This window comes from Carassius auratus, unplaced genomic scaffold (assembly GCF_003368295.1).
Source record: "Carassius auratus strain Wakin unplaced genomic scaffold, ASM336829v1 scaf_tig00030280, whole genome shotgun sequence".
NCBI lineage: Eukaryota > Metazoa > Chordata > Actinopteri > Cypriniformes > Cyprinidae > Carassius > Carassius auratus.
Genome location: NW_020525842.1, coordinates 988 through 73,076, shown reverse-complemented (window position 1 = coordinate 73,076; position 72,089 = coordinate 988). Strand labels below are relative to the sequence as shown.

Here is a 72,089-nt window from a genome sequence, read left to right as displayed (position 1 = left end):
CAGCATGCTTTTTGTTTTAATGGCTTTTTTGTTGCGTTGCATGGTAGTTTCCTGCCACACTTGGTACACATCTTCGAGGCTGTGTATTTTAGTTTGTTTCAGGTTCACGTGTGTATGTGTGTGTTCCCATCAGTGTGTGTTTTCACAGTGCTTAATGGCATTTCCACAGTGGTGCATGCTCACATGCGCACACAAACTCCAACACACACACACACACACACACGTTATCTCTGTTGACAGAGGAAATTGTATGAAGAGCTTTTAAGGCAATTAGTGCATTGAGCAGAAGCTTTTCTTCTATTCATACTCTTCATTAACAGCTTCTTGAAGAAAAAATTAGATGCTGATATTGTCATCACTCTTGCCTGATGAGATAAGGGCTTCTTTAGATCCACAGAGTCTGTATGTGAGTCTTTGTGTGTGTGCATATAGGTGTGTGTTCACCATGAGTAAAGAGGATATACTGCATCTGTTTTTCTGTGTGAATTAAAAGCACATAAAAAGTGTATTTACTCAAAGCCACAATTGTGTTCAGACTGTTCCCTAGAGCATGCTTTACTTTGAAAGATTTTTGCGTGCCCGTCTACCTTATATTGTATCCCCTGTGTGTGTTTGTAATATATTTAGAGGTTTACTTAAAGATCTTTAAGGCTGTATGAGTGCGACCTGTTTAGTTTCTCAGAAGAAGAATTATTCTAGATGCTATATGAAGAGCTGTTCATTGGTTATTCGGTCATTATTTATAGCTGTGTGCTGTTTCCCCCCCCCCCCTGTTAAATAGAAATAAATAACTTAAAGAATCTTAACATCTCTCAAATCTTATATGGAATTTAATTTATAACATACAACCTGCTTAATTCATGCCATTTGATTTGAGAGGTGCAATGCAGGTAATTTTAAATAACTCTGATGTTCTTCATAGGAAACTAGCCAGTGAAAGTTTGCTGTTTTTTTACTCACCCTCAGGCCTTCAAAGAAGTAGTTTCTTTCTTCCTCAGAACAGATAAATTTAGCATTAAATTACTTGCTCACCTCTGCTGTGAATGGGTGCCGTCAGAATAAGAGTCCAAACAGTTGATAGAAACATCAACAATAAACCAAAAATAACCAAAACGACAAATTGCAAGTGAAAATGACAGAAGTTAAATATTGGTGTTTATTGGAAACAAATCCATCAAGGCATTTTAACTTAAAACCACCACTTCTGGTCAAAATATGAGTCCAGAATCCATAATACCGCTTCCTCCAATGAAAATGTCAATTTTTGCCTGTAAATGGCACTTCATCTGAGCATATTTCTCCCCTGATTCAGACAAGATTATTTTTTTGCCGCCATTCTATGCAGAGGATTCATTAATAGTAATGCTTAGACGGTCTGAGAATGAGTTACATTTTCAGCTGAACTATTTCTTTAAGTCATGTTGAACTACTTTTCAATTCTTTTATCAGGCTTGACAGCCCCTTGGTTCCTACAAACTGTTATGTGGAAAATAGCTGTGATGATTGATATGAAGGAAAAAATAACAACATACATGTTTGGATCAACATGAGTCTGAGTAAATTATATGAATGCAGGCACACTCCCAGACCAGTCCCACATGCCCTTGTCTCAGTGTAATGTAGAACAGAGATGCGTCGCAGGGCTTTGATGAGCAGACGACTGAGGATCTGCATTATTGATGACTGACACACATTAATGACGGCAGCACAGATACGCACTCGTACAACCATGCACACTCCTCCGGGTACATGTGTGTTAAAACCTCTGCTTTTCTGGCCCCTGTTGATGTGTCTCACCCACTTGGGAATGGGGTAGACCTCCTGGCATCTCTATTATTCAGAAGTATGCTGTATTTGATCCCAGTGCTGAATCTCACTCACAGTCAATCATTAATGGCTGATCATAATTTAGTAAAAAAAAAAAATTACACACATGCCTGGCCACATTAACAATGCCTCTGATGGATTTACTGTCATATTATTAATGTTAACATTAATCATTAATCAATTAGAGCAACTTAATACCCCTGCACTTGAAAGTGTTTGATGGTGAGATTGGTGTGGTACAATGTAGCTGTTAAGTAATATTTTGACAATATGTCAAAATTTACTTTTAGAATTACACGTTTACATTACATTTATGGAAATTATTTTTTAGATATATAATTTTTCAGTTTGGGTTATTTTTTTGTATTTTTAAATAGTATAACAAAAAAGGTATAACAAATATTTTTGAAAGAAGTCTCATATGCTCACCTCATCAAGGTTGCATTAATTTTGATCAGTATAGTAAAACAGTAATATTGTGAAATAATACAATACAATAAGTTAAAACTCGTTTGTAATTGAATATATTTTAAAATGTAATGTATTCATGTGATGGCAAAGCTGAATTTTCAACAGCCACTACTGTCTAGATCAAGTAAACCAGACTTCATTCAACAGTGTCTTAACACGATTAAAACAAAGATTTTTAAGAGCTTGGTAAAGGTTTCTTACAGTACACTATCTATCCAGCATTATTTAGTTATTACATTTCGAATAAAGATTACAAAAACAAATCTTTTTGAGTATGTGTGTTGTGAAATGACATACTGATGAATCATTCTCACTTAGACCAGGAATATGCATAAAAAAATAAAATTATGATTGAATTAAATTTAATTATGTTTAACTTTAAGCTAAGTCCATGAAAAACTGTGGCATAGATACCATCAAAGCATATTAGCAATATAATTATGGCCTCAAAGACCCTGTTTAGAGTAACTTCTCATCTGGAAAAGATTCACAAAACAGTCAAAAAATCTCACCATGTAAGTATCCTCAGAGCTACATTCTTCACACGTAATGGCAGCCACTGCCAGACCTCTTCTGCATACACACCTTATCTTCCTTCTGAAGAAACCTTTTGTGCTTTCCTGGTACTTTATTCCTAAACCAAAAAAAAAAAAAAAAAACATTTCCAAAAACGCAGTAAACAACACATCTGTTTTCATCTATGATATTTTAGATTTCACAGTTCCACCAGGCATAACTGTTCACTTTTGAGACTGACGCGTACAGGCCCAATAAAGTGCAATGAACAGAGGGCATTTGTTTCTATGGAGACACTCTATAAGTTCATACAGGGGTCAAAGGTCAAGTGTTGACTTGGGGGGAGATGAGAATCGATAGGCTGCGCCAAAGCATATATCGCAACTTCAATGATTAATATGGATGTATACCTTGTTTTGTCTTTTGTTTGTGTGTGCTGTTCAGTGAAAGTGTGTGTCTTTGGAGCACAAACCTGTGGGAGCAGCTATCTTTGCATATGTAGCATTTTTGGCAGTTTAGGGCTGAATTAGTCGGGTAGTGTGAATGCTTCAGTGCTTTCGTACAGCTGGTGCTTGACCCAACACTTGGCAGCAGAAAACTCTAGAATGAACATATTCAAGGATGAGTTTTTCTAACCTTTGACCTTCCTATCTAGTGTTTTCATATGTTCCATATGCCCACCCAGGGAAGTAAAAGTGAAGTGAAAAGTAAAGCCGTACAATGATTTGGGCAAGATTAGCGCTAGTTTGTTTTCTCTCCTTACATCACAGGTGACATGGCCAGCATGCGGTTGCTATGGCGACAGCGGTCGGGCTGGTAACGGTGGGTGTGCGCTAGGTGCTGATCTCCTGTACGTGTGTTTGCGCGCGGTGAGGAGAGCGGCGCTGTGCCCCCTGCAGATGTTCCTCAGCTCCCCTGTGCTTCCTGCCAGCTGCTGCAGCCCCCTTCCAGCACCTCATTAACAGAGTGAGCCACCACACACGCATCCATAATTATACATGCACACACGTCACAACACTGTAACACTGCTAATTCTAGCCTAGACTCGATTAACCACATTTATTTAAGTTGTGATGACCATTGCCAATCTCCGAAAGAGCTGTTACTGAGCGAGCACACACAAATGCACACGTTTTTTTTATTTATTACAAATCTGTCATAATATTTTGTAGCTAAATATTATTCAACATACTTTTAGAAGCCATTTTTATTTCTATTAAAGTAGTAGAAAACAACAGATGATGGTGGGAGATGAATTAATGGGTGGATTTGAATTAAAATCACCTGTATGAACACCATGGCTCAATGTATCAAAAGAACTGCTACTCTCTTTTAATTTTTGAGTGTGAATTTGAATTGAATTAACACCCCTAAAGATGTTCAGTTTACATTTGAATGACAGAAGGATGAAATGACTGAGCTGCTATCACGAATTATCAAATGAAATTTCAATGAACCATGAATCAAATTTCTATACTTTCTTTAGTGTTTACAAATGTTAACCAGGCACAAAGAAATAAAAGAATGGTTAATGTTTTTTTTTATTTATTTATTTATTTATTTTATTTTTTTTTTTAACATGTTGGAAACCAAACAGCTTACCAACAGCTTACCATTGACTTTCATTGTGTGGAGAATAAACACAGTCCTCAGTTTCATATATATATAGTTATTATTATTAATATTAGACATCATATTTTCATTTTCATGTTTGGATGAACTACAGAACATGGAGTAATTTTAAAAGTTTACAGAAAAAATATTAACTGGATCATTTATAACATTATTAACTAGTTGGCAACAATTATTATTATATTATATTATTATAATTATTTTTAGAATTGGAAATTAAAATATTATGTGGAGTATATATATATATATATATATATATATATATATATATATATATATATATATATATATATACACACACACACACACAATGATTTCATTCCTATTTTCCATTATGACTTCTATTTTTTTAATTGCTGGTCATTTTTGCTCCTTGAACTGATCATACTATTTATTCCTTGATATGTACTGTACAATGCCCCCCCCCCCCAACAAATAAGAAATTTCTCAAAATTAATTTAAATACAGTCAGAACATTTTAATGCTGCATTCAGAACCACAAAAATGTTCAGGTAATGTCATAAAAAGCTCACATAATTGATAAAACTATGAGCATACCACTCAATAAATCATGTTTACTAATGGTAAACATATTTGAATCGTTTCCTATTTTCTACCTCAATTCAAATTCAAGTCGAATTGAAGAAATGTGTTGGAATTTAAAGGGCCGTTTTACTACTACTGTGATTTCCCCTCTCTCACTTTCTCATATTTCTATATACGCACACTCACACACGTATTGGAGATAGTTAATAATTCCCTAATTTCCGCTCTTTATGGCGTGTGGAAGGAGTCTGAGATAACCTAATTTATCAGATGGCTATTGGCTGTATTAAAGTGGTGGACATTAATGAATGCATCGTTTAAACTACGTTGTGAGACTAAAGGATTTCAAAACGAATTTGTCAACATCGCAGCCATGAATACAATAGCTCAATAAAAGCGAAACGATGGCCATAACTCTGAGTGTGTTTGAATTGTGTGTGTGAACGTGGATGTCAATGATGTTCTTGAGGGTTGAAGAAACCCTTACAAGAAAACCTGACCTTTGTTCTGGGTCATGTTTATTATGTGACCTGTGGAAGGAGTTAAGATGTATGTGGTTACATCTTCAAAACTCATACTCCCAGAATAAATTACATTGTATTGTATTTTTCCCTCACTTGTCAAGCTAGTCTTTTAGACTTTTCCCAGGCTATCCATGTATGCTTTTTTTCCCAGAATATCCATATCTGCATGTCATTTGCATAGTACAAGTTAATGTGGCTAATTTACAACATATTGGATATTGTCTTTATTGATGATGTGAGGGAAAGGTTGCAGTTTCACCCTGATAAACAATGCTCTTGTGTTCTTAGTTCTTGCTGTGTCTTCTTTGTAAAGTGTATGAATTAGTGTGCAAATTACCTCAGTGTGGGGGCTGTTATAGGCCATTAGGGTATATAGATGTGTTTACTCTGCATATGGAAGTTCTGTTTACTTATGACTGATATGGCTTGTGTTTGGTGATGCATGTTGCCATCAGTAGGGCTGCTGGTGTAATGTTATTACAGATTTGAACATGACGCTAGCTGCTAAAAACATTATCACTCATATACGGCAATCAGGAGTGAGAGAGAAGGGAGCCCGACGGAAAGAGCGAGCGATTAATTTGGAGAATATTTAGAGTTCTGACAATAGAAGAGCGCAAAGGGAGTCGTCACAGCGAGAACCTGCAATAACAGATGATTTTTGTTGCTGCATGTGTCCCGATGACTATAGTGCAAAGACTAATTCTTTTTGCACTTTTAAGTCTTTTTCTAAGCCAGATCAGAGGGAATGACAGGAAATAATTTAGGAGAGGAATCTGGTAACGTTGCAGGTCAGAACGAGTGCTAATTGCTGTGTCATGGCCACAGTGATAATTTCATAGCTTGTTTGTTTTTTTTCTATATATATATATATATATATATATATATATATATATATATATATATGTACTGTATATACACTTATAGTATTATAGTTAAGTGCAGTCATGAGGCAATTTTAAGCCTGAGCAAATATAGTATTGCAGCTAGCTGAGGTACTAATAGTCAAGTTGGGTCAGTCTGGTCCGTGGACATTGAGGTCTGTTGTGTTTGTGCCCCCTGCGGGAGCTTTGGTAGACTGTACCCGGCTGAATACTGGTCCAGTGGTGAGCAGGAAGTAGCAGGACAGCAGGGGCTCAGCGATTTCTCGGAATACTAATGTGCCACTTTACCACTGCCACACACAAACTTTCATATAACGCACAACGCACAATCACTGAGATACACATATTCAAATACAGCCACACATAACGCACGCACACAGCCTTCTAGCATTTGCTCGCACCCCACCTCTCACAGCCAGCCCTGAACACAGATCCCTAATTATCAGTAGGCTCGGAGTCCGCCTCGGCACTCTTTAACAACACAGTGATTAATTAACAAGAGGCACAGGGGCAGGAAGGTAGATTCACCACACAGAGAGAGAGAGAGAGAGGGGGGGGGGGGCTGGACTGTGAAGGCTAACTGTTAATTTTATGGTTGAACCTCGAGATACAAAATTACAGGGAAGTTTTTTATTTTTAGTCCACTTCATCTGTGTCTGTACAGAAAGTGTAAGTTTGGTTTAAACATTACACTTTTTCAAATCATTGAAAATATACAGGTGTACCAGCTGTTCTTTTCTTCCATTGTCTTAGAATATATTTATGTGTGTGTGTGTATAGACACTTATGTGTATACATTTATGGAGCGTACACACACACACACACACACACACACACACACACACACACACACACACACAACGAGATAGATAGATAGATAGATAGATAGATAGATAGATAGATAGATAGATAGATAGATAGATAGATAGATAGATAGATAGATAGATAGATAGATAGATAGATAGATAGATAGATAGATAGATAGATAGATAGATAGATAGATAGATAGATAGATAGATAGATAGATCCTTTTACAGCCTTGGTCTGTATCATTGCCTAGAATGATAACTAGCTGTACTCATCTTTCCTTTCTTTGAAAGAAAAGTGTGTGTGCACACAGTTGCTCTACTGCCTGAGGTGGGATCATCTGAAATCAAGACCCCTCTATTCATCGTCTGTTTAACTCGGTTCACCTTCAACTACCATTGTAGCTCATAATGTTTCAGCCACTTACTCCTGTGTGTCAGAGTGTATGTGCATGTGTGCAGAAAATTGTGTTTGAGGCAAGGTGAAAGTGTGCTCAAGGCAGCTGAAGTATATATAAAATCAACTGTGTGAGCTTTTGTAAGTTGGTGAGGAGGTCATTAGCCTTTCACAGGCAACACAATGACACACTCATACACACACACACACACACACACACACACACACACTGCAGCAATTGTTATCATTAACACTGTAGTCGGTCCAATAGGAGCCACATCTTCTCTGGTTCTCCTTATTTCCTTTCATGCGACTATTTTTCCATCCCACCAACTAGATTAAAGTGTCGACATCCTGCTCAAAGCTACAGCACCATTGACTCTGATGCATACATATTCTAGTGCAAACTAGAGTGAGCACTCTAAAGGCATGATATGTAATCAATACACATTGTAATGTTCCAGAGGGTTTGTGGAAGTTATAGGGAAACATCAGTAAATGATTTAGGTGTATAAAGTTTTGCTTGTATAAATCATACACTTGTGCTTCTAATATACCATTTAGACATCTCCAAAGATTTATTTTATGGTTTAATTTGATCTACCATTGTTCTAAATAAGATGTCACATGAAAGTGGTTTTGTTGTTTTTTTTCAGTCATAGGAGTAGAAAAATGGTAATCAGAAATACATTTTTAATAATAAAAAAACTTTTACAAGTTGCCAAGTTTGAATATTTGTATGTTCTTTTACTTTTTATTCTTATATGAACAGACATGCCTCCCTGCAGAAACTAATTTCACAGAGTTATCATTACTGAGTATCACACCATTAGCTTAGCAACACGCTAAAGTCAAATTTACTGAAATCAGTTGTGAGTTGAGTTTCCCATGTGGAGTGTAGATTGCCGTCTATATTTAGGAGGCCAGGGAGGAAATGAAGTGTAGCTACTAATGAGGGCCACAAAGCATGATGTAGATAATACAGTGGATAATAGTAAATGTCACAGACATAACTTAGCAGGTAGCATGCATGTAGCTTGACATTGCCAGAGTTTTGATTATTTACAATGGCTGCTTTCAAAATTGCATTCTATCTGAAGTACTTCTTTTGAAAAAGCAATTGCAATTGCTTAAAGTGTGTTCTATATCTATGAATATGTGTATGAATGGAATCCAGATGTTCTACATTTGCCATGGCTCTATTAAAACTTCCAAGGGAAACACAAGATGACTTAAAATATTTTACAATAATTTAAAATCTAAATATTCCATTTTAATTCACTCACTCAACACATTTTTTTCGTCCTTGAAGAACGAGGATTTCCATTGTCTTGAAAAACCCAACTGTCTAAGGAAGCCTTGTTTTAAAAGTGTGATTTTTCAGACCTGGAACCATGAGCGTTTTTGTAATGAATATATTTTATTGGGTAGAACTTTATTGGCTAGAGTCACAAATAAAGTCCTTATTCATTAAATCTAAAAAACTGAAAAGCTCATGGGGGGCTTCAAATAATATTATGGACAATGGGGGCCTTGGATTCAAAAACGATTGAGAAACACTGATGCATTAGATGGTCAGTGAATGGTCTGTGGGTGGTCTCTGAAATGCTTTCTAGACTTAAACTAGCATGCAACATCTCTCCCTATAATTTCTGGTCCTCCCACTAGTCTTATTTAAAAAATAAAGATAAATACAGTTACTGATATTCCTGCAATCTCAGTTTCTGACTTACCTAATCTTTCCACTTTTTTATTTATTGCACACACGTGGAACAGGAGAAGAATTGTATGTGCGCTCTTTTACGGTCGATCACAATAAATCTACAAACTCATCTGCTACTATGCCATTTCAATGAGAAGAGCAAGCTAGTTGACCCTTTAAGCTCAAAATTCATAAGGTTCCAAATAGCTCTTGCTCTTTTTGCATGCAACCCCATGTCTTGTTATTCGGCTCATCACATTTCCACCGCGATAAAGTTTGCCGTCAGAATGACACAGCCTGCTCTGAGAAATGAGATCTCTGGCGTGCTCACACACACCATCTCGTCCAATCTCATGCCATGCATCAAACAGCACGATGACCGCCAGACACCACTCCATTTCTGTCACTTGCAATCTGACCGCCATTCTAAAGATCAAAGCCAAGCGACACAACATTTTATTTGTTGTTTTTTTCCCCCCTCTCAGCTAAAAGTGTTTATTGATTGTACAAACAGTCTTCTCTACTGGGTGAGAGACGGGAGACTCGTGCATGTCAGACATGTCACAGCGGGCCTGTTTTGTGCATGCAAACAATAGATATCTCAAACTAAAAAGAAATTCATGATTTGTGTTTGTATTTTTTGTATCTTTGTATTCCTGGTTTTATGAATGGATGTGGTCCTATGATGACTTGAGGTGTGTAGAAAGCTTACAGTTAATGAATCTATAACAAATCTAGAAGTCATTAAAATCTATTACAGGATCTAAGCTTTCATTTTATCTCTAATTGAATGTTGCACTGATTGTTTTAGGACACATTTGTTTGTTTTGACCTGTTGTGTGGCATTCCCTGAGAAGTGAGAAAAATAGATATAAGATAGATATGTCTTGTATTTGATTTTTTCCCTCTTATCTATAAAATGTATTGTATATTGCATGCGTTATATGCATATATTACATGTAGATGTTGTCACATTATAAGAAAAATTAGGACTCTCCTTACTGTAACTGATCTCTTATGTAGTATACGTCTGCTGGATGGTGGCGCTGCTGTCTGAATCAATGGAGGACACCTCAATAAAAACTCCACTGATACACACGTACTGCTGCACCACAGACGATGGGCGAGAAATGTCAGGACCTGTGCTTAGGAATTTGCACGATATGCACAGGCACAACAATCAGCTTCATTCTTCGCTTTGATTTGACACAAATGGATCATCTGTTTGATGATGTGAAGTGTTTTCCGTTTTAATTGCGTTAATCTTCATATCCCTAACAATGTCGACACCAGCGGCACGTTGTTTCTCACGCTGGACAGCCCACCTTTTTCAAAGAGCCTTGCCCTGCCATCATTGTGGTCACTCTGATTGGCACCGATGACGGCAACTCTGGACTGGTGAGGTTACCATGGCAACAGGGGGGTCCCTAGGGCCAAAAGCAGTACTGAAATGGAAAATGAGTCATCTGTTGATTAGGTTAGGAAGTACATCTCAACCTTTTGTTAGTTCTTTTCCTGCTTTCATTTGTAAGCAAAACTACAGCGGAAGCAAAAGAGCTTTAGATTGCGTTTACCATTGATCAGTGAGTTGATGGACCATTATTAGTTCCTTGGTCTTGGCAGTCAGCTATATTTAACACATTCAGTGAGCTTGTTAATTAACAAGTCATGCATCTGCCCTACTGTGCAGCCTGTGTGTGAACAGCAACAGTGCATGTGTGTGTGTGTGGAGTGTTTATTCACCTAAAGGAGGACTCACCTCAGATTTAACTCCTGTTTGACTCCAGTTAGTGTGTGCAGACAGTGTGTGATATTTACCGAAGCGTTCGGGTTGACCTAGGTGACTCTGGGTCAGTAGTTTGTGTGTGCAGGTGTTAATTGGGGGTGAAGTGGCAGTGTGAGAGAGAAAGGGAGGTGTTGATGTGTGGACATGTGTGCGGTGGTGAAAGCGAGCCACAGGAGACATGACTCTTCCGTGACTGGAGATACACATCCAGTGCAATCTGTAGTCTTGCCACAATTACTGTTTTCTGTTCTGTTATCTCTCTTTCTGTTAGTCTCTCTCACTATCTTTCACACCCATGCAGGCTTTCAAAGGTGCTAAAGTGGGCGTTTGTGTTGGTGTTGTTCAGGTGACTGTATTCACAAAGTTATGAGCATAACAGCCAGTGTCCAGGCTCTAGTTCTGGAGATCAGATAGATACATATTGACATATTGATGTCTATGTGTTTTGGGATGATCTGATCAATCAGAGCAAAATACTGGTGGAAACTGGGTGTGATTAAGAACTGAAATGCATTGTGATTTACTGGCATTTGTTCATGTGCAGCGTGTGCATGTGTATGTATTTATATTTACATAAACTTATACATTACAGTTTGAACAAAAGTAATATTTTTATTCAGTTAGGAAACATTAAATCTGGAACTAAAGACATTTATAATGTTACAAAAGATTTTTTATTTCAAATAAATCCTGTTCATTTGAATTCTGAAATACATGTATTATGGCTTCCACAAAAAGCAGCAACATGTCACACTGAATACTGGAGTGCCTGCTGTTTCTGACACATCCATAAGCGAACAAAAATTACTCTAATTTACTCAAAATATCGTGACCCCTTAAACTTGTGGTTTTCCAAACTTTAGTAGACCTGCTCTACTTCTGCGAGCTGAGACAATGACTGCAGTATAGTGCAACAGCTGTTCCTGTCTCATTTTCTGCAGGAAACAAAAAGCTTTGCATGGTCGCTCAAGTGATTTTTTTATTGACAGCTGTGGACATGAGCGCACAGTGAATTTGGCCTCTACAGCAGTCGGCTGAGAGATCCTCTCCACTTGAGAGAGGGAATTAGAATTGGAAATAATCTGATTCGCCCTCACAGTTTTACTCATTTGCATGCTAGAGGCGACACCTGTGGAACATGCTAATGAACGAATGAAATTAGAATAATATTTAGTTTACTTGCCTATCCATAGTCTTGTGTGGGCAATATGATAAGACACTGTTTATGTCGCTATCCCACTTGTATGATTGCACAATCATTGTGTGCATCAAGCACTGTAATGCGCTGGCATATCCAGTGACGACTTCTAACAGTGAAATATGAAATATAATTTTAAGTTTAGATTTAGTTCATTCTAAGTATGTGAATAAATCAAGCTCGCTGCTTGTTATTTATTTCTCTTCACCACTGGATTTCCCATGCATGTGTCCAAGCAGAGTTCCTCTTCCTCTGTTATGTTGATGGCTCTGGGCCAAACTTGTCAGCATGAGGTTCTGTTATTTGGACAGAAATCAGAGATTTTCTCTTTCTCACACTCTTTTTCTCTCTTTCTCATTCTCCCCACTGTCACAAGACTGTTGAACACAGCCTTACATCCAATCACCTCTTTACTCCCTTATTCCACCTCCATCTGATTCTGATCTCTCTGTTGGGAACTTACTCTTTACAGACAACAATTTTCGGTTTACCATAATTTTTTCTGCCTTATCTCTCTAATGTACCCCCACAGGCCTATAAGAAGGGTTCAAGTACCCCTTCATTGACACACACACACACACACACACACATGGCATGGTTTGGTGTAGTGATTACAACACAAGGCTGATAACGAAAAAGCTACTGGTTTGATGATTTGAATATAGTATTTCTCCGCCACTGGATGTGTAAACATGAATATTTTGGAATGTTAGAGGGAGTGATATTTTAACAAGGTGAGTCTGTAACCTGTTTGTGCTTGTGTGCACATTGCCACTGGTTTACTCTTCCATAGATACTCTGCCGTATCCACAGTGTATGGAAATTCAAGTGTATATCCTCTACTGTCATGTCATTTTCTTTCATTCTCTTGCTTTTTTCTCCTACTCTGAAGTGGTTCTCTCTCTCTCTCTCTCTCTCTCTCTCAGTCTTATCTCTGGGATGTAATCATTCTGTCAGCGGAACCTTAGAGAGTAAGGTCACTCTTTAGGGATTTGACTAATCATGCTAGAATCTCATTGTAGATGCTATGCACGTGCCATGCTCCGCCTCCCTAATCGCTTTTAACACTACATCCAGCTCAGCCAATCCCTCAGACACACACAAAAATGAGACCTGCTGGTGATTTTATGTATGAGTGTTTGTGTGTGGATACATGTCTTGTCATAATCCTCTGCTTCTCATACTCCGTGATATCTGAGGCCTTTTATGCATTCACAATTTGCCTCTTTCTGGATTTCTCAGGAAGTGGTGTTGCAATTTTTTTATTTATTTTTTATTAAAGTGCATTCTCCAGCCACTATTGTTCCTTCTTTATAAATGTGGCATCTCCACACTCACAAAAAAAGGCAATAGCACTTGAGACATGGTGCAATCATCATTTTATCATCATTTTGTTAAATTACTGATATTTTTCTTTTTTCAGTAGCTCTCACAGAATAAATCCATAGCTGCAGGTGTCTGTTCTGTTTGAGGTGATTTAGATGCACTATCAACACAAGCTTCGCTAATGACTTTATCAATTAGCCCAGTCCAATAGCTACATGGCCCTGATTTCCTTTAAACATTCACCATCCGTGGCACGATGATTTGTGTAGTCAATGAGAGCATGTTTGAGAGATACAGAGGGAGAGAGAGAGAGAGAGAGAGAGAGAGAGAAAGTGTGTGTGTGTGTGTGTGTGTGTGTGTGTGTGTGTGTGTGTGTGTGTGTGTGTGTGTGTGTCAGTCTTGCCATGTAAATACTGTGTCCAATGAAGAAGGATACAGCATCATGTCAGAACAAGATGATGGTCATGCAAATTTATGAACATAAAACAAGGCCCTAATTATTCAATCTGTTCCCTTATAATTATAAAAAATAAGTCTCTGTTTCCATGTTACTCCTATTATTAAAGGTGAAGTGTGTCATTTTTGTGATGTTAAACTGCTTTCTTTTATCCCAGCTTAATGCAGGGACATCAACAAGAAAGCCAATGCTGTCTCTCTAGTGCTTTCAAAACATTATTCTTTTTCTTTTACAGTAGATACACAAACAATCCATACATCTACTCTTTGGAATGAACAACTAAAATACTGCTACAATAAAAACAGTTACATTTTCAAATCTCTCTCTTTCTCTCTCTCTCTCTCTCTCTCTGTATATATATATACACGACAATACATATTTGACAATGTTATTGTTTTACTGTATATAAGCAATATATTTTATACATATTTAAAAAATATTTATTCTTGTATATTTTAACCAATTTAACGTTACACAAAATATGAAGCATTTTTGTTATTGTAGAGACACTTGTAATGACACTTCTGTGCATGATGTGTCATGCTACAGTGTGCATATAGTATAGTTCAGGATTTACATGTTCTTATTTGCAAGTAATAGATTTGTGATAAGGAGACAAACCACTGGAGAAAATGTTGTCTTTAATTCAACGCCATGTACAGTAAAGTTCCGACTTTGTCAGAAAACCCAGCCATGTTCATTTTAACACATAAAAATATTTAACACGGCCCAATATGTAATTTATTTCTTTTGGGTCGTTTATGCAGCTGGTTAAAAGATGTAAAGCACTAAAATAAGTGAAAACCCCTAGTATCATGTGTCCTCATCTCTCTCTTTCCCTTTCTCTTGCTGTATCTGTACAGAAAAGCTGAACATATCAGAGTTCCCATTCCCATTCCTCATCAAGGAGAATAAAGAACGGAGTGTGAGTTCCTTTTTTCTTTTTCTTTTCTGGCTTCCTCAACTCCTTTTTAGACCAAAAGTAGTATTTAATATTGAATTGTTCGTGTACAGAAATAGCAGTGACCTGAAATGTTTGACAGAGTGTTAAGAACGAAGAAGGCTGCTAATTTATATGGTGAAACAGGCATGTGTGATTTCTGTTTCTTTAAATGTACTATAATATAATGGAGTGCAATACCCCCCACTCACCAATCGCCATCCCACACCAACCCCACCTCCTCTGGTTGTAGCGCTAACCCGCTTCAATAAATTAGATCGCTGCATGCTCTCAGGGCCCAGAGCTGCTCATTTTACACACGCTCGCACACACTCACTCAAGCCTCATTGATCTGCCATAGTTCAGCTTAATTGGAAACACAGTAACACCATCTACAGACACGTATGCACGTTCAAGGAGAAGGTGGGGGGGTTAGAGGAGGAAAAGACAGGAAAAGATGGTTGCACTCATTCCACATACTGTACTAAATATAGTCATTAATACTTTCATGTCATAAAAGACACCCGAACACACAAACAAAACCTTGAGGTTCAAATCAGAGCTGACGAGGAGAAACAGCACACAGCGGAGCCATAAGAGCCTTGGGATATTGATCTGTCCAGCGAGCTGACTGTCATGCAGCTAACAGATTCCATCAGCCACATCTGAGAGCTGAAGTCAATGAGAGGTGATCCTATTAACCGGGGATTTGTAAACAGTTGATTTGGAAAAACCGAATAAGAGGTTTTCTGATGCTCGGTCAGGCCGGATCAGGGTCAGATCAGGGCTAGTTACCTCTAGCTGTAAGGCCATGTCATGTTAGCATAAGAAACATAAGGGAGAGGAAATGAGGACAGAATTTAAATGTTAGGATGAACTGCCCCCTTTTAAAATGATCATATGTGGTCAGCTGACACACATTGCGTTTACACCTGGCAGTAATGTGGCTTAAATATGTGTCTCCTCTGACTGCACATATTTTGAGGTGGAGTCTCTGATTCCATGACAAATAAATGAGCAGTATGAAAGATCTGTGCTGCTTTGTAAAAAAAAAAAAAAAAAAAAATTTTTTATATATATATATATATATATATATATATATATATATATATATATATATATATGACTATTTGTTAGTTTTAAAATTTAAACGTGATTTTGTTATATGCAAAGTAACATGCATGCATATTTATGCATACAGTATAATACAATTTGATGATAATGGTAAATGTGATCTAGATTTGAAAATAACAGAAATTGTATCAACCGTTATTGTTAAATAAAGACATTTTAATTATTGGCCATAATCAATATGATATTGGTATGTTGTGCATTGCTAATAATTTCATTTGAATGGTTATTTAAAACCTCATTTACTCTACAAAGTCTAAACCAGGAGTAGACAAGTTCGGTCCTAGAGAGCTGCTGTCCTGCAGAGTTTAGTTTCAACCCTCATCAAACACATCTGAACAAACTAATCAATGTCTTCAGGATTACTAAGGCTATATAGACAGGTGCGGTTCTTTTCAGGGTTTGAGCTGAACTCTGCAGGACAGCGGCTCTCTAGGAGTGAACTTTCCTATCCCTCGTCTAAACCTTTGTTTTAGTGCATTATTTGATTGACAGGTGAATACATAACCATTTACACTATGAATGCGGTGTGGCCACATTTGATTCTGACCACTTTCAGGTGTGGTTACATGTGATAAAACTCAAAAAATGTTGTACTGTTTACACTTATATTTAGTGTTTTCCACTTAAGATCAGATGCCGGGTGTAAATGGGGTCTTCCTAGGAGCCATTTCTTGTTTTCTATTTATAAGAAAAAGACAGTAGCATAGTTGGCAACAGTTTATTTTCAAGAGTGAAAAATTATTTTTGCATATAAATAGATCTGTGTCGCGCTTCTGCTAGGAGACAGTCTAGCTCACACCGGGGTTCAATAATTAATTTCTGTGTTGAGAGTTTCAGAAGCGTGCTGATTGGGCTGATTTTCTCTTCGTCTTTTCCTCTTTTTTTCTCCTTCTCTGTTATGATACAAAGGAGGCTGTTTGAAGTAATTTGTCCCAAAGAGAGTGGCTTGGAATACCATGCAAGCTTTGATTTAGCAAAGCAAATTTAATTTTGTTTGCTTTATGCAAACCAGCCAGGACTGAAGGGGCTTTCTCTGATTTCGCTTTGGGGTGGGGGAGGTATCCAGTTCTAATGGGATCATGAGAGCAGCATGTACATGAACGGATGTGGTGTGTAATAAAGCACATGGTTCAAAAGTACAGCGCCCATCCCCCTCTTCTGCACCTTGAAATAATTGTCTGTGTTGTCTTATTTTTGTACATTTGAAACCAATAATGAAAGCAATTCTGGCTTATTTTGTTTTGCTTTTGGAGAGCTACCTGATTTGAATGTTTCCTAATATGCTTAGCTAATCTTATGGTTGTGTGTCTAGCTGTGGTTATGGATCTATTGGGCATGGTTCACAAACCTTTACGACTGCTCTCTACGTGCTATTGTGTTCCAGCCCATATAGCAAGGCTTTCTCTTCAGGGTCAAACCGTCTACTGTTTGTGAATTGTCTCAATCAGGATGGTACAAGCAGCCACTCAGGTTGGATTCTCTGTAACAGCCCTTAATAATGGAGGTTTTATAATGAAACCAAACAAAAACCATCCCCAAGGTCACAACCTTAAAAACACTGGGTCTCCAGCACTTACATACTTTGGTTGTAGCATATACTTAAAAGCGTTTTAGTCTGCCATTCGTACCTGAACGGGGAAAAAATATGATGTAGAAAATGGGTTGTCCACTTTTGTTGAAAGACTGTTCAAGAAATAATGGGTGAATAAAGCAAAAGCCCATTTTTAATCGTTGTATATATAAATATACAGAGAAACCTCTCCTTGACTAGCCTCCGTCCTTTTGTTATACAAAACTTGGCCAATATCTTTCAAGCTCTCGCCGCAGTTTAAAGGTCTTAATTGGATTCCATCAATATATTGCTTGACACGACCCCAGGTCTGCCACATTCCCTCTCTACTCGCCTCATTCATTCCGTCAGGCTTTGTAATGCCGTGAATATTCTTGGTTAAATTGACGGTTTTCAGAGCTATTATTTAAGCCTGATTGGACCGCCAAAGCGTGTTTTAAATTAAGTGAATGTCAAGAAAGAAAGAAAGAAAGAGAGAAAATAGCATGTTACCTCTACGCACGGGTCCGTGTAAAGTATCTCGCTCTCTGTAGGCCGACTCGAGTGTAAAACTTTGTAAGTATGTGTATGAAAGGTACAAATGACTAGGTTATTGAAATAGAATTAGGCTGCCAGGCTTTGAGTAACAGTCAGCCCTGACGCTCTCTCACTCTCCTTTTTCTTTCTTTGTTCCATGGCCATTGACTGGCATGGAGAGGCGTTTGCTTGTCAAGACAGCAGTGAGTGTGCCTGATACTGACCCAATAAAAGGAGCAGACTACCACATCCATGACAGGTACATCATGGCACAATGCATCTACAACACACTCTACAGAATATTGAACAATTAGACCTACTATACAGCAGGTGGTATTGAAATCTCAGCAGGCTTTGGGAAAGATACCTTGTCTTATTGACCTGTACGGTTAGTCATATTTAGTTGATTTAAGCAGACATCTTAGTCAAAGTGACTTGCAGACTTCTATGACAATAAATCTGAACTTGATTTAGCCTTGGTTTCCCAGCCCACCCCATTTGGTGTTCATGTCATTATGATACAGTTGTGTCTATAATGGTTATCTATGACATTTACCATTCTTCTTCATTTTCACAGAGGGTCATACAAAAAGGAAATGACATGCAAAACCATAAACTTGCAGGTCAACAGTTTTTCATTTATCGGGTAACAAAAAAAAAAACTAATCCAAAGTTAAGAACTGTTTGATCTTTGATTAAGCTTCAGATTGAATGTGATTTTAACAATTTCAGGAGACTGTATAGTACCAGGCCCTTCTTCTTCCACAGTAGTTCAGAATGTTACCAGTTACTCACATATACATATTATCTGAAACTCATTCTATTTATGGTTAGTATAACCATATAGTATAACCGTATAGTCCAGAAGACTGAAATCATTAGAATTTTTTTTATATGTGTATTTAGCATTTTTCATCAATTTTAATGATTATTTTAATAAATTATAAATATAAATATTTATTATGTCATATTCATAAAAAAAAAAAAAAAAGATCAATGTATTAAAACTGCTTACATTTGATTAGTGACCTAAAAATGTTTTCCATTTTTCAATTTTTTACAAAATCCATTTCCATGTTTGAATGGAATTTAAATCCCACATATCTAATATGGTCAGAATTTTGAACCCAACTATATGTTCTGATGCAAAGGCATTCTTTTGCAACTTCTTTTTTTTTGTATCGGTTTACATTACAAGGGCATGTGAGCACATCCAAGCACATTTACGCACATTGATTTACTATAGTTAGAGAATATCTTGAGTGCTCGCGTAACATAGGTTTCAAGGGAATCAAAATGAAGGGCGTTTTAAGCGCACATTCTTTAAGGCATCACATAAACACAATGTGTCAGTGTTGTCTGATGTAGCAGAGGCCCATTAAAGCCTCGATCACATTGCTCTCCCATGCAGATTTTGCTAATTATATGGAGGTGATAATGTCATGGATACACACTCGCAGTCTAGGGGCAGGATATAAGACATTTTATCAAGCCTGTTTGGGATGGATAATGGAGGATTGGAAATTGCTAGCGCAATTAAAGTGATGTAGAAGTACGCGACGGGTCATTTTCTGCCAAATTCTCAAATACCTGTATAGCAAGGTTGTGAAATACTGGATTCTGTCGAGCTGGTTTTAGTGCAGTAGTTAAAGATAAGTGGTATTTGATTGGTGATAAAGGGCTACTTTTGCACTCAGCTGATAGCAGTCTGAGTGATAAGATTAAGAGGGAACTTAAAATAGCCAGACAAAAAATATGCTAGTGGGTTAGTCGTGTTTATATATTTGGGATGTTGCCTGGCTGAAGGACAGATGGCTCCGCTGCAAGGAGGGGTATGGTGACTGCGAGGCGTTACAATTTGTTAAAAAAGAAAAAAGAATGGCTGCATATCCCAGCAACCTTTGTGTGTACGCGCGTGTTTGTGACCTCAGATGAGAGTGTGTTCTAAAGGCATTGATGTGGAAGGGCGAACTCCTAGCTCCGATCACCCTGCGACTATAAACACGCCAGCCGACACACGCCGCTGCAATCTGGAACCAGATTTACTGCCCAGGAAATATGGCAGCCTTTTTATTGGTCCAAATACTTGTCACTCATAATTTATTGGCTGTTGCTAGGCCTGCTGTGATGTCAGTGAATCGTCCCTGCCAAGAACATGAGAAAAAGAGAGAGAGTGAGGGAGGGAGAGAGAGTCTGCTTCATTCATGAAGGGTTTAGGGTTTTGTCAATGTCATAGTTCTTTTCTGTTCACAGGCGCACATACACTCATCCACACCATTTCATTTGCTCAAATCTTTATTCCCTTCAATGCAGTGGCATGTGGAAGACATCACGGGGCCAAGTCTCCTTTCTGCATTGTTTTTTTTTTTTTTTTTTAATGTAAATTCAAATTCTGGCTCCATTTGGAAAAAAATTGCTTTCGTTGTTTGAGTGTTATTATTAGGGCTGTGAAACGTAAAGTGCTTAATGGCTATGATTTTGATTCCTCAAAACAATTCCATTAGTGATTATTTTAGTATTTTAATGTTGTCATATGAACAACAAGTCAGTAACTGATTAAAGACTCACACAGTTGTAAGCTGGATGTGTTTGATTCACTAAAAATAACTGACTTTAATTTGGGAATCAGACTACACTGGTTGAGCTGTATGCATTTGATTAATAAAAATAATCAATTACAGTCATTCATTTTGGAGGTCAAATTATATCCAGTGTTTTGATTCACTAAAAAGAATCTATTCAGTAGAATCATTTGTTTAGTTTAGTTGCACTGAAGGTATTTGATTCATTGGATTCATTTGTTTAGTTGCGTTGTTTTTTATTCCGTTTTGTATTCATGTTACACTGGACACTCTTTCTTTGTTGGAAAAATTATTATTATTATGATAATTATTAATAGTGACATAATTTTTGGAACTTATATTTTCATTTAAAACCGAATGAACGTGGTGAGGCCAGAGAGAGGAGTTGTTTACTTCATAAAACAGGCTTTCCGTTTGTTTCAGCTTGACCCATTCAGACCAGTCTGTTGACTGCTTGATTGGTAAGAATTATTGTATTGATGTGGTGACAAGCCAATTGCAGTGACATAGAGGCACTACTTCCTCTCATGCATTTTTGCCTCAATTTAATTATTGTTATTACTGCCTCCACACTGCCTCCTATACCTCCTCAGACAAAAAAGACCCTTAAGCATCTCACATTTAGATCGGACAGAGAGAGATACAGTCACTTCTTCAGCTGAAGAAAAAAAAAATATGCACACAAGCCCCAGTTCAAACTCTTTCTTGACCTAGAAACCAAAGAATGTAAAGCAGTGGAAAGAACAGCACGTACAAACAAGCTTAATGTCATTTAATCTCTTTTTATAGAATAGGTGAAACCACAGCAATTATGGTGTCAGAAGTGTGCAGAAATTGGAGAAAAGAAAGATCAAAGCAGCCTGTCCTTTCTTGAAAAGACAAAATGAATATCAAGGAGAATCTGAAATCAGTGGGGTGGGATATTTAGAGAAATAAAAAAAGGCAGATAAAAAAAATGAAGTGAAATGCCAATGACTCTTTTGAAAAATAATGCACAATTTGTGCCCCATTTGTGAAGGACTATTAAAATGTTTATATTTACAGCATTTTGTTCTGTATCAAAATAATTAATTGCCACCATTTGCAAATTAAATGTACATTAGAACGTAATTAAGAAAGCAAATGAGTCCAAGCTTCCCTAAAGCATCCAGAGAGAGCGAGCGCTTGAGGGAGAGAAATAGATAATGTACATTTTAAATGTGTATTTGAGATAAATAGTTGCAATACATTATCTTATTGGATGTATGTTATTGTTTTGAGGCTTCGGTTCAGTGTGTTGTTATGGATCATCCGGGCCAGCGTGGTATTGATGACAGCACTTTGTATTTCGCACCATTTCTTTGCCCTTGACTTGCTCAGATATTTCATGTGAGGTATTTTAGACATGAACCCTGATCTTCTCATGATCTACAGGTATTTCCCGTTATAATACAAACAACTCAATACCCAACACTTCAAACAGAATTTTCCTGGCGTGCTCCCTCTCAGCCGCTTAAACAGTATGGGGAACGATGTCTATATCACAGCCAAACTGCGGGCCATAAAGTATCATTTTTTGCCATAACCTTCCCTCTTTAGAGAGAAAACAGATATAAAAGTATATAGCGTGTGCTTTACTGTCACCCCTTCACCTTGCCTGGCAGCTGCACGCGGTGCTGATGGATGCCCCGCGTCAGCTACCTTTTAATTGCTCATAAATTTTTGATCCAGTAAAACGCTGCATTCTTGGAGCACAGCAGCTCTAAGATAAGCAAAGAGTAAAACCAAAACAACACAGAAAAAGCAAGAGAGGTAAGCGTGTGTTAGAGTACTGAAGGACAGTCAGCTGACTTGCATCGCCTGTTCAGAGAACATTATAGACAGGTGCTTAAATGTATCACATACTGATTTGACATTAATTAAATGCCATTAGCAGATGATTCAGTTTAATATAAAATATTAGACATAAAATGCTAACCAGGATTATCTAGTAAATAATCTGATCACAGTTTACCTTAATAATTTGTCACAGGGTGATTGTAAAGATTCTGTCTGCAAGGAGGCTCTAGGGGGCCCATTGATAATTTGAACAACAAATATATTTATTTTTTATGAAAATGTATATATTTGTAGAGCTGCCAAAGTCGCCTGTAAAATTTGCTTTGTGACAAAATATTGTTTGCAATAACCAATGAATGAATCATAACCAATAAATCTGAATCACAAATGTTTCACTTCAGGTTTGTACATCTAATATTGCTCTAGTCAATATAAAGCCAATATGCAAAGGAAGGTATATCTAAAGCAGAATATTTCCACAAAATTAAATGCATATTTAAAAAGACAATTTAAAAAGGCATGAATGTGTTTACATTGGAATGTTAGATTGCACTAGATGAAATATTTTAGTTTACCTGTTCGGTGTGATGATGTTTAATTTCCCCACTAACCTCAGTAGTCCCATTTAGCCTCTTGTTAGCAACCTCCTTTTTCAAGACAAATAAATTATAAATAAATAAAAAATCACAAGTGTGTCTTATGTGTGGTTTCAACAAGTTATAGTACATTGTAGTCTTTTGGCTGTTTTTATTTAGAGAGAGAAATGACACAAACCAGATTTGAACTTGCTCACATGAGCACTACAGTGCACTCTCTGAGTGGTACAAAACAGTTGTCACTGGGGCGGTACCTTTTCAAATGTACCCTTACCTTTTAGGTTCCAATATGGACTCTTTATGTACAAAGATGTGCCATTTGAAAAGGTACTACCCCAGGGTGCGATTTGTTAACAAACCAGTTTTTCTTTCTTTTCCCCTTGAAAACGTATCCCAAATCACAGTGGAGCTATTAATATATAGATTATTTTTGGCAGCTGCTACAGAAACATTTTTATAGTGAATACAGTATACTGATTGACCTTGAGATTAGACATTTGACCATTATTTATAATAAAACTAGATTACAATGAACCCAATAGTTCTTATTTCTGCCAGAAGTGCAAAATCAACTTGAAGTTAATGATATTTTTAGTGGAATAACGAGTCACAAACCTGTACATGTTCATTCGCATTTACTTCCATTTATTTTTGATCAGTGCTTCGCTACACAACATACAAATTTTTACTCCAATATATATATATATTATATTTGATTTTTTATTTATACATAGACCAGAAGAACTAAATAGTAAACTAGTAGCCTTCATGCTCCTCTGACTTCCTTTCATCATCACTCTCTGTCTCTTGTTCTCTCTCTCTCACAGCAAGCATGTTCCTTCTTATCAGTCAGGACTCCAGTGAAGATTTGTGAGGGTCTGAGAATATTAATACCTCCTCACTGATCAGAGACCAGGTCGTCCTGCTCTTAAACATTTCCAGACTGGCCCTCACACGGCAGAGGGTATCAAATCAGAGGGTACACTCAACAACAGCACAGTAACACACACACACACACACACGCTGACCAGCGGCCTGACAGAGAGTGAATGAGGTTGGTTAGTGTAATCAACCTCAGTAATATCACCCCCAATTACTCATTCTCTTAAAGGGCTATTAAAACATAATTGCAGAACGATTTACATCCCTGTTAATGCAGCCACGGATCATTTATTATTTTCCATAAGACATATTTTTTTTATGCAGACAAAGAGAGAGAGAGAGAACATGCGAAGAAGAATAATATCCTGAGTCAGTGGATGTTGGTTGCTAGTAAAATCAATTAAAACCCACCCAGATGCCTGCAGGTTAGTTAATAATAAACAAAACACTAATATACTGTATGCTAGCAGACAAGATAATATTCTGGTTGAAGAGAGACCATTACTGTGTGACTCCTTTTTGTGTTGTCATGGGAGATTTGTTGGAACAGACTGATTCATAAAACCTACATGCGAGTGGATTTGATCCTAAATTCCATGGATTTTATGTTATCTCAAAAGTGAGGGAAAAAATAAGCGTTTATAAAAGCAAAAACGGATGTGGTAATGTTCTTAGGCATACACCAACTGAAGAGCATGCATACTTTTTGCACTCATGAAGTATATGAAAATATACGGTAAAGCTTTACAGTAAGGTTCTATAAAAAAAACAAAACAATGAAAAATACTAATAAAGCATACTGAGATCATTACAGTTTACTGTTAGTTATTGTTAATTCACAATGCATTGACTAATGTTAACAAACACAACTTTTGATTTTGATAATGCATTAGTAAATGTTGAAATTAACATTTGCTAAGATTAATAAATACTGTAGAAATATTGTTCATTTTTAGTTTGTTATAACTAAAGTAGTTAACTAATATTAACTAATGAACCTTATTGTAAAGTGTTACCATTTTTATTAACACTAGAACTACCAAGGCAGTCATTTTGACCGTTTTAAAGATTTGCAATGTAATAACTTTGTTGAAATAAAACCCATATAACTACAGTTCCATGACTTTTCTTAAATTAATGTAAATTTTATTTTAACATTGTTATTTTATTAAAATTACAAAACACAAAAGAGTTCTGAGTATTTCTACCTTGAATGGCCATAGCGGTCAATTTGATCGCACATATTACAGGCGTTGTAATAAAACCAAACCTAATAAATTTTCACATTCATTTAAATTTCAATTTTGTGTTATGATGTTTATTATCTGTCCTAATATAACATAACTATTTATTCATTCTAGATTTCATTAGCGGCTGCATAAAATTGTTTCCGATTCGTGTGGTCAAAACATTTCCGATTATGCTAAAGCATTGTAAACTCCAAAAGTCAAAATGTATTGAATAAAGACAGATGTAATCATTTCCAAAATTCACAATATTTTTTTATCTAACAAAATATTCTGCTTCATTTAATATTTGTTGACATTTTGACTTTCAAAAACAACATTTTAACTGCGGTGAAAAACTTTGATCTTCAGCTTGCCGGATGCAAATTGCGGAAAGCAAATTGCGGCATGCACTTTTGTGGGAGGTCTAGTAGCTCTTACACAATAATATCACGAACATATTATATTATGTATGCTTAAATTACCCCACATTTTTCATAAAACATGACCATAGAAGCTTTGAAGTAAATATAACATGACAAAAATGACATTTACTGCTGTCTGGTATGAACAGTCAAAATGACCGCTATTGGCAGTTCTAGTAGTTATAGAATTCCGGTAGTGCTAGTGTTAACTAACGATAACAAAGATTAAACTTCAGATGAACTTGAAATTATGATGCATTCAAGATTTTTATTTTTATTTGTTTATTTTTTTGTACATATAGACTTGAGAAATTGTTTCAGAAATTGTGGTATATATGTTAGATCATCCTATGCATATCAATATAAATGGACCAGGTTTAATCTAGCTATCAAGTTTATGTCCTTTTACCTTTTTCTCACCTCCCCTGCGTACAGGAATCAGGACCTTGTTTTTCCCCAAATGTCCTCTCTAATTGGTGCTAATAAAGATCAATTAGAGTAATTAAGTGCTTTGGTTGAATTAATCTTGGCTGGTGAATATATTAGCTTGGACTCCTTACACTCCTCCTTGCTGAAGTTGGAGAAGATGATCCCAGGGTCGTCCCACTGAGGGCCCAAAACCATTCTTTGGTATGAGGTGCCAGGAATGCATCACCTGTATAACTGTTTTGCATTCCTCAGGACGGAAACATTGTCCATTAAAGCTGCTACATAATCTCTTTTTTGACCATAGCTGTGAAAACCTATTTATACCTCCATATCTCACCATATGCTCATGTTTGTTCGCACACTCTCTCTGCCTCTCTTCCAAGGCCTGTGTTAGTGGAAGGCCATTGTGTGGATGTGTAAGAATTAAGTGCCCCATCATTCAGACTAGACATGCAATTAGATGAGCTGCGGCAGTTTCCAACAGACAAGCACAGAGTCCTGTCACTATAGCTCACTATTTTTTGTCAATAAAGCACACACACAAACATGCAAATTTAAAGTTTTTATTTTATTTTATTTTTTTTACTAGCATAAAACTATGTTGAACCAGTAGTCTTGCTTGCTGTGTTGCTTTTACTAATGACTTTTTGCTAAGTGATAGTTTAGTCATGCAATTTTCATTTAGTATGCAATTGGATTGAAATTAAGATGTAACAACAAAATAGGGTTGGTAAGAATTTTCTTTATTTTTTTTAACAACATGATATTTTGAAATATTTGCTATTTAAAATAACTGTTTTCTATTTTAATGTACTTTAAAATTTAATTTATTTCTGTGATGTTATAGCAGAAACTTCAGCAGCTGTACTGTCACTTTTGTTCAGTTTATTGAATCCTTGCTGAATAAAAGTATTTATTAATTTAATTTATTTATTTGGGATCTTACCCCAAAAAAATGTAATCGAAGTGTTTTATGATTTCCAAAAATATTAATCTAAAAAAAGTTTCTTGAGCAGCAAATCAACATATTTTAGGATGATTTCTGAAGTATCACGTTAAGTATATATAAGTGAAAATTCACCTTTGACATCGGGAATAAATTACATCTTAAAATATATTCAAATAGAAAACAGTTCTTTTAAATTGTAATAATATTTCACAGTATTTCAATGATTGTTTTGATCAAATAAATGCATTCTTGATTAGCATAAGAGAATTATTTTCTAACATAAAATATACTTCAAAATTTGACCACTAGTATAATTTTTTGAAAAACTTTACTTATGTTTACACTGTAATAATTATATACTTTTGAATTATGAAATCCTTCAGTAGTTCTTAGTTTTTGTTGTAAAAGTACCCCCAAATGCCTGAGAAATGCCAAAATCTAGTTATGCCAGTACGTTAGTTGTAACAGAAACCATTGTGTGTCTGCTTTCCGTTTTTCTATTTCCTCTTCACACCCTTGCTAATATTTTTAGCATGTAGCTGCTAGACCATCCAGGGAATGATTGATATCAGGAAATGTACTCAGCAGAATTTATACTAATTCTGATCAATGCTGTTGTCTCGCCAAGTGCAAAATGGTGAATTGGTGGCGTAGAGGGATAATTGCCTTTCATGCGCCGAATTTGGCATGCACTTCTCCCACTAGACCCTGTTGAAATGGTGCCTCTACCCCCAAAACTGTCGTCCTTAATGAAATGGTAATTACTAACACAGCAGAACAGCTGAGAGGCTCCGCCAAGCCAACAAGGACAAATACAGGAAAAAGAATTAAGAAAGGTAGAGGGAAATGGGAAAAGAAAGAACAAATAGGGAGAGGAATGAACTGGATTTCACTAAAATCTCCGCTACGAAGCAGTAGGAGCTTGATAGCTTTGTCATTTCAATCATTTGTCCACAAATTAGTGGCATATCTGAAGACTGGCCACGTTTTGCTCCATGAGAAAGGCTTTGCAGGCATGGTAATTGATTGCTCTCTAAGCGAACATGTCTTTAACCTTTCTGAGGTCGGGCCCAGTCGGATCCCATCAGTCCTGTCAGAGTTTTAGATGCCTGGAGCCATTTATCTTTTTGTGCTCCTTCGTTCGCTGCCCAATTTGTAGCCGGTGAGGCACTGTAGGTGGTTTAATTACGACCGGAATGGGAAAACAAAACTGGAATGGCACCTTGCACAAAGGGCTCCACTGTGAGCAGAGTGTCCACGTGGGCCTTTGCCAGCAACCCAGCACCCTGAAACTGAGACACAGAGGGCTCTGGAACAGAGCCACAATGGAGGCTAAACCACAGCCAACATGAACCTGGGCCAACATGGAGACCGAAGAAACGCCCTTGTGTGCAGAAGTGTGTTTCTGTGACTTTATTAGCTGCATGTGACTAAGTGAATGTGAATACTGTGTATGCTTAGGGCATGTATGGTATGATAAAAGCATGGTTTTATTGAATTAATCGAATTTGTAATTTGTATAGTGCAAGCCATTTTCAATTATTTATATTTAAATGTGTTATATAAATATCAATTTATCAATATATTTGTTATATTAATATCAATATAAAAATCAAAATAACTCTTTGCATTTAGAATTTATGTATATATATATATATATATATATATATATATATATATATATATATATATATATATATATATATATATATATATTCCATTCAGGATTAAAAAAAACCAACAATTCTAATACTCACCAAGGCTATTATGAAATATTATTACAATTTAAAATAATTGTTTTCAAATTTTAATGTGTCATATAATAATTTTAATTTATTTCTGTGATATCAAAGCTGAACTTTCTGCAGCCATTACTCCAGTCTTCAACGTTACATGATCCTTCACAAATCAATAATATGATACATTTGGTGCTCAGGAGCATTTATTATTATTATCAATTATCAAAACAGTAGTGCTACTTAAAATTGATACCATGATACATTTTTCAGGATTCCTTGATAAATAGAAAGCTTAAATGTACAGCATCTGAAATAGTTTTTTTTAACTATATAAAAGGCTGTCACTTTTGGTACATTTAAAGTGTAAAGTGTTTTTTTTAATGCAATCAGTAATCAATATCTGTGATCATGTATCTGAATAACAGTTACGATTGTCCTAATGTGGATAAAAACCTGCATGCCAGCACATTTACCTTACATTTTCACCAATAAGACATAAAGAAATGATTTTATAACCCCAGTCTAACTCCTTCCTTTGATCCGTCAATCACTGTCCAAGACATCCCGCCTTCATTTGCAGTCATGAGCCTGTTAGATAACCAACACCGCCAATCACAGCGCCCCTGCAGCAGGAGAGATGGCAGACATCCTCCTCTGGCTTCTGAAGAGTGGCAGTTTCACACACTGTCTGTCACCCAACTGCTCAGAGCTCTGATTGGATAATGAGAGGGTGTTAGCAGATCTACTGTGTCAGAGCGGTGCCACCACACATTGGCAACTTTAGAATATGTGTGTGTGCCTGGCACTGGAGATGTTAATGAGGCTTGTTTGCCAGTTTGTACACTTGATATGTCTTTTTAGAGTTCATACATTTTGGCCCTTGGGTGAGAATCTGGGATTTTCAAAGTGATACATGACCTCTCTCACATTATTTGATAATTATGGCATTATTCGTATTCTTCAAATGTTTACAATGCATCTTGTGGAGTGTGTGTGTTTGTGTGTCTGCATACGGCAATTCTCCGACTGTGTTCGCTGTATGCTAAAAACAACAGAGAACATTAATTTTAGACTGGGAGAAACACAAAATGTGTCTCTTAAAAATATGTCCGTATAAATATTTCTGGCTGAATGAATAGCACATTCAAACGAGCTGTCAGTCAATACAGGTGCGTGCACTGTTTTGAAACCAAACACTGCAAATGAACATCCAATCAAAGCTTCTATATACCGTGAATGTTTTGTGTGTGTGTGTGTGTGAGGTTAAGTGCCTTCCTTTAATGTATTCTCAGATTTCCTTGCCTCACTCACAAGGCCATACATTCTCAGGTGGTGTTGTTGTGTATGTGTGAGCGAGAGCACCCTGAAGGCCTTGTAAACTGGCCTGCGGCTACTCTCCGGGTTGCTCTTGCGGGCAGATAAATTAATTAAAGGAATCCTTTTTTTTTATCACTTTCTCTTTCTGAGCCAATTACTTTGAACTGGCAGATTGTATGTGTTTTACTAGAGAGAATCGAGCTAATTAAAGATATGGCGTGGGACAGGGAGAACACATCTGCTTCTTTAACCTGATCCTGTGGCTCTGAGAGGTGATGGAAAACAAACAGAAATGTGCCTCCACCATTAATGGTTAAATCATAAATGATCACTTTAAAGAGCGATGTAGGAGGGTGCTAGACTAACAATGAGTGTGAGAGAGAAACTTGTTTTTTTATATGTCAGACCGAGCATTTCTTTAGAGCAGTGTGGGAGTTTGTCATTAGATATGAGATTGTTATTGTGACACTTTATGGTAATTATCCATATGAAAGGACACCCATTGCTTTTGGACCAAATATTGTGTTTGGGGCATATTGAGAGGTTAAATGTGATCATGGCAGCTTGACGCTGAACTTTGAACTTGGCAAGTCTTTGGCTTTCTCTGTGTGTAATTAGGAGGTGCTGGATAAGCTGCACAAATGAAAACTGTATTTCTCACTGGTCTGTAACCAGTGAGAAATACAACTGTAACTTCTCTTCTCTTTTGTAGTATACTTACATAAAACTTTATCTGTGCTTTATATAAGTAACTTTATCTTCATACTTCTTACAAGGCAAAAAAAAAAAAAGACTTCTTACTCAGCGGTTCTGTTTTCAAGTAAAGTATCTATTCCTTCCTAAATATAGACAAATTTACTGGTATTATATTATGTCTTGAAAAAAACTTGGCATATCGGCAGACATTTTTATTTTATTTTATGCAAAACTCACTATTTTGTTACAATTTTCAAAAAGCAATACTTCATATTTGATGTATTTTTTTTTTTATTTTTTTTTAGGTATTTGTAGTAGAAAACATGACAAAATACTAAAGCAATAAAATAATTTTCTGCAGTGTAGATGTTTCTCCTACCATTCATGTTGATGTACCAATGTGACCATTAGATCACGTGATGTACCATGTAATCAGAAATATTTGAACGTAAAATGTTTCTGCATTTTGGCATGTTTGCATTTTTGCATGTTTGCATTTCACCCTGTACTGACAGCATCTAAAACTTGAGAATTTCATATGTGAACAAAACCAGTATGTTTATGATAAGAATTTTTTTTAAATATATGATTACATCAATATCAAGCAGCATGATGCTTTTGGGCGGCTAAAATAAGTTAAACTGATTGACACTGGAAGATCTGTACAATCAAATTTACTACATAATAGAATGATGCAACTATATAGTATATTCGTTATTCGTAAAGATGTTTACGTTTCTGAAGCTGTTTGTACATAAATTCTTTTGGGTTTTAGATGTTGTCTATACATTCATATTGTACATTTTAACATACATCCAAATGTAAACATCATGTAATGTACAAATACTCACAAATGCTAATCAGGTTTGACATACAGTACGTGTATAGAACTGTTTAATCAATGTGGTGCAGCAGATCATTAGGTCTTGAAGAAATTAGTGAGAAATATTTGAATTCATATTTAACTTTCAACTGCAGCCTTTTGTATCTTAGCAGATCAGCTCACAGTTTTATGAGTTCTATTCTGAAAATCTTTCTCTCTTGGGGAAGCAGGCCACTTTAGGAAAGTCTCCATTTGATCTCCATTAAATCATATCACTGTTTAGGAGAAATGACTGATGTATGAGAAAGGTCTCATTTGTGATTTTTCTTTGCACATCTGTGTGAGTGCTTATGTCTATTGCATGTGTGCATATTCATACACGTTTCTTGTTGTGGACGATCTTTGGTGTGTTTGCGTCGGTTGTGTGTGTGCATCAATCTCTGCACGCTCTTGATTGACAGGCGGGCAGATAAACTGGGATGCATGTGTCTGTGTCTCAATGACACGCCGCTTTGCCCAGAGGGATGGGAGAAGTGGAGCGCTGCACTTCCTGCAGAGGGGCGGGGTCCTCTCTGCAGGGGTTTTTGAGCTGGCACACGCGCGGGCAGTCGCTTCGCCACCCCCACCCCCGCAGGGGAGAAAGGGCCCCTCTTCTCAACCTCCGCTAATGTATAATTCATGCTAAGTAGCAATTTTGATGTTTTGCTGGAGGGATAAAGAAATCCAAGAAATTCATAAATAAAGTTCCCTTTTTTCTCATCTCTAGTTAATTTATGTTATCACACAATTAGCTGACACAGAGCCTTGGATGTATGGCTCCCCTACAGTTGCGCCTGCACTACTGAGAGAGACATGCTGAAAAATGACCCAATAAGATTGGTCAGGCTTCCCCAACAGGAGAGGCTTGTCAGGTGTCACTTGTCTCATGTAATGGACCTCGATGCCCTATGGGACTGCCAAAAGTCCTCTGATCCAATCTCATCTTCTTATTATCCCTGTAAGGATCTTTGCAAGAGTTTCTAATAGAGCAGAGTTTTTTTCTATTATCTACTTGCTAGCTTGTGGACTGTACATGTCTGTGGCATTGAACACAAAATAATGACTTCAATAGCAGGTTATCTTGATATTTTAAAAAGCATCAATATGTTTCAATATTTGTAGTACAAGTGTGTATGTTTGCTTAACATTTTTAATATATACATATTAAACTACATTCATTTAAGCGTATGATAACTGTATATTAAAAATATATAAAATTAAAATATATTTAAACGTTTTGTTTATTTGCACTAGATTGTATTGTATTCATGTTTCATGTTTATTGTACAGAAATGTAGATGTTAAAAAAAGAAAAGTTTTTCCCAGAACAATTTTATTTTTTTGTTTGGGTTATTATTATTATTATTATGTCAATTTATTTAATATTTGTAAATATGTGGTACATACAGTATAAAACTTTATTTATATACACAATTTTAAGATTTTCTAAATATATTGCTCATGTATGCTAGATTGTGTTGTGTTTGTTGTATTTAATGCCTCTTCATGGCAGTGCAATGCAAAATGATGACTTCAACATCATGTTATGTGAATTTTTTTTTTAAAGCACCAAGACATATCTGCTTGTCATACCATGATATCCAAAACAAATATTGTATAAGGGTTCTTGCTTTCCGTTAAGTGGTCGGACAGCCATTTGAACCAACTTCAACTTTGCATGAAGAGCTGACTGAGAGTCAGCAGCAATACGGTGACAGTCCCTCTAATGGAGTCACTTTCAGCTCAATCCACTGATCTGAGTGCAGGTGTGAGGCACTATATCGCCAGTCATGCCAAAACTGCCATCTCCCCCTGCCAGCTTTTTCATTAAGGCCTTTTACTTCACGCAGTATCATTTGCTTTGACATTTAGGTGGGATGTTTTTAGCACCACCTCTGTTTCGTCTGTTTGAAAGCCAATGGTCATTTGTCAAATGAACTGATTTGTTCTTCAGCTCAGCAAAGAGTCCCAATGCATTGCAGTGTGATTTAGCTTCAGCATTGTTAATGCTGCAGTGCGTTCTCAAATATCTGAAGCACCACACACATGGTAAGATTCAGCTTTCAAGGCGAACATTTTGGGTGAATGTGTTTTTTTGCCATTAAAGCATTAAACCAGCAAGAGCGAGCACCAAAATTCAGTCTCTGTAGTGCCGACGCTTTAAAGATCCCAGTGTGAGTGTTTAATTAAGACCTTTTGTCTTAATTGCTTAATCACACAAATCAGTCACAGAGATGAAATAGAGCTATACTGCTGTACACTTACAAAAACAGACTGCAATGACAAGATGGTGTTGTTTAGAGTGTTCCTGGAAATCAAGAACTCAATTGAATTTCTAACATATTCTAATATATTCTGACCATATATCCAGCTCAAATAAATACACATTTTATTCTTTGGGTAAATACTTAAGTCTTAAAATATCAGATATTTTTATAACAAGACATGGTTAATAGTAAAATATAATGTGGTATGAGTCTGTTATGATGCCATTAATGTCATTAATTTATGTTTCTTAAAATGATTTTTGCATTACTTTTTATCTAGAAAACATATTTGAAAAATTATTTGAAAATAGTTATTAAAATATTGTAATGATTTACAATAATGACATTTTCAGAAATCATCAATTAAATCAAATTAAATCAAATAAAGTTGATTAAAATCAAGAATTGTATCTTTTTGATGTTGGTTTACGGTATCTATCCCATGATAAGGGTAGTATACTGCTTAATATACTATTATTTCAGCCCACACATCAAAATCCGAGTATGATAAATATTCAAATCCATAATAAGCTACATGAAAATGCAAAGAGACCAATGCCTTAATATTAAGGGGGCTTTATTATTACAAGAATTGTAATGGTGTCTGTCACCTCTGTATTAGCCGGAAAAGACTCCTTTGACTTCTCTTGCAACATTTAATCGAAGTTTTTCTCTCATAACTGTATTTTTGGAGTGTCAGCATAAAAATCTCTTCTTTTAAATCTCTTTGACTTTGTTGCTTTGTTTGTTATACTGTAGGTGGAAAGCACAGCTAGTGTCAGCACTAGAGAGGTTCACGGAGGGTCTCCGTCACGGCCGCTCGGTGCATCCCGGTGGACAGATGTGGATGGGAAGAGGGGGACAGATGAGGAATGGTCTTGGCTTGTCACCAGGGCAATGTGTAAGGCTGGCCGGCCAGTCGGCTTGCAGCTTGCGCCTGCATTCCCCTTCGCTTAATTAGGGGTTGTTGGTACCACAGAAGGTGTCACCAACCTTTTCAGTCCAATAACAGATGGTGTTCTTTTTTTTGAGGTCCTGCCAAAGCCCACTGTCCCGCTCCTGGGAAAATGACCTAACTCGCGGGCAGCTGCTTAGTGCGGCTTGAGTGCCTCTTAAAAGAGACTTCTAGGGAATTAGCGGGACATACCACTGCAGAGCAAGGGGTGTGAGTTTGAGATGAGTCCACCTTTAATCGCCCTCTCTAAGCTGTTCTGAGGGCCAGGCTTGTTGTTCACATTGAAATCCAAGGGACATTATGGATGAGGTGGAAGGAGAGTCGACACACTGACTGTTTTACGTGTCTCGGAAAGGCTCGCCACTCCCCCTCCCAAAGCAGATGGTGTGTATAACAACACAGAATGTGGTCCAGGGGAGGTCAGGGAGGGACAAAAAGCGAAAGGGTCCCCAGACAGTTGGGGGAAGAAAAGGCCTGTGGAGCGTAAGGGAGGAGCCAGGGGATGAGAGAGAGAGAAGAAAGGAGAGAGATTTTTTAAAGAACTGGTCAGTGAGAGGCTAAAAGAGGAGGCAGAGAGCGTCGGGCCGCAGATGCGATACGTGGGAAGGCAGGAGGTCGGAGCTTTACAAGCTGCATGCTGAGTACACACAGCACTACTGCTGTCAGTCACCAACTCACTTGGCTCCTGTTTCTCTTTTTCTTTATACCTCTCTCTCCCTGTACATTCATATGGTCAATAATTCATGGCAACATTTTCCATTACTTAAACTCATCATATTAATTTAATTTCATCCTTCATTCCAACTACATTTTTTTTATATATACTATATTCAACTCAAATTCAGTTTGAGTGAGAAACTTTATATATTTATTGTATGGTGCACAAAGACCACCAAAAAAAAAATTATTAAATACAATTAATTTTGTGCCATTAATTGTAATCCAGTTAGATTCTTGTTTGCACAAGGAGTCTGAGAGCAGCCAGGGCTCCACACAGAGATCTGATCTCCCCATCATCCATACTGTCTGGAGTGACATGAAGAAAGAGAAAAAACTGAGACAGCTAAATCTAGAAAATGTCTCCAAGAAGCTTGAAGAAGCCTTCCTCTTTGTTGCTTCTGTAGCAAAGCTACAATATTGTAAAAAAGTTTTAGGCACTAGTGTAAATGTTTTCAAAGATAATGTCATAAATACATTGTATTTATCAATTAACTTCTATAAATTAATTCATATTACATTTTGGTGTGACCAACATTTGTGTTCGCAGTTTCTAAGGTAGCTTTGCAGGTAGGATTCTTGAAGTGTCTTGGAGTCATTGGCACAGCTCTTCTTGATTCAGTCTCAAAAGTTTCTTTTTTTTCTGTTTCTTAATGTAATCCCAGATGAACTGGATGATGGTGATATGCATCAGCACTGTGTAAAATAAATTTTTTTTACTGTGTTGAGTGCTTGCAAACAAGTGCCCAAAGCCTTTTGGAAATACTGCACAAAAACATTTTCATTTTAAATAGATTCCACACATACCATAGAATTTGCAGGTCACCTATTTATTCTTTCTATTTTTATTTTATCTGAACAGCTTGGTCTCCATACTTTTTTACATCCTCCATCAATAGTAATGGAGAAGCTTCTCTTCTCTTAACAAGCATTGTTCCTTCTGTAGTTTTTCCTTTCCTCTCCATCAATCAGAAGCACAAGCACATTAACACTCATGGAGTTATCTGTTATTGATAAATGCAGACCCTGGACATTTAATAGCCCATGCTGGTGGCTTAGGTGATGGATGTAAGATATAGGGCAATACTTTCAATCACTAGCCGGGTTTACATCCAATGTTGCGAATTTAACTTATGCACAAAATTGAAATATTGCATAAAACATATATAATAAGCACCGTTTCCATCCAACTATCCAACTAAGAGATCAAAACCATTACTTCCTGGTAGAGCTGGCGCTAGGCTATATATCACTTAGAAAAGTATTAGAAACCCCTGAATATAATAATTTTCATAGGCCTATTTAATTAATTTCTTGCGCCTCAGAGCAAGCAGATGAAACAAAATAAATGCGGTCATTGCTTTCGGAGGTGGATGCTGCTGCTTGGGAAATGCATTCGTGTAACAGTACTGGGAGGCAATTATACAGAAATACGTTGATGACAGACTTTGCTCAGACATTTTAAAATGACCATAACATTTCAGATGCTGAGGAACGAGATTGGTCCACTGGTTCGATTTTGCCGTCTCATAGCGTAGTCACATGACTTTTTTGATGTGCATGGAGGAATTTATTTAACATTTCCATCTCCTTTTATTCGCATTAACCCTTTTTTGGCAAAAGTCAAAAACCGCCTCAAGCGCATGTAAAAACTGTCACATATGCAAAAAAGTGCATATGTGACAGCATAGTCTGAATATTACCTTTCAACCTGATAAATAAACCTTTTGACCTTACTGCTGTGATATAGACCTTACCGTAGTTATATAGTTGGTTGTTAACAAGCCCCTCTGAGCCAATCAAAAGCTCTGATTGATGAAAAGTGTTGGTCACCGTAACAGTTCTGTTGATGTAAGTCGACATGAATCTGGAATCCTTTCAGTAAGCTCCTACTAAAAGCCACAACAAACATTCTCTTTTCACACTATACTGCAAATGAGCCAATTCATTTCCAGCCGATAAGAGCTCACGAGAGGCCTGATTTCAGCTTAATCACTTCATATTCTTGGCGGACGTTTGTGGGTATTTTGTTCAAACGTTACCTCCCTGTGTTGTGTGAGAGCTCTTAGTCATTCTTCAAGTGTGTGTGTGTGTGTGTGTGTGTGTGTAAATGAGAGTGCACAGGGAGCTGGGCTGTTTAACAGGAGTCGTGTCTTTGTGTTGACCTGCGTGGAGCGCTTTAGTTAACAGTGAATAATGGTGCTTGATTACAGCCCATGAGACGGCACATTGCTTAAAATCAATTCTCAATGCAATTACCCACTGCAAACGCCTCCCCTCTCTGCCGGACAGAATAGGAAGTGATTGTGTCAAAGGACAACATCATCTCTGCAAATGACTTGTTGCCGCTTCATATAGTGCCATTAGATGTGGCAGAATATCAGTCAGGAGGCCTTTCAGCAAACTCATTCTCATATGTACATATTCACACCTTAGAGAGTACAGATATGCTAACATGTTGATTTATTTGTCGACATATTGAGAGCGGTGCTTATGGAGCTGTATACATACGCAGGAAAAGCTACAGTCAAGTCCAATAACAAACACAAACACATAATTGAATTATTGATACCGGTTTCCCCAGTCCTAAAGTTTTATAGGTGTATTTTTGGTTTGTTATGTGCAGGCCTGATGTTTCAGCAGGCTATGAAGTTGCTGGTTGGTGCACAGAAAAAAATGTAGAAGTAGAAGACAGTAAAAGATAGTGGCATAATTTGTGTTTTTTTCCATGGGTTATAGGATAGACTGGGACTAGGAGATTGTATCTCACTAACTTGTAGTCTTGAGTCAAATTAATTTTTTCTCTTTTGTTAAAAAATTATCCTTTGGCTTCAGTTTATAACATTTACTTATTACAAATGTGTTGGTTAAAACAATATATTGAATTATTTAAATTCAGTTCAATTTCGGATTCCACTGTGACAACTTTCCTGCACACCATATTTTTTTTTATTTTGTGTTTTTTTTATTTACTATTCTGCAGGGATGCATTAGTTTATCAAAAGTAACATTAAAACATTTCCACATAAATATTCAGTAGCACAGCTGATTTCAGTATAAAATGTGTTGGATGCTGAAGTTTCTTTTTTCCATCACAGGAATAAGTTATATTCTAAAATATTATACAATAGAAAACAGGTATTATAAATTTTAATAATATTTCACAGTATTAATGTTTTTATTCACTGACGTAAAAAGTGTGAAAACTAACCCCAGTCTTCCTCAAGTGATAAAGAAAAAATATGTATTTTTGTTTCAGGTGGTGGAAAGTGTTTCACTATTAACTTGGAGGCTTATAGATGACAGAAAAACACGTGTGCAGGAGCATGTGCAGGTCAGTGTGTGTGTGTGTGTGTGTGTGTGTGTGTGTGTTCTTTCTCTTCTGGAGGTCAGTGTTTGACTGTTTTTGTGTCCAATTCATTAGTTATTTTATCAGGCTTTGACTGATGAATGTATCTCTATGGAAACCACTAGTAAACTGTGGTGATTTGCCTTTACATCCTGTAACTCACTCGTTTGTTGGTTAAACACAAACACACACACACACGAACACACACACACCAGATAGCACAGTCTAGCATCTGTGCATTTGACCCCTCAGTAAGCTCCCCCTTAAAAAAAATGCTACTGACCAATAGCAAATGTTGCTTTCTGTCATATTAGAATTGTACAATTTTGTCCAAGCAAAGCAGCATATAACACTATTTTCCAAAGGCACACATCATTACAGCCCCTGAACAAATAAAACTAATTAAGTTTTTACCACTATATGAGCAGCCTATTCAAGGATACCTCCTATACACTATGTAAAACTTGTCTGATTAGGCAACAAAGCTTAATGAGGGGCAGTTCTTTATATTACTTATTTTATTTTATGTATTATTATAATGCTTTCTGCAAGCATCCACAAAAGCTGTTGTGAGCTGGAGTCATGTGAGAATTTAGGCACTATGTCTCTCTGTATGTCCTGATCCCCTCTCTCACTGGATAAAGCTTATTATGATATATAAAGTCACTGTTGCATAGAGAGAGAAAGTGTGCATGAGTGTATGCATCTGAAAGTTTATGTGTATGTATATATTTAAAACACTTACATCGTTCACCTTCAGACCACCAACCACCAACCATTTATAGGTTTCCATTCTCATTTCTCCCCTATATATATATATGTATATAGAGGTGCATCTCAATAAATTAGAATGTTGTGAAAAAGTTAATTTTAATATAATATAATGCTCATATATGCTACAAATATAATTTACAAATATAAATTATGTTGTTTCAAACAAATATTACTTTTTTTTGTTCTTAACACAAAACTATAGTGCAGAATATAGCAGATGAAATTTATTAAATTAATTAAAAATTAAAAATAAATTAGGGGTAAAAAAGCTAATGAAAATGTCAAAAGCACAAAACAAAAATGAATTACACTTAAATGTATATAATAATGATAATAACATATTATTAATACCAGTCAACCCCTTATTTCTTCCCCATCAACCCTTCACTGTAACACCCCACTCTCTAAACAGAACCATATCTATAAGACAGGGCTCTGGGCCAGTGTTCCAGCATCCTGCTGTCTTTACATGGAATGCTGGGTAGACTCCAAGAGTTCCCAGCCTGCGAGACTCAATGATGTGAAGCCTAAAGCATGAGGCCCACACGGGCTAGTCTGTGACTGACAGCAACCGTATTTACACACAAACAACATCACCATCACATGAGAAGCATCGCCCAGACAGAGGGAGGGAACACCCGTATGATCTCCAAAAGGAGAATTCCCTCCCTCACTCACATGCGTGATTCACACACTCACACTCTCTCTCTCTCTCACACACACACACACACACACATCCGGGAAAGCACACACTGGCCCAAAGTGGATTTGTAAAGGTGCATATTTTTGCATGTATTTGCATACCTAATGTGTTTAGGGATATTAGCTGTGGTTTATTTATTTATTTAATAGAAATTGTACATTTGATGGTGTCGGAGTTTGAAAGTATGAAAAAGCCCAAATTCAGTCATTGTTTTTTCAAGCCTTTTGTATGGAAGCCTGTTTCTGCCACAAAATAAAAAAAGGTAACTGTGACTTTTTATCCCACAATTCTGCCTTTTTTTCTTGCAATTGACCCTTCACAAAGACCACCTGAGTAACAGTTGCTATGCCCGGCAAGCCATGCGCTCTCATGCCACACATCATGCTCTCGCGCAGTGACAAATACAGTACATCGCAGAGCAAAGAGGACACTGACAACGGTTACTTTTGGTAAGAAACAAAGTGTCAGCTTTCAGATTTTGACTTTTTTTTGTCCTCCCTCCAAATGTCTATAATCTCACAATTCTGACATTTCTTCTCAGAATTTGGAGTTATCTACCAATTCTAAATGTATATCTCACAACTCTGTGGGGGGAAAAAAAGAACTGAGGAAAAAAGTCAGAATTGTGAGATTAAAAAAAGTCACAATTATCTTTTTTTTTTCTATTCTGTGGCATAAACAGACTTCCCTACAAAGGTCTGTCATACAGTTGGGAAAATATTTATTTGATCCCCTGCTGATTTTGTAAGTTTGCCCACTTACAAAGAAGTAAAGGGTCTGTAATTTTTATGGTAGGTTTATTGAAAATTATAGAGACAGAATATCAACCAAAAAGAAACACATTATATGAAGGTTAGAAATCGATTTGTGTTGAAATTGAGTGAAATAATTATTTGATCCCCACGCAAAACATGCCTTAGTACTTGGTGCAGAAACCCTTGCTGGCAAGAACAAAGGTAAGACGTTTTTTGTCGTTGGTCACCAGGTTTGCACACATCTCAGGAGGAATTTTGATCCACTCCTCTTTACAGATCCCCTCTAAATTCCTAAGGTTTCTTGGCTGTTGTTTGGCAACTCAAAGATTCAGCTCCCTCCACAGATTTTCTATAGGATCGAGGTCTGGACACTGGCTAGGCTACTCCATGACTTCTGAGGACTTCTTTAGCCAATCCTTTGTTGCCTTGCTGTATTTTTCAGGTCATTGTCATGCTGAAAGACCCATCCATGATCCATCTTCAGTGTTCTGGCTGAGGGAAGGAGGTTCTCGTCCAAGATTTTACAGTATATGGCCCCATCCATTTGATCCTCAATGTGGTGAAGTCGTCCTGTACCATTAGAAATACAGCCCACATGCATTATGGGAGCCAGAATTCTTGCTGGTCGGTAGGGGATCAAATACTTATTTCACTCACTGAAATGCAAATCAATTTCTAACATTTATTGAATATGTTTTGTCTGGATTTGTTGGTTAATATTCTGTCTCTATATGTTAAAATTAACCTACCATAAAAATGACAGACCCTTCATTTCTTTGTAGGTGGGCAAACTTACAAAATCAGCAGGGGATCAAATAAATATTTCCCCCACTGTATGTTTTTATTGAGATAAGGACAAATAACAAATGTAGCCCTGCAGAGAGTGAATGATGCAATAGAGGGAGAAAGGGAAAGCCGGGGTTTAGCCAGCACTACAGTCGTCCACACTACTGCTCCCCTGCAGCTCTACATATGTACACCCAGCAAGAGCCCTGCTGGAACACCCCACCGGCCCACCTCTACCGCCTCCTTTCTCGTCTGCTGCTCACTGTATGACCATCTCGCCTTATACATCCTCTTTTTCTCTGTCTCTACCTTGCATTCAATTTCTCTCTCATGATATCTCTTTCATTTCTGCCTCTCATCTATCTCCTCCAATCTGTCCTTTCCCTAATCTCGCTCGTTCCTCCTGTAGTGCTATCCATCTACAGCAATCTCTCTGTCACTCCATGAAGATGCCTGTGTTCTCATTTATGAAAACACCTTTGCTTTCATCTGTTTCAGACCCAGTGGCTACTGTGTTCCGTCGTTCTCTGAGTACCTTTAGTACCTTTATTTATATATGTATCATAATTTATTTTAATTTTTTTTTTACTTTGTCAGGGTTCATACAGACAAGTCCCAGTTTTTAAAATGCATGCTGAAATTTTTACCAAACACTAATGCTAAAGGAAGTGAACAGCATCCACTGTTATATGAGTGGCTTCTCTCTTGGTTAGGTTAGAAAGGGTATTGATCCAGCAGTGGTGTCCAGTGGTTTATTTACCCACAACAAATCGATGCTGTGCTCAGCTGTGGGATCCTCTGACCTGATCCTTCTTAGAACATGCAGTGTTACTCACGTATTACAACCATCTTAAAATGTTCTGTTCTGCAGATATATGAGGCATTGTAGTACCCTATATATCTCTAATATACAACACTAAGTCATTATATATAAAATATAATGCTTCCCTTCATTTAGAAGATGCTTTTATCCAAAGTGACTCACAGTAGCTACACACTTATGTCAGGAATAGTCCCACTGGAGCAACCCGGGGTTAAGTGCCGTTCCCAATGGCACAATGGTGATAGCACAGGCCGCTCTTTACAGGAATCAAACCTGCTACTTTTTGGTTACTAGTGCTTGTCATTAACACTACACCACCCACAGTTTTACCCATCTGGTGGCAGTGATTTAGCCAAGAAAGACATGTTCCTGGATCAACATGTTTTGTTGGTCCTGGAACAACATTTATGTTCAAACATAGTACTAACCATAACTCACCGTCAACTACCATTATAAGAAGGATGTTTAATTCAGGATGCTGATCCAGGGAACATATTCTACTTGGATTTAATGTATGCATTTGGTAGATGCTTCTGTCAAAAAGATTTTAATTTGAAAGCATACATGTCATAACCTAAAAAAAAACCTGGGATTCGAACCTATTACCTTTGTTTTGCTATTACTCTGTAGTTCATGGTTTTGATTCCCAGGGGATGCTTGTACTGATAAAATGTGTACCTTGAATGCAATGTAAGTCGCTTTGGATAAAAACATCTGCCAAATGCATAAATGTAAATGTTAATGTCCCGTAATAGCCCTATAACAACATCAAGGTCATGGGTTCGAATCCCAAATAAAGCATGAGCTCATAGAATGTAAAATTTAAGTTGCTGTAGTCATTATGTGTAGTTGGAAAATAACAGATGTGGCATTTTTTGGTGTTTTCTAAAGATGGCAGATAACAAGTGTAGAATAATAGCCTGCGAGTGCATGAGACCACATTGAGTAGTGAATACAAACAAGAAGAAACCTTCAAGAAAGTTTTAAGACTGAAGAGGCTTCGGGTTTGTTTTCGAGAATGTCTGAGAGCTTGTTTGGGACCAGCAGAGTCACACAGACCTCCAACCTGCCGGTGTGTACTGCTAATAATTACACTTTTCAGCACCTCTTCATCTCTGCTCGCTTTGTTGTCTCCTCCTGCCTTGTAATCACTTTCTCACTGTGTGTGCCTCATAAGCACTGGCCACTCTCAGCATGTGTCAGCACTATATGGTGCACTGTGTGAGAGAGTGTGTGTGTCACAGTAGCCAGTGGCTGTAAGCTCAACCGGCCTGCTGCTCACAGAGGGAGTTATATGTGTAATTACCGCGTGACCCCTGCTGACCCCGACTGTCTCGTGTCAGCGGTGTGTGTCGCCGTGCCACGCCTGCTATCATCTTGTTAACCACAATGCAGAGGAAGGGACAGTATTTAGGGTGAGACACAGACACTCAGCAGAGCATTAGCAGAGTTCACACCGCTTATCCATCTGCCAACCATCTTACTACACAAATACACACAAAGACCTTTTAAAATAAATAATTTGGTTTACTATAGCTTATTTTCTTATAGTTTCAGTTTCAAAAAGTGAAATCTGATTTGGAAGAACTACAGTATGTTCAAAGTTGTTACTAAAAATAGCACCTACATATCAAGCCTAACAGCATTAAATCATTAAAATAGCTATACATTTAAATGTACTATTATAAACCATTATTTCAAAGCATTAAAATGGCACAGTAAATTTCAAACAAATGCTGTAGTTCTGCTCTATGAAAACTTTTTGTCTGGTAAAACAAAAAGCCAACTTTTGCTTTTAACGGTTTTTAAATAGACTTTCACCTGCATTCATTCACTATCATATCTTTCATTACATTTTATAATGAAAGAGGTCAGGAAATATCACAAGTCAGACTTGAAGTGTCAGAGTATGTGTCAAGGCTTTGATATACTTTATCTTATATTTTCAGTCTTTGTGCACATAATTGAATTCATGATGTCATTGTGTTGGGCTAATGTGCAATAGGTGGAATTTACAAACTTTTTTTTAGAATTCTGGTTTTGTATTTATGAGTAATTTAACATCTTTTGAAGAAACTTTCCTGCTTTGTTCTACACTGAACACTGCAGTTTAAAAGTTTGGGTTTGGCAAGTTTAAGTTTTTTTATGTTATTGAAAATAAAAAGTCTCATGCTTACCAAGGCTGCTTTTCTTACAAGCAGTATTGTGACATTTTGTTACAGTTTAAAATAATTGTAATAATGTGTTCTATTTAAATTTATTTTAAAATGTATTTTAGTTCTAGGATGGCAAGCAAAATTTTCAGCATTTACTTAAGTCTTCAGTGTCACATCATCACAATCATTCACAAATCATCTAAAAATGCTTATTTGGTGCACAAGAAACATTGGTGCTCTTTATTATATCTTTTAATTGTCTTTTTGTGGACATCTTAGTTAATTTTTTTTTTTCTTTTCAGGATTTATTGATTAATAGAAAGTTAAAAAAACTGGATTTATTGTAATCCTTGGCGTCCTCTGTGAATAAAAAAAAAAAAACATTTCTTCCAAAAAGATCTTACTGAGCCCAAACTTTTCAACAGTAGACCACATGGTAGTTGTAGTGTATTTAGCAACTAAGTTTGTGTTTTGGGGCAGAACTTACATATCTCTTCCAGTAATGATAACCACAGGCATCATTTTACTTATAAATCCAAAACTATCATTCTTAAAACCCCATATTTTTCCTGAGGGATTTCAAGGAAAAGTACAAGTACAACTTCTTATATATTGTCTTTATTTATTGGCTAATTAAATGCAGATAGAGCTATTTAGTGCCAGTTTCTGATTAAAATATAACTTCATATATATATCTCCTCCTCACGCAGCCTCAGACTTTAATTGCTGCAAGCAGCTCGGTGTATCAAAACACACCATCTCGTTCCTGCCAAAGCTATCAATGGTCCTGTCTGTCTTGCTGCGTTTCAGCCCATTGTGTTGTGAATTTGTAATTCCAGGCAATGGTGAATTGCAGTGATTATGTAGCCGTAATTTAACCAGGATGATGTGTTTAATTGAATTGTTGCTCCCTGATGTTTCTCTCTAGTGAGGATGCTGTTCTGTTGACAGATGTGTTTTGTCTGTGAGTGCTTGTTGTTGTTTTCTCCCTTTCAGTCCTTGCTGTGTTGCGTCTGTCTGCATGCAACTATGCTTTCTTCCCGAGTTTGTGACCTTGGATGTTTTCTTTAAATGTTAATGTCTAGACTTCTGATATATTTCTCTGTAGCGAGCATCCGAGGACATTTTGCACTTGAGTACACAGTGTTGCCTTCCATACCATTTTCTTTGGGTTGGCGGCTATTTCTTCTGCAAAGTGCAGTGCTGAGAACCTATTTGACTAGAGTCGTCACCCTCCCCCACATCATCTTCTCTCCATGTAAACACACTCGCTTTCCTCTTCCTCTCCTTCTCCTTTTCAGTCTCTAGACTTGTCCTCGGCATCCCCATCTTTGATATCCACTTTTCTCCACCTTCCCTCTTTCTTGCCATCTCCTTCTTTCTCTCCCTCTCATTTGCCTCCATCTCTGCGGAGTGGCAATTACCCCAGCATCTCTAAACGCCGGCGATCTGAGCATCCTTGCGCTATGCATTGTCTGCAGCAATTTACCAGCCGCATCTCCAGATGAATGCCTTCATTCACAATTACACCCCCTCCATTAGCTGCTGCCGCTGCAATGTTTGGATGGGGGGGGTTTGTTGTCTTGTTTTTTTTCTTTTCACGTCTGTTCAAAAAGAAAAAAAAGGCAATTAAATGTGGACAAAGCAAGTGAGGATGGAATTGTGCCCTGCTTTCGTCCTCTGAATCAAAGTTTTTAGGCCTCATTTTGCAATCTCTACAATCCTTTGCTTTTCTTGGTCTCCTTGTTGGGGCTTGCACTTTTTGGGGATTGTTCTGTATTTTCATTTTGTGTTGCTTTTTCAGAGGATGCTTGGCGACTTTAACTCTCTCTCTTTCTCTCTCTCAGGGTCACGAGAAACCATTTCCTGCCTTAACTGACTTGCCTGTGACACAAGAGGGTTTGCGCGGACAACATCTCATCAGCCCCAAATTTACATTGAAGGTACAGTACTACTGGGTTGCACTGAGGGATTTAGTATTCCAATAAATCATTGAAACAATCTAATTTCCTATAGATTTCAATTTCCCCTGAACAGATTGGCATTGATCGATTTCAGGTATAGAAACATGTTAAGTCTCACTCAGGACTCTCATAGGAATGGTAGCTACTTGTCTTTACTGTAGATCTGGACTGTCATCTTTGCAAAAATAGATAGGCTAGACTAAATTCTGGTTTCTTGCTTGTTGGGTAATGAATACAGCATATATAGAGGATCCTACTGGTCTGCAATACCTTAAATGATATGTGTTCAAAATTATTTTCATAATGATAGCAATAAATAACTAAAATACACATAATGACACTCCCTTTGTTCTTTCATTTGGAGTGATGGTTTTCAGTTTGTGTAGTATTAGTCATGGCTAGGTTTTTTTTTTTTTTCTTATACACTACGGTTTGGGGTCAGTAAATTATATATATATAAAAAATTATACCTTTTTTTCAGCAAGGATGTATTAAATTGTTCAAAAGTGACAGAAATGACTAAAGATTCTATTTCAAGTAAAAAATCATGGTTTTCACAAAAATATTCAGCAGCACAACTGTTTTTAGCATTTATAATAATAGGAAGAAATTTTTAAATAAAAGAATGTTTTGTTTTTCTTCTGAAGGATCATGACATTTTAAAATCTTACCAGTCCTTACTTTTGAACATTAGTGTAACTATTTATTTTTTGGTCGACTTTTTATTCATATATGTAACTTCTATTGACTGGAGATGAAATGTGACAGAAAACCAAAAGGAGAAGTGGGGGAAATAGGATAGGAAAATTACCCCAGGTAGATTTGAACTCTGGTCATCTTGCAAATATGAAAGACCGCACAATATTTAGGAACATGCGGAGCCATGTCTTTGAATTTTTTAATAATTGTTTTCTTCAGTATAACTGGCATGCGAGATTTATTTTGATTGGCATTGAATTATGAGGATCAAGGAAATCCCACGATGGTTCACAGTACAGTAATATTGGCAGCAGTTTTATCAATATATAAATCAGCAAAACCTATGTGCAGCTCCTTGTAATTCATGGCGGTCTGGGTAACATTAGACATAGTCCATCTCAGGCACTTTCTGAGATGTTTTCTTCTCTGTGAAGTAAACATAAATATCGGTTTATGTTGTGGAAGGCTGTATATCATGTTTTGAATGTGTTGGGAGGCTGTTTGCCATCTCTCCTCTGGTTCTTCCCCCAGAGGCAGGAGCCTTATGGATCGTAGGAACGAGAAGGAGAAATAAATTGGAGAGTAGGATAAATCGATGCTTGACGGAGAGGCAAATAGACCTTCCAACCTCAGTCCAAACGCTGAGCTTTGGTTATTTTCCTTAGGGCTGTATTGGATTCGTTGACCGCAGCTGAGGAGAGGGCTCAGACAATACTTGGCCTACAAATGATGTCCTTTATGTTTATCCATTAATGTGTAAAGAACCTCTACCATTTTGGGGTGGACATTGGTCCATTCTTGTGGAAGGGGTGTCTGGAGTTTCAAAAAGCAATGTCAAATAGGCCATAATTTCACTGTGCTGCATTTGGTTTGTTGCTAATGCTTAAATCTTATTTTCCATATTCAAATACCTTCCAATTTTGTCTTCAGGGATCAAAAGAAATGCATTCAAATCATGACTTGAACACCATTTATAGGGCTGACACTCAAAACACTACAGTAAACATCAAGGAACAGTCGAGATCACCTTGTCTCAAGTCTCAGCCACAGTGGAAATATATCCAAAAGGTCAAACTTTAGTGAGCAAATATGTGCATGTGTGGATTTGTTTGCTTTTGCGTGTGTGCATGAGATGCGAGTTGAAGAGTCTGAACTTACAAATGTATAATTTATTGATGTAAAACCTTACAAATTAACAAATACAATGTGTTATATAAAGCAACTGTTCTCTTCACAAGACTAACGATTAAAGATTGGGTTGAGAATAAAGTTTGGGAATGACATGTGGCTGAGTAAATGATAACAGAATTTTCATTTGTTGGTGAATTAGCCCTTTAAGACCTACATAGATTAAATCTCTTTTATGTAAACATCAAAAAATAACTCTTTACTGTATGTCACTAATATATCTTATGTATTTTTCTCTACTCTGTGCATTTATATAATGATTATTAAATGATTATACTAAGTGTTACTATTAGAAGCATTCCAGGCCATGATGACTATTTTATGGTCATCTTATGCAATCCATGCTACATTTAGGATCATAAGGTGATTTACACGTTTCCAGATGTAATTTCCAAGAGAACTTTCATCTGTAATCTTCGTCCAAATTTGCAGTGTTGTTCCACTGCGGGGTTCTGCTGCAATATTGATGTTTCAATTAGAACAGCGTTACATACTGCAGCCTCGTAACATGGTGCGTCTCCAACCATCTGCTGCACTTCCACATATGAAGAACGAGACACGTGGGGCTAATCGAGCTGCACATGAGCGATGGGACTAGCAGCTCATTCACATCTCTATACAGATCTGAAGGGCCGGTATCTCAGGTAGGCAGCCTGCCTACAATGCCTTCAATTATGAATGTTGACTCATTATAACTGTCCCAAAGTTTGTGCTGCTAATCTACTCTCATTTTGTCAAGATAACTAGATGCACCTATAGAAAGGACGTAGCTACTTTTTGTGAAGTAACTTTTTGCCACTTGAGAAAGATTTTTTTTTTTTTAGGATTTTATATTTCAGTGTCTTTAAGTAAAACTGCAAATTTCACTAAAGGCAGCCCTAAAGGTGCACACATTAAGTTGTTATTTACATTTAGCTGTCTGTTATTCATCCTAATAGGACCAGTGGTTTTGACTTTTATACTGACTACTATTGGTCTGGAGGCATGAAGTTTGCTTAGGTGTCACTGTTGTTATTATAACTGTTTACTTAGCTATTTTGGAAGACTGACTTGATTAAATGTGATGTGTTCACTCATTATATGAGTGTATAGCCTATAAGTGATGTTCATTTATGTTAACTAAAATACAAATAGCAAATATTTAAATTAGCAAAACAATAAAATCTGTTTAATTACTTAAACCACAGTCACAAAAAAGTTAAGGGGGAAAAAATTAGGCTAATGAAATATTGCAAGCGTGATATTTTGCAATCCTTACCATTTAGTTTCGTCCCCAACCTGTTGTTCACTAGAAAACATGTTGAAGTAATTAAAGGTTTAGGTGCTTGAAATATATCAATGAAGGCAGTTGGTCTGTTATTTGGCAACTGTATTTCTTCTGGAGTATGAGTAAATAAAGCACAGTAGATGTTTTTTCTTCATCTCGTAGGTTGTGTCATTTGATCCTGGCTCTTTTCTGTGGGGGGGGGGGGGGGGGGGGGCGATCCCACATTTTTCTGACCGATCTTGTTCAAGTGGAATGATTCAGAGTCTCTGAAGATGTTCGAGTCACTTTTGTTGCGTGGATGGATCGCGTAACAGGTCTCCACTTTGCCTCACATGGGTGGTCTCTTGCGCCCCCCACAATGAATGCAGATAATCGGTAGCCAATTGTAGTGAGGGACAGATTTAACGACGTCTTTGTGTGGATTAATTGCATGGTATTACTAGATTCTCGGTGCAAGACCTGTTCAACAAGAGCTGTATGGATACTCCCCACTGACAGAGATGGTTCTCCCCATCCACCAATCCTACACACGCGCACGGTTCTTTTTCATAATTAGCTAATTCACTTTTTTTCTGGAATACTGGAAAGTGCAACCCGGCTTTCAGTGTGCGACTTATGCACTGACTTTAAGGTGACCAGCAATTTAGGTGTTTTAATTTATTTATTTTTATTATTACTGTAAATTAAGGTATAGATAGGCTAGTTTCCAGGCCACAATCTGCCGATGATTTCTCAGGCAAGCAGTTAACTAAACGCCACTTATCGAAAATACTTAGTAAACAAAACACTGAAGTTTTGAATTGTAATATGATTAATGATATGAGGTTTATTCTGGACCGCCCGACATAGGCGTGACTGGTATGCTGTTGCTATGGATACCTAGAAAAGCAATAGCGATTTTTTTTTTTTTTTTTTTTTTTTGGTGCCTAAATAAAAATGATATGCTTGTATTGCAAGATTTTGTGTTAATCTTTTTTTCTGCATGTGATCAGATCGTCATTGATTGGCGTAAAGTATGAGAAGAGTTTGATTATTGTGTGATTTAAAGCATGTCTTTGTAAAATGTAATTAATTATTTTCAATCAGTAGCATGAACATGACAGGAATCTTGTGTGAAAATCCACAGAGGGAAATATGTTGATGTATGGGGAGACAGTTACCTAATTAGAGCATTAAAAATGGAATCTTTACAGCATGCGGGTCATATAATTACTGTTAATTTAACGCTCAGATTCTCTGTCATTAATTTTTATTCCCTTAAATGTAGTTTGGCAGCGGTTCCCGGAGCTCAGAAATAGATTTCACTGTATTTGAGAGAGCGCTGGCCCTTCCAAATGAATTACCATAGACCCCACAGTCCAAATAACAAGACTCGCATCATTTATGGGTTGTTAAGCCATGTAATTGAACTATCCATAGTTTGCATATTATACCATTAAAGTAATGTGCTTTGGTTTTCTCCCAACACGACTATTTAAGCTTCTGTGGCGTTGTGGTAATTCTCTGAATTACAACCTTAATTGCCATAAATGTTCTTTTGATTTGGGTGATTTCATTGTTACGCCACAATGATCTTCATTATTACGAGATTAATCCGTAACGTGTCTTTAAAGTTTTCTGTTTTCTTCGTTACAGTTTTGGAACGCCCTTTAACCCCCAATTATACCATATTACCTGTTAACTGTTTAGTGGCTGCCTCAGGATGATTTTTTTTTTTTTTATATACAGAAGCCTACTTTTTTTTTTTTTTAATCTATACCTCTTTTGCTTCTTCCACTGTTTTATATATATATATATATATATATATATATATAAACATTTTAAACTTAGTCATAGAAACCACACTGTAGCCTACAGCAAGAATTTAAGGCTTAAAGGCCCTCAATTCTGGAAACAAATAAAATAATCACACACACAAAAAACTTTTTTCCTGGCATTTCATTAAATTAATGCATTTAGCAGACGCTCTTATCCAAAGCGACTTTACAGTGCATTCAGGCTATCAATTTTTTACCTATCACGTGTTCCCGAGGAATCAAACCCCCAACATTACGCTTGAGAGCGCAATGCTCTACCAATTGAGCTACAGGATGAATCAGGACACATACTAATGATGTTCTTCTCTCAATAGCAATTAAAATATTATTATTATTATTATTATTGATATAGGCTAAACTACTGTTGTTGAAGGAGTAAATTGTTAACTTTATTGGTATTTCTACCTTGTTTTATTATGTAGGCTAGGCTGTTGTTCAGTGATGCGTAATTGGATGGTTCTTTACATCCTGCTACAAAGTTCATTAGTTGTGCAAATTACACTTTATTTACTACCTTTAAACAGTTCCTTAAAATCAGATGATCTCTCTCTCTCTCTGGCTTTCGTGTTTCTTTTTGTCTTTTGTCCATTATCCATTCTGATTTACGTAGGGCCTTCCAGAGGAGGCGATACTGTGACGTGTGAGGCGTTGTTTAATTTACTGCTCTCTATAGCAACCAGCAGCGCTGCTGAAAAAATGTCCCCCTCCTCGGACAATGTCGTGTGCTTTTCTTTACAGAGGCTCACAGAGAAGCCAGCTGGTCAGCTTTAGACACCTGCGGTCCCAAACGGCCCACTGTTTTCCCTCTGAAATATTCCTTTGACTTGTACACCGTGCAAACCCAGAGGAAAAAAAAAATAGATAGGCTATTTTTTTAAGATTTATAAGGCAGTTTTTAATTCAAAGACAAGTTTTGCCACCTTTGGAGTAATAGTTGTTTTTAAATTTATATCTGTAATTAAATGAGATAAAGTAAAATATTGCACTTAACGCCTAATAAAGTTATGTTTCAGAGAGCCACTATTTAAGCATGTGCTTCTGTCTGTGAATTTTAACTTCTCTTTTAATCAAATCGGCATTTCTGTTTTATCTGAGATCAGATAAGGTGCACGCAATTTAAACCTAAAAAGGGTTTTACCTTCTTTCGGTCAAAAAAACGGAAGCCTGTTTTGTTTTATTTTTTATTTCATTTTAATTAGCCTATTTATTAACTGACTCTGTCTTTTACTCACTTTTTAATATGCGTCCTACACTTATATCTGCTTTTATTTGTTTATGCTTTACTGAGATGTTAAAGTACAATTTATATATACAACCAACATATTTTCTGCTCTTTATTTCTGAAAGAGAAAAATGACAACATAATATAACATCATGTTTCTCTTTCTTAGTATCACTTTAAAACTGATGTAAAGTGCATTAATAGGCAAGCCTATTTACATTACAATAAATGTTAAAATTTTAAATGAAATATCTGCTCAAAATAAATGTTTGTGCTTCGTTTTCTGTAGGGGGGGGGGGGGGTCTTTTTTTGTAAAGTTATTTTTTTTTATTCTAACACGAATCTGCTTTAGATTATTGTAAAGTTGTAGAGTTATTGCCTGTGATGGCCAGCAAACGTAGCTATTCATGAAAACCCTGGTTTGCTTGTTTGTGACAGTTCTTCAAAATCAAACACCTGAATGAGACAAACGATATTTTAAAAAAATTAGTTATTATCTGGTCTAAAGATGGGGGGGGGGATAGTTTCTTTAATACACTTTCATTTAATTATCCGATAAGTCCGCAAAGTTGTCCAAATACTCCTTTATAGTTAGGCCAGTTAACATCACGCTAGATAAATTAGATAGCTTCCCTTGTTTGACAAATGAAACCCAGAACCTGTAATCAATAAATATATGAAATGACATCATATAAAACTGTTTTCATTTATTGCATGAATTCCATTAAATAAGACACATAGCATACATACATACACACAAAATCGCAAATTCCACAACAGACAAGTCTGAAATTAATTTATCTCCAAGTTATAAAAATCATAACCTTTGATGTTCTTCGCTCCGGTCTTGATGGCCCGTCGGTCCCTCACATTTCAGAGGTGCTCCGGGACACTGAGTTCTTTTGAGGGAAAGAGGCAGCGTTTGTTAAGACTTTCCAGCATCCAATGAAATGAAATCTGCCTCCAAAAAACGCATCCATCATCCCTTTCCACCCAATGAGTGTCGTCGCGGGGCGGAGCTCAGGTGCGCGCCGCTGCGTCCAGTTGGCAAAGAGCCTGGGAGACGCCTGTGGCAAAAGAGTAACTGTCAAATGCAAGGTTCCTTTAATAGGAGCGATCAGTCCGGCTCCGAGAGTCATGGCGACTACAGCATCCAATCATTACAATATCCTCACCTCCAGCCCATCTATTGTACACTCGGAGCCTGGGAGCATGCAGCAAGCCACGGCTTACAGGGACGCGCAAACCCTGTTGCAGAGTGACTACTCGCTGCAGAGCAACAGTCACCCGCTCAGCCACGCGCACCAGTGGATAACAGCCTTGTCACACGGAGAAGGAGTTCCGTGGTCGTCCAGTCCCCTCGGCGAGCAGGACATCAAGCCAGCGGTGCAGAGCCCCCGGGACGAGATGCACAATTCCAGTAATTTACAGCATCAGTCGCGGCCACCCCATCTGGTACATCAGACACTCGGGAACCATCACGATTCAAGGGCATGGAGAACAACGACGGCAGCTCACATCCCCAGCATGGCCACCTCGAACGGACAGAGCCTTATTTACTCGCAGCCCAGTTTTAGCTTGAACGGTCTCATCCCGGGTAGCGGCCAGGGCATCCACCACCACAGCATGCGCGACGCGCACGAGGACCACCACAGCCCGCATCTCAGCGACCACGGCCATCCACCGTCCCAGCACCAACACCAGTCGCACCAGAATCACCACGACCACTCGGACGAGGACACGCCGACCTCGGACGACTTGGAGCAGTTTGCGAAACAGTTCAAGCAGCGGAGGATCAAGCTGGGCTTCACGCAGGCGGACGTCGGACTAGCTTTGGGAACGCTCTATGGAAATGTGTTTTCGCAGACCACGATATGCAGGTTTGAGGCCCTGCAACTCAGCTTCAAAAACATGTGCAAGCTCAAGCCTTTGTTGAACAAGTGGTTGGAGGAGGCAGACTCCACATCTGGCAGCCCCACGAGCTTGGACAAGATTGCTGCGCAGGGCAGGAAACGGAAAAAGAGGACTTCCATCGAGGTAAGCGTCAAAGGGGCTTTGGAGAGCCATTTCCTTAAGTGCCCAAAGCCAGCCGCCTCGGAAATTACTTCGCTGGCAGACAGTTTGCAATTGGAAAAAGAGGTAGTGAGGGTTTGGTTTTGTAACAGAAGACAGAAAGAGAAACGGATGACTCCTCCCGGCGGACCTCTACCGGGTACCGAGGACGTATACGGAGACACGCCGCCGCATCACGGGGTTCAGACGCCAGTTCAGTGAGAAAAGACAAAAACAATACAAAATCAAGGACATATCTTATCATATTGACTGCCTCAGTCTTCATTTATAATTATGTTCACATTGGAGCCATCCAAAGTGAAAGCAGCAGCGGTTTAGACTACTGAGGCGGGAGAGCAGATTTTATCCGTCTTCAATGTTACTCAAAATCCGTATTGCTGCAACAGAGGGGACCGTGCGTTCCCCGCGCGAGCAAAGAGAACGGTTGTTCTGTGAATACCCAGCACTGTGAAAAGACGCAGTTTTAAGGTGTAACCCTACTATTTATCAAACACTTTGAGACGAGCGAAAATGTCCTACTCAAACGCGAGCATGGGTGTCCCATAGCCAGTTGTTTACATCTAGACCCATTCACTGCATTCTTATTTTGTGAGATTAGACTGAAAAGTGACTAGTGCTGCAGCATTTGACAAGTACACGCCATTTTTACTTTTGTTGTGGGCGACTGAGGGTGAACATCGATTCGACTGAAAAAACAACAACAACATCAGTGTGACATGCATCCACACAGTATTCTCCAATTTTCTTGGGATCTAAAGGCATTTAAAATTATTATTATTATTGGTATTTAAATACAGCATGGTTATGTTTCAGTTCTAGAGACACAGTGAGATGCAAGGTCACACTAAACAGATGTTGTAGTCTTGGCGCCAAGAAATTAGTCTCACCCAATTGATTTTGGCCACTTGCTTTTGTTTTATCAATACGTATTGGTCTAAATTGAAAAGAAATAAAAAGAAACTTCCAGCATTGAGCTGCAGACACGTCACCGAAGGGCTAGCGATAGAGACCTGGCATTTCCTTCGATCTAGTCATATTACCATAAAATACAATTGTTTCACAGGACTCCACACAGTGCTGTAAATATTGTATAATTTTCAAAGAACATAGCTACGTTATTCTCTCACATGAGCACTTTTTCGTATTATTTAGATTTTGGAAAATATTTTAGAGGTTTTGTTTATTTTATGTTTGTCTAATTTGTTTAACATTAGAGTCTCGGTATAGTTTGCCTTTATATTTATAGTCAGCCGAATATTGCGTGCTATCTCCTACGGAAGTCAGTTCCTTTTTAACCCACATTCAGCTGCTTTTTTTTTTTTTTTTTATAAATTTTGAGCTGACTTTACTATATGGTTATGTATAGTAAACAGTGTTAGCACTATTTTCTACCCAATGAATTCAATATGATATATCTCAAACATTTGAACGTCTTTTTAAATTATTTTGAAATAGAGATTATTTACACAGTATCGTGGTGAATGAGAAAAGCAAGTGATGTGACCTGCAGTGTTCATTTCATTTAAAGTCAAACGATACTTCATTGTTTCACATGACAGCGTTTTTGTGTATTTTGTATTTCCATCATTTATCAGGCATATAAATTAAAAACACGAGCACTATTATTATTATTATTAAGCTATTATTATTAAATATTCTCCACGTTCACTCAACATCAGAGCTATACAGTAAAATGATATTTGGACTTTGGATGTAACTGGGTTTGTTCTGTTTTTTTTTTTTTTTTTTTTATTTAATTTTTTTTAATGCTTTATAGTTCCTAATTTAGTTTGTTCCGGTTCGCATTTATAGGGACACGAAGCAGTGTTGATTTACTGAAAATGTAAACACTGGAAGATTGGAAAAATGGGAAGATTTCTCCCATGGGCTTGCTATACGTCACTATGTGTAAATACAATACAACAATCAGAAATTATTATTATTATTATTATTATTATTATTTTCTTATTGTATTATTTTGCTTATATTTTAATTCATATGTTGTAAATCTATTCCATAGAAATTCCAGGGACATCTGTTATTATTGTTCTATTTTTTTTGTTTTTCAAATGCAACATTTTACATAGATTAACTGATCAAACTGTCATGTAATTCTACAGATACTGTGGGAGCTATTTATTTGTGGTTTATTTACTCTTGTCAGAAAGACTCCATCAAACGTTGAACTGGATGATTTTGTGGGTATAATAAAATGCGCAGAGGTTGTGATAGAAATTTGATTTCGTAGTATATGATGTTTTTATTTAGCCTATTATTGTTTTCAAACCTAACATTTTATGTCGTCGGTAGTAAACAATATGCGGACAACGCTTTTATTTATTGACGTCTCGATCAAGTTTTTAAACGAAATTTTAAAATGTGAAACAGAACTAGCAAAACTGCACTGTACGTTCAAATGGTTTGATATGTCAGCCCAATCTCAAATGAACTTTAGAGCGTTAAATTAGTAAGCAACAACAATCTCATGTAATATAGGCTATATATATATATATATATATATATATATATATATATATATATATATATATATATATATATATATATATATATATATATATATATAACATCTAAACTAGTTCGATTTCAATTTCGTAGATTTTGTAAAGTACCAGTTATAAATGAAGTAGCCTGCTATTAGGTGTCGCTTAGTTTGTGGCATCAAAACGTGGGCCTCAGTACAGGCCTTCTATTGTGCCATTCATTTATTTCCAGTGTTTTGCAATAAAGTTAATAAGTTTGGAGTCATTTAAATCTTAATATAATTTTGACAACAATAAACCACAAAAATCTATTTTACTGATAATGTGAAACATCATGTCGTCTTCGTAATAGCTTTCATAATTGTGTCGATTAATGTAAGTGAACTGAATTGAATTTTTGAAGTTGTTTTAACATGTTTTTCGTGGTGCTTGCTTGGAAGGTTTGTAATAAGTGAATCGTGCAAATCCCAGTACATTTCCCATTAAAAAAATAGATAAATTATAGATACATTACAACTAGACTAGTTAAAATAGTTTACAAGTGATAACATTTTCTCCATATTTGGGAAAACGGGATGTTTTGTCAAGAACTGAGCTTCTGTATTAATAGCGTGTGAAACGGTCATCCTTATCCTCTAGTGCCATCTAGTGAGGTTTTATTCTAAGTCACCTAAAGCAACATTGACCGTAACAACAGCAGCACATGGTGACTTGTATCATCATTCCGCGGTTTTCTTCGGTGCTCTCTGATTTCAATATGCTTCCATGTTTATTTGCACAGTTTAATGTTATATATACCACGGATCATGATGAACCATAATTAATCCTGGGTTCCCCACAAAACATAAGCTATTCTGGTTGAAAATACTAGAAGCGTTTGAGAATTTTCTCAACTTTTAATTTTCTTTCAGAACTATGATTATGAAATTGTATTTTGAATACAGTATTTTAAATGTCCAGCTTATCTTTTATAAATAATAATAATAATAATAAAAACACCTTTCATAAAGTCTACTTTAACTATAAAGAAAATTATTTTAATTTTATTATCAAATTATATTAAGCTGCATGGGAGCTCTTGCATTTTCTAAAGAATCCTGTTGGTAATTTTTTTTTCTCAAACAATTATTGTGTATATTGTATTTAAATTTTCTTGCTTTTATAATTATATAAATGAACAATTAGAAATTAATATGAATATAGAGGTAACCTGTAGAGCACAACCTGTAGTATATTGCATATATATATATATATATATATATATATATATATATATATATATATATATATATATATGTATGTATGTGTGTATATGTATATACATATTTTATATTAGAAAATTCACTTTCTGAAAATAATACACAGGGTTAAAACTAACTGCAAAGTTATGCATTACATGTTTAAATATTTAGGCTTTCTTTTGTTTAAACTTTTTTATATCAGGAAACATATGCATATGTGAGGCATTAATAAGATTCCTCAAACTAGATTCTGTTACAAAAGGTATGAAACAGAGAAAAGGTCAAATGCATATTGATGCTAAAACCATAGTAGCAGGAGTGCAGTGCCACTTCTAAATTACAGGGTCTGTAAGCAAATGCAGACAGTGTTATTATGCTTTCTGCTGTTGATCTATTTACAGGGTTGTAATGACAGTTTTCTGTATAGAAATCAAGAAATCGTTTCGTCTAATTAACTGCATCCCTCTAGCTCCTCAGGGCACGTTAGAGCTCCTCAGTCCATCATTAAAGTAGACATAAACAATTCATTACATCGCTGTTAGTCCAATGAGACTGTCACTGCCAGATGCATTATTAATACACCGTTAAACTCAGAGGGATTAAGTCCAGGGAAGTTTCTGACTTTCAGCTTGACCAAATTAATGAATCTCATGGGTGGGAATACTATAGAGTAGACCAACTACCTGCCAAACATAATATGTGGGATTTAGCGCTAGTGATAAGATAAATTATTTTATAATTGAACAATCACAAAAAAGTCAAGCACACAAAATATCAAGCCTCACTTTATTGAACCAAGACCTCGACTGTCACTCTCAGATCTGACATGATGCCTCCTGTTTCCAAATGGCACAGATTTAATACAATATCCAAAATGACAACAAGTAATTCACTGTAGCTACTGTACAATTTAACATAAATACAATCTATTTAACATTACGTTGCTTTTAATTAACTTTAGAGTTTGTTTACAGGGTGTGCTTTTTATACTGTTAGTAAAGCACAAGTCAAATTGAAAACCTTGTGTATATATATATATATATATATATATATATATATATATATATATATATATATATATGGCACTTAAAAAAAACTTATATTACTAAAAGCACTAAACATTTTATCCTTAATCCTTGTTTTGACTTGAATAGTTGTACACCTTTAAATAATAAAGTACATTGCCATCTGTGTTTTTCTAAATGAAAGTGTATTAAGAAAAAGACCCTTTGGTTTAGGGTGATTTTGGCAAATCACAATTTAGCCTAGCACAATATAGACGACCAGCAAACAAAGAAATCACATCTCTCTTTAAAACTAAGGCACAAGGATATGTCATCTACCGGATAGCATGCGCATTTGTAAAAAGAAACGTCAAGTTTTGCAATAGCCTATAGAAAAGCTTATATTTTGGTATTTGCCCTATTTTGTACATGTGCATAACATGATTGACTAAAGATATGGGCAAAGTTTCACCCAAACAAGGTATTGCCACAAAAGATTTCTGTGCCCACGATTCAAGTCAACGTGGCCCTGAATTTATAGTCAATCAATAAATAATTGATTACACTTTTTCACAACATTTAACATTGATTTGACAACATTTAACAAAGCAAATTAAACATTTGTACTGAAACACTTGAATAAGTACGTTTAAAACGAAACCATTCGGCTGTAGTTCAGCATACTACAAACGTCTCTCTCTGAAGACAAAATTAAAACCCTGAGATTAATATCAGAAACTGAGGTCTGATGAAAGATTCAAAAGAGATTCAATACATAGTGAGACCATTCAAACTAAGAGCGAGTGAAACATCTATAACCTCTATGAACCAGCGGTTCACAGCTCCATTCAGTTCAAGGCAGCAAGTTCACAGCACCATGTGCCACCCTTCTCCCCAGGGTCTTAAGACCATCCTGTAATGCTGCTCCTGCTCTGGACCCATCAAGTTTTACTGAGTGAAACTCTTCTTGATGGACACATTTGTGAAAAGGCCACTGAGCTCCTGGATGAAGCGAGAGTCGATCTGTGAGCAAAAGGACACATCCAACAGCTTTAGCTGAGGACAACACTGCAGTAATTTCCGGAGAGAGACAGGGCTCACCATCCGTGTGCCTGAAAAACAACAGTTATAGATAGGTTAAAGGAATAATTCACCCAAAATGTATTTCAGGTTTGAATGCCCAAAGGAACACTATTTTTGCTAATTTTCCAAAAGTTAAACTAAGGTCTGGTTGTAGCAATTTTAGCTTAGCTTAGCATAGATCATTGAATCGGATTAGACCGTTAGCATCTCAATTAAAAATGACCAAAGAGTTTAGATATTTTTCCTATTTGAAACATGACTCTTCTGTAGTTACATTGTGTACTAAGACCAACCAACTATGCTCTCATTCCGGTGTAATAATCAAGGAACTTTGCTGCCGCACCATGAGTGCAGCAGGCTCAGTGATATTACACAACACCTGAAAATAGTCCTAATAATATCATTGTGCCTGATGCACCCATTGGTACTGGAGCAAAGTTCCTTGAGTATTACGCCAGAATGAGAGCATAGTTCCTAGCCATATCAGCCTAGAAAATCACAACTTTTCATTTTCCGACATTCTTGGTATGCAATGTAACTACAGAAGAGTCACGTTTTAAATAGCACAAATATTAAAACTCTTTGGTCATTTTTGAGCAAGATACTAATGGTCTAATCATATTTGATGATCTATGTTAGCTAAGTTAAAAGTGCTACCGCCAGACCCAGAGATCGGCTGAATGGATTCGAAAACAGTAAAACTCTGGAAAATGAGCCTGTTTTCAAAAAAAGTGGCGTGTTCCTTTAAATCTTAGATCAGTTTTAAATATATATATATATATATATAATAATAATTATCTCACCCAGTATATCAAGGTGCTCCAGGGCACTGCAGTTGGCGGCCAGCTCCTCCAGGTCAGAGTCGCACACGGTGCGGTTGGCAGTTAGGAATAGCTTTCGTAGGCGGGGCAAACTGCGGGCCAAGTGCTGGAAGCAGCCCGAGCTGCTCTGAAGCGTGGAGCACCAACCCAGGTCCAGCTCTTCCAGGAGCCTGCAACCCGAAACCAACTCTGCCAGACCGCGCTCACTTAGGTTCCTGCAGCGCCACAGGTCGAGGGAGCGCAGAGAATGGCAGCGTGCACTCAGCATGCTCGCAACCACATCATAGTCCTCAATCTGTGATGAAATCACCATGTAGCTACAGTGAACCACTCATCAATAAACTGTAACAATAGACTGTAAGCTATTCTATGACCATATGATGATGAACAGACAAACCAATGCTCCTGCAGCTGAAATGGAACATACCGATTTGCATCCCACATACCAAATACAAGTAGGGTAAATTAAAATTTATTAGGCCACTTTGGAAAGGAAAATCTTCTTTAGATTGTTTTTTTTATGTTCTCTACACTAAGCAAAAATAATTTTAAGAAATTTTACTGAAAGGTTCTTTGGGGAATCCAAAATGGCTCTTCTCTGGAATGTTGCGAAAATCTCCTTTTGGAAACTATATTTTTCAGAGTATATAACATTATAAAATTGCACTCTGAGGCAAATAATCTTTTGCATCAGGGGTTGTGGGCAATAATATCCCAATAAACATGCACGGATGCCTACTTTAAAATAAAAATAGTACACCATTTGATACACTATTTTCAATGTATTATTATTATTATTATTATTATTATTATTACTACTATTAGGAGATACACTAAAACTAATCTTGCATACTGGTTAGTATGGATAGTATGTGACAATAGCTAAAATGTGCCATATTGAAACAAAACAAACAAACAAACAAAAAAATCATTTTAAAACTCTCAAAACAAGATTTCAAAAATACATGTTTTGAGAATAAATGTGTAACATTATGAGATCAATAATCAATGAGATCAAATAAAAAAACGACAAGAGTAAAGTCAAATTATATAAAGTCATACAATTATGTAAATAAATTGATATTGTACACCTTCTTTTTAAAGTGGATGTAAGATTTTTTACTACAAGACTTTCAATTCATTATACACTACAGGTAATAATCTAGAATATCAAAAAGCAAAAAGTGAACTAAACAGTAAAACTATTTGTGGTATAAATCACTGTGTTTATGATTATAAAAATAAAATATAGCTGCAAGCAGCAATACAGGGCCAAGCCCCAAATGGGCAGCAAAAGCAGTGCAAAGCCGGAGGAGCAAAAACAACATGAAGAGAATGTCGGCAGTACAGGTGAACACAAAATGAACAAAACCATATTTATTTCTAAAAGAAAATGAAGAAAGATAAGTACACTGCTCACCCAGATAATAAAGAAATCGAAAAACCACAACATAAAACAATTTCAAAATGCTAACACACATTGGACTTAAACCCATGACCTCAGGATCTGGAGAATCTTGTTAAGCTACTGGGAAGGTGGACTTTCATGCAATTCAAATTGTTAAATAATTTGTACGTAAATAAACAGAATTTTGTATTTAAAAAAGTTATTTCTTAAAAAGGCACAAAATCTCACACAATGTGGTTTGGGCATGGTCCACACAGGACTCGAACCCAAGACCTGAAGGGTCACTTTATGTCAACTTGTGCACAACTTGTGCCACTCAGTTGATGTTAAATAATTTTGCTGCTAAGGACAGCTTTCAGTGTGAAAATGAACACACAACAGCCTTACTTAGCATGTTACTGAAATTAGCATAACACCACAAACTTTGACATGGTCAAATTCAGAGAGGGATTTCTTGGGAACAGTAGTGAATCTAAAAAATCTGTTCAGTCATTTTTGTGCGGCTCGGTCCAAATATAACCTGTGCAAATTTTGTAAAAAAATCGACAAAGTTTGTAGGAGGAGTACCGAAAAAAAGCTTTTCATTTATTTCAATATGGCAGACAGGGACATTCACGGAAAATGACAAATGAGATATTGTCGAAATCGGCATGAACCAAGGAACTAATGACACAGAGAAAACAGACAATGGAACACAATCCAATCTCTGGAACACAAAGTGGCACGGTGTTAAAACTTCAGACTTAGTCTGGTACCTTCAGGACACGATGACGATGAAGACTACCAAATGTTTTGCTGATATCTCAAATCATTTAAAAGATATTTTCCTATGTTCACTTCATAGGGCTGCCATTGACTTCCATTCAGTAAGAATAATAATAATAATCTAAACCGACTGTAAACTTTCACGGCTTGGCCCCCAATTAAAAAATAATAATAATACTAAAATAACCAGAATGGACTAAAAATAAGAACCATTGCGCATTTAACAAAGTTAAAGATTGTCATGCCAACTCTTTTATTACAAAATATAAATAAGGTGGACACAAGGAAGACTTTATTCTCACAATGCCAAAACATTATTTTCAAAAGCCTTTTTATGTTGACCATTATGTTTAATGGATACCATTGTCATTTGCATACTTGGCTTTAGCCATAAACCTACGACACATCAGTTCCACTGTCCAGTGGACTCACCATGACACAGCTTCCCAGGTTAAGGTGCCTGAGCTCTGGGCAGAATGTGAGGATGCTCAATATGGCTGATTGCTGCATGTGGAAAGAAATAAAATGGAGAAAACAGTGATGATTAACACACAACACTAATGAGAGAATAACATAACCTTCCATTCAAATGCTAGTGGAGTTACAGGAGACAAAGAAATGCACATTTGATATCACAAATTATAGATGACAACACAATTAACTCCGCTATTCAATATTCTTCTAAACAGATGTGTCAAAATAAAACTATTTTATGACCTCACAGTCTGGTGCACATGGTTGACACTCGCATCGGAGGTAGAGTGATATGATGTTTCACAGAAAAAAAAGGGAGGTTGTTTTGATTTAAAAAGCTGAAGTGTCATGAGAGCACCACTAAGAGAATATAGTCATTGTGAAATGAAACTCAACCATCTGAAGACTGACAGTTCTCTTTGAGCTAGTTCGGTGTATATTTCCATTGTTATTTACACCATTAGGTTCCCTAGAACTATGATGACAGAGAGTTGGGTTTGCTACAGACACAGCCTGCCGCCTGTGTGTTCGAGAGTATGTTTATGTGCCGTCGCCATCACTACAGAAACATTATACCTGTTGGATGTGGCACTAATACAAATACAAATGCTGATTCACAGTTAACCACACACAGAGGGATGGGACGACGCTACATTAGAGGAACACTTGGGCCTGTATCACCATGAAGAACTGATTTAAAGGTGAAAATACCAGTATGCAAGGTCTGATGCTGTATAATTAGAAGGACAGGTAACTACAACAGCTTAAAATAGCAACTCCCAAGATAACTTGCTTTTTTAATGATTTAGTATAAAACAATGGTAAAATAAACAAAGGATATGCATGATAAAGCACACAACCTTGGGGGGAACACAACATTTAATGGATCAGTAATTAGCATTTTCAGCTTTGATGTTAAAAACCATCATTATCACCACCCAAATCTTTCACTTTAATCATGGATACAGTCATAAAGATGTGATGCAGGAAATACAGAGAACATCACACAATTTATGCATTATACAATTACTGAAGTATACAATGGGGTACAGAAACACAATGTCCATCTAATCTGTATGGAACTGAGAAGAGGGACAGTTTCTGTTTCTCGTGTATTTATGTTTGTTGTTCTGCAGCAGGGAAATAAAATGTTGTGATTGGCTGTGCCTCACGGTGGACCCTCCCACAACTGAAAAAAGGCAAATTATCTTGGCTGAATATCTGCATAACTACACTGTTGCCTTCTATTTGGCTGCATATTAACCTTTTGTCAGGGTAGAACCATATTTAGGCCGTTTACACTTGTGCATTTTCATTTTAAAAATGTGTTTTAAAATGAAACACAGTTTCAACAGTAACAACAGTGCAACATGAGAGAGGACCAAACCCTGGACTTTATTTTGTGTTTTGGTTCATTTTGTGCGCGACAGTCATCCACGAGGGGCTGTCACGCTGTTTCGTGTTTGTTTTATTATTAAAGTTTTATTCAAATTTTCGCCGGTTCCTGCCTCCTCCTTGCCGACCTACGAACATTTGTTACAGTGACCTTTCATACAGGTACTACAATGAGCATGATGTTATTGTTTACACGGTCGTCAAGAATACGCAGAGCAAATGTGGGCAGCCACACCATCGTTTTCAGAAGTCTTAGTTTTGGTCCGTTTACAATTATAGGCAACCCCAGAGATTTCAAACTAAAATGAGTCTGCACCATTTTCGAAAGTCTCCGTTATTGAGGGTCGAAAACAGCGAGTAGTGTAAACGACAGGCGTAACATTAACTGTAACAAAAGTTATGTCTTAAAACAAAAATGCACTAATGTAAACAGCCTTAGTTTTTGATAAGAATGAAAACAAGGCTGAGGACAGACATACAATGTGTTCAATGGACTGTTCAGCCGATGAAAAAAAACCTTTTATGTAGACAAAAATTCCATAAAACAGAATTATAGAATAATGACACCATTGTCTGTTATTTATATGCTGCTTTACAGCAGAATTTGAATTTGTCTCATATTTGAGGAAATGTGCATAATAGATTATTATTTTCCTGTCTATTACTGTGGAACTATAGTAATGACGTAAATTTTTGTTCAAAATTTGAAATTCAAATGAAATGTAATTACAAATAAAAAATACATAAAAGTTTAAAGATTTGTTTGGATCAATAACCTATATTTCCCAAAAGCTTTTTACACGAGAATCTGAATTTTACTTGTCTTGCTCTCACCTCAACTTTTGTGCGGTACAGCACGAGCCTGCGTAGATTAGGGAGTTTTGCGATGAGATTGAAGGCCTGAGGTTGGAGACGGTCACAGGAAGCCAAATTGAGCTCCTGGAGGCACTGACACGTCTGGGCGATCACTTCTAAACATGCTTCAGTCAGGAAATGACAGCATGACAGCTCCAAGCACACCAGACTCAGCCCACAGGCCTTCATAAAGCTTGAGGGAAAAAGACAGAGATGGAGGGACTATTACGGCACATTTGGTAGATCAAAACACTTTAAATATCTGGATAAGAGACTCTCGCCATTACCTGCAGAAACCAGCGGCCGTCACAGCTCCACGGTTGCCTGTCCAAGACATGTTTAGTCTCTGCAGGAGGGTGCAGCGGCTCTGCAGGTGGCTCAGAGAGGCGTCTGTGAGCCGGGCCCAGTACGGCTGCAGGCTGAGCTGGATGTACTGCAGAGGGTCACAGCAGTGTTTGTGAAAGAGCTTGCAGCTCTGAGCCAATCGGCATAGGTCCGGAACCGGCAGATGACTCACAATCAGCTGGATTAGCTAAAGTGGCACAAACAAACAGCAACCCTCAGACCAAAACATGGCATGCTAAATATTCTTCTTGTGTATCAAAATAGTTACTTGTAAAGACAGAGACACTAAGATTTTCAAGACGTTTGTGAGGGCACTGATAATGTTTTTTGCTACGTGCACTGTTGGGAAGAGTGAACAATAGTATAAGTGTGAAGCTGGATATCAGTTAGCAGATAATGGCCAGATTATGTTTCGTGTATGCTGTAACGAGACTGTGAGGTTGGCAGTGGTTTGGACAAGAGATCTGAGCTGCATGCTGGTAATGAGGGGTTATGAATCGGAAAGGTATTTTTAAATTACAATAAAATGGTCTCTAATTATCTGAAAAAGACCTACTGCAACCACAAAAGTTGGGGCTTGAGGAACTAGACACAATCCCAAGTATTCCTTTTCAATATCCATCTGGTACATAGAAGATTTCAACATTGTGTGGTCCAACTGGTGCTGTTACCCACAAACAATCTTTGCTATCTGGCCTACATACTATTTTTTTAATCATGTAGATGGCACCAACTACATATTCCTAAGCATTCCAAAGCTCACAGGCATCATCATGGGTAATTACAGTGAGAGGTTCCAATGCTAACCTCATAAGGGAGCCTATCAAAGTAGCCATTCCCCATGTTGTGCCGGTTTTCTCCACCCGACCTGCAGCAGAGGCCTCCCGCATCACTGATCTCCTCTTCACTGTCACTCAGATCATTAATGTCAATGACAGGGATCTTATAGAGGGCCAGAATGGGTCTCTCCCGAACACCTCGCAGGATCACTGCATCCAGCTCAGTGTAGTAATCCAAAAGAGTGCTGTTCACCTCCAGACGCAGCAGGTTGCTGGCAAAACTGATCTGCCTGATGCTGGGGGAGAACTGGCGAGCTTGAGGGGTCAGAGATTTGTTGGGCTTGCCTGCCCACAGAACCTCCCACCTGCAAAAAATGCAACAACGTGATCATACTCCAAACACAAACAATGGCATTTTGTATTTTAATTTTTTCAAACATGTTTGCATTACGTCTTTCACTTTGATTTTATAAGTTGCACTGAGTAAATATAGCTGGAATAAACAAAAATTGTGCCAGTCTTCATTTCAGGCTGCAAAGCAACAAAATGTGATTAATTTTAAAAAAAATTATAAAATATATATAAAAAAAACATAATATTGGTTATTATATATTTTAGTAATATAGGTTATTAAATTACATAGTTATGGAATAAAAATTTGATTGTCCTACTGATGCATTACAATGAATTAGAATTAATGAATTTTGTTAAAATAAGCAAAAACACGTGAACATTTAATGAGTGAAATATATCCAAGAAATATATAGACTCCTAACGACTAATAAATGGACAACATATTCTAATAATAATAAATAAACATATAAAAGATGATTTCTCTAACTTATAGTAACTGGCAGGGCGACCTGGGGCTAAATGCCATGGATCACATTTTGTGGGATTAGAACCTACAACCTTTTGCTTACAAATTCAGGTCATTTGCTCACACACATATAACATTTTACCTCACATCAGCTGGAGGATTCTGGGAGAAAGGGTTGAGCGAGCATGCTAGGATCTTGACAATGGCCCCGGGGTGATAGGTCTCCAGCACCTCCACAGCTGTGGGATAGACGGGCTCCTCAAAAGCCAGTTCCAGGTAGTCCAAGCTGTGGAAATTGGGCGGTGTACGACGGAACGGGGTAGCAGAGCTGATGCACTGCTCCCACCAGCTTCCGTATGTGCGAAACACAGCCGTCTGGGTGAAGTCTCCTGAGCTGGGATAGACGTTAGGCACTCCCGCCAGGTTCCACATGGTATAGGACATGCTGTTCTCACTGCCATAGTGAGAACTGAAGTCCAGGACCTCTTTGCCATACTGCTCGACCTCAACGGTGACGGGCAGCGCCGAACGCTGACCCAGCTCGACCGCCCGCCTGCTACCCAACGCCTCACTCCGCGTCCCGCTCCTGGAGCGCCGCCGTAGACAGATATAGTAAAACATGCTCAGAAGGGTTAGCATAGGAAACATGGAGCAGCAGGACTGGGTTTCAGTCAGGAAGTACTTTTCTCTTCCCTGCACTGCAGCACGATAGGCTCTACACAGTACAGGCTATAGGCCAAACTGCATGCATGACCTGTGGGTTATAGAGAGACACACACAACAAAATCACACAAGACTGTGAGAACCCTGACATATGAAGGAAGAGAAGTAATTTAATGGGCTTCATTCATGAAACACAAGTTCTTGTATATTATTCATAAATACATTCAATGACAATTTACATAAGAATGGGTTTATGAACAATATACATAGAGTACCTTATATGTTTTAAACTAATCTAAAGGAAACATTCTGGTTTAAATCCAAGCATCTCGGAAAAATTATTTACTCAGAAAAACAAATACAGATAAATGCACTGACAGCAAAGTTATTATTGTTAACTAAAGCGGCCAAAACAATTAAAAATATATTGATGAATTAAATCATATATATTAAACAAACTAAGTGAAAATTAGAATTGTTGCCTTGGCAACTAACTAAGTTTAAATTAAAACTGAAAAAAAAAATTCATAAAAACATTTTGATACAAAAAAAGTAAAAAGCATATAAAAATACTAAAAATGCAACTAAAATTAAAGTGAAAACTTAAAAAATATAAAAATAAATTAAAAATATTAATGCAATAATAATAGAAATAATAACAAATTAACAACATAAGAAAAAATTATGAGGGCTATGAAGATTTCAGTGAGGATGTTTATTGCAGCTTAGCAGTGACAAAGTACTTGTTGTGCCTGGAGTCAGAATGAACCCCGGACATCCTAGTCTCAAACCTTTTATACAATTAGAGAGTTTACTTCCCTTAATGTAAATGAAGATGCTCCTATCATTACAGCTGTGATCTGTTTGTTAATGAAGTTCCAACACCCCACTGTCTGAGATGGTTCTCAGTGTCCCACACTTATTTCCATTTTACAATTGGTCACCATTTGCTCAGGATGTGATTATCCCAAATGGTGCAGCAATAACAAAACTGTTGACTTTCTTCTCTTCTATAATAATTAAGCCAATTTGGGAATTGAGCATGATCAAACTTCCACTCTATAGAGTGGAATCTGGGTCGGTGCAGACTACAGTTTCTTACAACACTGACACTTGTACATCCATTTGTAAGTGTATTCCTGTTCAGATTGTTTGGCTTGTTTTATCCAAAATGAGGAAGAATTTTTTTTTTTTTTTAAGTTTAATTTGCATATGGCTCAGAATATTCATTTTATCCAAGGACATGCAAACAGCATGTCTTAATGTGTGAAATATATATCATAAACTGTATTCCATAACTTGCAAAAAATCTGCCATGAACCAAAAAGTCTACTAAATATTATAGAAACTTAATTTTCTGTAAAGTTGCTTTGTAACGATTTGTATTGTAAAAAGCACTATACAAATAGATTTGAATTGAATTGAAATTAACAAAGAAAACTTCCTGTCATAAGTCTTCCTGTTGAGAGAGATTTCAAATATTTTTTTCCAGTTAATGTGTTCTTCTGTTACTTCCACAGTATATTCTAGTGGGTTGAGAGTTGAGACAACAACAAACTAACATCATGCTTATTACTGGCAAACAGTAAATAAAAAAATTGTGAAAGCCATTCAATGAATAACTAGAAATGTAGCAAGTTAAAGCGATAGTTCACTCAAAAACTATATTTAGCTTACGTCAGAGTTCAGAAAAATATACATGTTGTTTAAAACCTGTAATGACAGAATTTTCATATTTTTTTGTGAACTATCCCGGTAATATTAGCCTGAAAGCTGTTGCTGATGGCTGCTAGCTCTATCATCACCATATCGTTTAGCCTTATGTGGCTTTTTATCTGATCGAAACGTTTAAAATGTAACGTTTATCAGAAAAGAGGAACTGTTAGCGAGCTGAGCTATAGCTCATCAGGCTGGGTTATGAATCGGCTAAATAAAAACGCAGGCTGTCATGCCACACTGCACTGAAGGACTTAAAAACAATGTCAACTCACAGACGAATCAATGGTGTGTTGGAGTTTTGTGCTGAGTGTGTTCTGCGTTCTCGATCCATCTCTCACTGCTGCTGTCATTACTCGCACATTCTTCACCGTTCACGCGGAATATAAACATCCGCTTCACCTCTACACAATGCATTGTGGGAAGTGGAGTTCTACCACGTCATTCATAGAAAATTTGATCAGAGTTGAATCATTACTGTCCAGGAATTGTGAGCTAAACAACAAACTACAACAAAACACGAGTCTTCTCTGTTCACAAACTCCAGAAAAATCTTGATTTTAAATATGGTATACACACAATTATAAAACGCAATGTCTAGAACAGTAGGCTTAGCCTATATAAGGCATTGTTGGACAGTGTTTGATTTTTTAACAGATTTGTGATATGGCTTTCTATAAATATATCCTAGTAATTTATAATTCAATCTCAGAAAGAGACAGGTAGCATATTATAAACATAAACATGAAAGGTGCAGAGAAAAAAAATAAAAAATAAACATCTATGACAAAGTGAGACAGTAAATGGAAAACATTCACTTAAAACTGTATATACAGAAGTACATCTGGATTATCAGGCTATTATTATTATTAATTTTTTATTTCTGTTTATTATCGAAATGCATTATTAAAAAATAAGATATAAATGCAATAAATGATCTCATTTCGGTTC

At 37.0% G+C, this 72,089-nt stretch overlaps 2 protein-coding genes and 1 long non-coding RNA gene across 3 annotated transcripts; 2 read left to right on the top strand and 1 right to left on the bottom strand.

Moving 5' to 3' along the window:
* Positions 1 to 16,692: 16,692 nt before the first annotated feature.
* Positions 16,693 to 50,204, top strand: LOC113080143 (uncharacterized). The gene is made up of 4 exons (XR_003281808.1): positions 16,693 to 18,491; positions 38,952 to 39,026; positions 46,886 to 46,981; positions 48,233 to 50,204. It is a non-coding gene; the product is annotated as an uncharacterized LOC113080143 (long non-coding RNA).
* Positions 50,205 to 53,698: 3,494 nt separating this feature from the next.
* On the top strand, positions 53,699 to 57,748 carry LOC113080142 (POU domain, class 3, transcription factor 2-like). Its single transcript, XM_026252364.1, has one exon. It carries the CDS (start codon positions 54,192 to 54,194, stop codon positions 55,467 to 55,469), a length of 1,278 nt encoding a protein of 425 aa, XP_026108149.1. The 5' UTR covers positions 53,699 to 54,191; the 3' UTR covers positions 55,470 to 57,748.
* Positions 57,749 to 59,782: 2,034 nt separating this feature from the next.
* Positions 59,783 to 71,528, bottom strand: LOC113080141 (F-box/LRR-repeat protein 4-like). Its single transcript, XM_026252363.1, has 8 exons — positions 71,414 to 71,528; positions 68,902 to 69,513; positions 67,968 to 68,304; positions 67,103 to 67,347; positions 66,795 to 67,008; positions 64,524 to 64,595; positions 61,901 to 62,213; positions 59,783 to 61,126 (listed from the first exon to the last, which is right to left on the bottom strand). The coding sequence occupies exons 2-8, from the start codon at positions 69,405 to 69,407 to the stop codon at positions 60,963 to 60,965; spliced, it is 1,851 nt and encodes a 616-aa protein (XP_026108148.1). The 5' UTR covers positions 69,408 to 69,513; positions 71,414 to 71,528; the 3' UTR covers positions 59,783 to 60,962.
* Positions 71,529 to 72,089: the final 561 nt, after the last annotated feature.

Bases quoted from the DNA above. Each gene is read 5' to 3' on its own strand.
- LOC113080142 (XM_026252364.1), top strand. From the start codon at position 54,192: ATGAGTGTCGTCGCGGGGCGGAGCTCAGGTGCGCGCCGCTGCGTCCAG.
- LOC113080141 (XM_026252363.1), bottom strand. From the start codon at position 69,407: ATGTTTCCTATGCTAACCCTTCTGAGCATGTTTTACTATATCTGTCTA. The intron at 68,305-68,901 runs GTAAAATGTTAT...CATTTTTTGCAG, and splicing joins AATCCTCCAGCTGATGTGAG to GTGGGAGGTTCTGTGGGCAG. The intron at 64,596-66,794 runs GTGAGAGCAAGA...TTCCACATGCAG, and splicing joins TGTACCGCACAAAAGTTGAG to CAATCAGCCATATTGAGCAT.